This window comes from Lactuca saligna, chromosome 6 (genome assembly GCF_052625555.1).
Source record: "Lactuca saligna cultivar CGN05327 chromosome 6, ASM5262555v1, whole genome shotgun sequence".
NCBI lineage: Eukaryota > Viridiplantae > Streptophyta > Magnoliopsida > Asterales > Asteraceae > Lactuca > Lactuca saligna.
This window is the reverse complement of record NC_136422.1, coordinates 105,460,509-105,532,597: the sequence shown is the minus strand read 5'-3', so window position 1 is coordinate 105,532,597 and position 72,089 is coordinate 105,460,509. Positions and strand designations below refer to the sequence as shown.

The following is a 72,089-nucleotide window of genomic DNA, read 5'->3' as shown; positions in this document are numbered from 1 at the left end:
TCAAAAAATACATAGAGTAATATAGAACAATAATCACAAAGACATAATGCATAATATCACATATCTTAGTATAAGCAAATAACACCCTCAGGTCAATAACACAAATAAGACCCTCCGGTCGCACAATAATTACCACTCTGGTAAATATAGTGAGAAGACTCACCTCGTAAAGCAAAGCAAATATATCCCGCACCCAAACTACCGATCTAGACTTCGCCTAACATATATCACATATACCTCTAATTAATAATTGATATTAACAACCACCAAAAGATGTTAGGCTAAGTTTCTCTTCTAAAACTCAGAAGGGTAAAAGTCCTTTTTACCCCTCGATGGCCTCCAAAGTCCACAACTTGACCAAAACCCTAAAAGTTAACGGAAGTCAACACCCAGCACGTACACTAGGTGTACATCCCTCTATGTTGGGAGTACAACCATCCATGCATGCATTGGGGTGGCTCAGCGCTATGTTACGTGTAGTTGGGAGTACGCACGACGCACTCCCTAGATTTCCTATTTTCACTCTTTTAGTCTTAATTTGTTGCTATTACTACATATTTGGGATGAATAAGGTCCATTACTCCATAAAGTTGGTGACTTTAAGCGTTAGCATGGTTGGACAAGTCTAAAACTCATAAACTCTAATCCTTTACTCACAAAGGTCCTAATATCTCATGCATGGGGACATATGAACCACCATGATCTCATTTTTATGAGTCCAAACGACTAGAAACATCCAAATGGACATGTACTATACTCTGGAGTTCATCAAACTCACAAACTTCAAGCTTGGGACATAAAACCCTAAAAATGGACCAAAACATGAACTAATCAAAATGATGAGAAAGCTTTGAGCTTGATACCTCTAGATGATGCACCATCTACAGGGAAATTCAGATCCAAAAGCTTGGACACCAACTCTTCTTCCTTCAAAGCTCCTTCTTCACAGAAGAATCCCACAAGATCACTCAATAAGACTCAATGCTCACACAAGCTATGAAAACGAGATTTAAGGTTTGAGGGTAGTTGAAGGATGGAAATTGTGGTTGGAAATGAGGCCATCATGTTCCTTAAATAGGGACACACAACACAATTAGGGTTTACACTCTTATCCTAGTACACCCAACGTACCCTCTGGTACGCTTAGCGTACAAGGTACCCTATGTGTCCATAATACGCACATGAGTACGTTGAGCATACACATGATGTGACAACTCGAAATTTCCATTTTGTACAAACCATATCAAGTCAATAGAAGATAGAACAGTTACAGTTAAGTTCCAGACTCTTGGGTATAAGTTTGACAGTTTTTTAGGATTTACACTTAAGGAGATATCAGGAGAGTGGATGCACTAGGGTTTTGTGCAACACGGTTATTCCAAAACTCTGTGATATTAGAGTTCATTACGGGAGTAAAATATTTTCTGCCAAAAATCCCAGGACTATATATAGAAATCTGAGCCATATTTATTCATTAGTCACATTTCCAACTAGAGAAAACCCATTTTCTCTCTCACGGGTCTTCGGGTTTTCATCCTAAATCGTGAGTACTTCTATCTAGTTGTAATATAAAGCGTAGATTGTGCCTAATAACATCAAAATCGGATCAAAACCCCAAGATTTGAGAGTTTACCGCCCAAGAACACTTGGGGAGTAAACTCTTTTAAAAGGGCCAAAGTGTGCCCAATGTCCCTCCAAACTTTTTAAATGAACCTTGAGACTACCCATAACTGGTTTAGACATCCAAAACATTAAGAATCAAGGGTTGAAAGTAAGTTCACGGCCAAGGAAGTTCTTGGACCGTAAACTCCATTTTTAGGTGCCAAAATGCCCTAAATGCCTTCATTGAGGCAAGAGACTAGCATAGCACATTACCCTGATGTGTATAGGACCAAAAACAATCAAAATACCAACACCCATAGGTGTTCACAGCCGCAAACAAATGACCAAATGGTACATGGGCCGAAAACTCAAGTTAGGGGTGTTTTGATGCCACAAACACTTCCTAAGGCGTAGGCTTGAATTTAAAATGCTTCGTTATGACCTTAAGACCCTCATAAACATAAATGGCTATGAGTTTACGGCAATAAACTCTTCAGGGTCGTGAACTCCTCAAAAACTCCAAACAATAGGGCCAAAAGGTGCTTTAATCACTCCTAAAGCCTTGGACAATTTCCTTGATTTATTCATAGATATATTATGGACTTGAAAACACCACAAACACCCTCCCAAGGGAGATTACGGCCGTAATCTCCAAGGGATATGGTCCCAAGACCATGAACTCCTCAAAGGAGTTAAAAGGAAGCCCTAACACTCTAGTAAGCCTTGAAGCACTTCACCACTTAAGTTATAACAACTTTAAGCTTCATTTAGTGACCCAATAAAGAGTTTACGGCCAGGAGTTTACTCCTCTGGGCTATAAACTCCAACACACATGGTCTTTGGACCATAAACTTTCGTATGATGTCTTGCACTCCTTTGTTGCAACCCATTAGCCTCCTAGCACTTGACCAAAGTGTTTTCCTCGCATTAGGATGTTTATACATGTTTAATTAGTGTTATAATCACTAATTGTTTATATACATATGTCTTCATATGTAATTAGGACCATTGTGTGTGTCTAAAGTCTTCACTTGACACCTAGCAGTCCTACCTCTTCAGTTTATCCGTACCACTCACAACAGGTGAGTTTATACCATTTAATCAATGTTTTAACTGTTTTTAAATGTTTTATGGGGGGATACAAGTAGAATCATGCTAGTTACTATATCAATCACATGTGATTAGTAAGTAGCATTCAAATGATTGGCTACTCATTAGCCGTTTTACCAAACAGTTTCCTTTAAGTGTTATTCATAAACACTTTATATGTTTAAAACTCCTTATTAAACTGTACATTTTACTCTGTATGTTTCATTTCAAACTCATTTACAATTATGTTTCAAAAAAATGTTTCCTTATACTTAAACTGTTTTATCAAACCCATGCTTCCAACCCGTTTTATAGATTGACATCAAGTCGATCTTTTCTTAGATATTAACTTTGTTCAAAGGTTTTACGAAACTTGTTTTATGCTTTATATTATAAATTGCATGCCTATATATGTATAGTTATATAAGAAATGTTTAAAAGACTTAGGAAGGCTATCCACCCTATTTCCTTTTCGCGCTTGAGATGTGGTCTGGTGGGATATCGGGTATCCGTCCGAAGGTTGTTTAAATATTAGTTATATAGCATATGCACATATATAGTCATAAAGGTCCTTCCAGTTCATCCAAATGCCCTTGGGTAGCAAGGGTATACATCCATGTCCATACGTACCAGTTAGGTTACTAGTAAACTACCATATGGGTAGTTTAGGAAGATACTAGAACTATTACTAAAACACGATATCATACAATGAGTCAGTTCATTCATTAGTCAATACTTGCTAGATAGAGATAACATACATTATAGCTAGAACATTACAGTACATTACTATTCTTGCTAGATAGAGAGAGAACACACATTACAGCTAGCACACGTAGAACATTTCAGTACATAACATATACATGAATATGTTGACATAATCATGATCCACTGTATTGGAGCATGCCTTCAATGTCATGGCCCGAGTTGTAGCCAGAGTCTTTTGGAGGGAGAGCGTGAGTTTGCATATAGATATATATTGTATTGACTATCCTACACCTTGCTGCTAGCTACAGTCGGACCTGCAGGTCTGCGGGTGCCAAACGTCATACCTTTTTACGACCTACATTTGTCGTTGTTACCTTGTCGATAGTATGGTACAATTAATCACATGATGCCTTAATATAAATCCTGTTTAAGGTAGTTAGTACAGCAGTAGTTCTTATAGCACTACATTACAGTACTACATTAATTTTCCCTTTACATATATTTAGTGATCTTTTAACTTAAACATTAAATGGAAAAACTATATTTTGTTAATGATAGTTACACATGGGAAAATTACACACTTTTACAAGAAACGAACATTTAGAACAGTTAAGTCTTGGTAGAAGACTACATTCAGAACAGTCGAGTCTTGGTAGAAGACTACATTCAGAGCAGTTAGGTCTTGGGAGAAGGCTACATTCAGAGCAGTTAGGTCTTGGTAGAAGACACCCTTATATAATAGTAGGAATCATAGGGATTTCTAGGGTTTTTCATAAATGTACAATTGTTCTACAAAACATTTTTATACTTATAATTCATATACATTTTCAATACTTACAATTTGTATACATACAAATACTTACATACAAATTAAGACACTAAAATACTTATGATCTCACCAGCTTAAAAGTTGATACTCTTTTCAAAATAACTTGTATCCTCAGGTTAACCATAGACAGGTACCGATGCAAGGTTCGGGGAAGACGGTGCTCGTTCAAGACACATCTTTCATTTTGATTTATTCTTTAGTGTCTATTATAATTTGACAGAACACACTTGTATTAACATTATATTATTAATGCAATGGATGATGTTGTTGCTTGTTTACTACTTTTCATTGTTGTGATATTGTACATGACGTCCTCCGCCCCAGAACATTTCCGCCGTTCTTGGTTTTAGGGTGTGATAGATATCAGAGCATTGTTTATAGTGAATTAAGTATATCAACCCATAAAAGATATACAGACTATAAATACAATGGGATTAAAATAATCTGACCAAGAGTTTATACTTTAAATAATTAAATATTTAATTAAGTATACGTGTTGCATTCATTTTAAAATCAGTGTCACTAGGATAGTACAAAAGAATTATGATTGTTGGGCAACATAGGTGGACTTAGAGACATATAGTCAAAACTAGGAAGATATAGCCTGGTCACCTATATTATCCGAGGGTTGAATAGCATGTGCCTAAGTGTAGTTGTGTGGTTGCAACAAGTCTAAAATCTTACCAACAATACCACAATGAGAACAGTAGAACATAACATTAAACTTAAAATATTGTAGGAGTATTTGGTGTTACTATAAGTACTTTATACATGAGAACTAAAATGGGATCTTCATTACTAAGTTGATAGTTGGTAAATGGATACACTAAGGCTATATGTAATTAGGATGTTATAGACTTAGAATCTGTGAAAATTTTACTTTACCCCTATTCTGTGTGAATTTTGAGTTAATGTCACTATTCGAAGGCCTATCCTGTTTCGATTACATATAACTGGTGTGCACTTCACAAATAGCGATGTAACTAATGAAGATTTTCTAAATAATTATCTAGATAGTTTCGTCTAATAATTATTTTCGTACCCTAATTATCACATAGATAACATGGTTGGACTCCATCCTCACGGCAACCAGTACCTTCCAAACGAAGTCATTGCTGGATGGTTTGAAGAAGAGCCAGAGAATGATCATCCTATCCCTGTGAATGATCACCATGATGAAGACCTTTCGGAAGGTGCTAACTCCGAACCCGAGGTTGAGAACCTACCCCAGGCATCTCCCGTTCTAATTCCTAACCCTCGTCCGGCTTTTCATGGCCCGACGCCTCCATGGGTCGAATGTTTGGAGGCATGGAGCAAAGATCAAGATCAACCTATGACGTTTAATGGAGACCGAAGCTTCTGCAATGTAAATGAAGGGAGCACATCAGATAGAGTTCTACCAATCCTGATCCGTAGAGTTGCCCGAAACGAAATTCAGGGCAGGACAGCTCTACATCGTATCGAGGAAGTTGACACTAATGGAGGGATGCATATCCTTCGTACCAACAGCCTTGAACATACTCGTGAGAGATCTAAGAGAGACCACGAAACCATGCTGCAAGCACTAGCTGAAACCCGAGCCGAAGTCATAGAGCTCTGAGTACGTCAGAGGATATACGAAAGATACCTGCTTGATATGGAACGTCAAATGGCTGAACTGAGAGTTCACCAGAGGGATGACCATCGCTAGTAGTTGATGATTTACTTTATTTTTCCTTGTTAAAAAGGAATCGTTTTCTGTCTACGCCCGATGTGGCATTTTCTATGAAACTGTCTTGTATTGTAAGTACTTAGTGTTAAGTCTTTATGCTGTCAAGGACTATCTTCTCTGGATATGATGTAAGACCTTTTACAAGGTCATTTTCCCTAACTTTTACGTCATGAATATCAAAGATATTGACAATCGGCTAAATTTTGGGTCATTTTCTTTATTCAAATACTCTCATCATACTTCATGTGAGTATACCTGAAACATGCTTTAGTCAAGTCATTGGACTATAGCAATTTAGCTCCGGAGACATTTCCAAGTCTCTTTTAGTCGTTGGATCCTGTTATTCACCAACCATCGATACCTCGGCTTGAACGACAAACGTCTTGAGACCATTCTACGAACTTACTTCCACTCATTACTAGGACTGCTTCATAGGGATGTAGGTCAAACCTTCGTGAACACACTTCCAATCCATACTAGGACTGCATCATAGGGATGTAGGTCAAACTTTTGAGAACATAGTCTTGCTCTTTACTTGGACGATCGAAGTACATCTAGGGTCAACCAGAATCGCTCACAAAATCCTTATCTTTCGTGTTACAGAATCATTTCGTCATCCGGAAACAATCAGCCGAGAAACGAAACCTCTACCTTTCCTATGGACGCCGCTACCTTTCAAACCACAATTACAGCTTCGGTGATGGCTGTCGTAACAGTTGTTCTTGCGCATCGAAGCGCTATCAACGCAAGCAATACCGACGATGGGGTTGAAAATCCCAATCGTGGTATCCATCCAGGAAGTTGTCAAACGGTAACAATCACAGGCTCGCAAAGCCAAAAAACAAAGAACAAGAAACGAAAGCACCAAGCCCAGAAAGAACACAAGAAATCCCAAAAACTCACCATGCAACAACAACAAGTGGAAACCCCTATCATCCCAGTACCGAACAGGCCATACGAGGGAAAACTCCAAAAGTGTGATAAGTGTAGTTTCCATTATCATGAGGCTTGCCATGAGATGCAATGTTGCAATTGCCTAAACATAGGGCACCATGCTCATAACTATGGAGCACTAGCACGACCCATCACTCAAGTACCTGTCATCGGAACCAACCCTACACACAAAAGTAGTGATAAAGTCGAACGCTTTAGGAAGCACTTTCCAAGGTGGAGTAATGAGGAAGGCACCCGTGTCCACATAAAACTGGTTAAACACCGCACTCCCACCACTAATGTTAGTGCTAGCCAGGCATGCCACCAATTCGGTGCGATAGGGCACTTCAAGAAGGATTGTCTTATAGCAAAGAACTCTGGCGCAGATGGCAAGATTCTCAGGATCACAACTGCAGGAGAAACTACGTCGGACCCTCGTTAATGTAAATTAGGCATTTTGTTGTAACAGACTTATAAACCATCCAAAACTAGTGCAACTAGAGTCTTACCTTTTGCGAGATCCTATCGGTATAGGGATGCTCGTGTTGCGTATACTTGTCTTTCGTAGTATACCTTATTCGCAGCAATAGCCTTGTAGTAAGTCTGAAGTACTATAAATTTGTTGATGGTTGCACAGTTGTTATTGTCTGTAAATGTCTTATGTTCAAATCTACTATCTTTAAGTTTCTGTATGATTCCGACATTATCATACAACTAGCTTCAATTTGATCCACACCATACCAGCTTCATACGTACATCTCTTTCTTCGAAATTGCCTTTCCAGCGAAGCCGTCATATCAGAACACCGAAGTACTCATGCGTAGAGTACCTCTTAGTTCTTCTCTTTTCCGAAAAAACCCCGAAGTACCACTCGTACAGTACGTCAAGTTCAATCCAAAGGTCTGTTGGATTAATGTCTAAGTCCATAACTATAATTGGTAAGACTTGACCCGACCCGACATGGTCCATTTGGGTTGCATGGCATCATGCATTTGGATAGTCTATAACGAGAGAAATAACACTTAAGGATTATTTAATATATTATAAGTTCTAATATATTAATAGGATTATTTGATTATTATTGATCAAGAATTAATTAAGTGATCAAAAGAAGACTAATTAAATATATGCACTACTAGAAAACTGCCCTTTAATGACGCGCAAACAATGACGCGCGCTAACAGAGGATATGCATTTGTGCGTGCCCTAAAAAATAATGTCAGCTTTGGAAAATTTGAAGGATAGAGGAAACGCATTTTTGAGCGCCTTAAAATTAGTGTCCAACAAAAAAATTTAAAAACACGGAGGGCACCTATCCTAAAAAGCGCGCCGTGTTACCTTGTCGCTTTATAATTTTAGTCTATTAGCGCGTGTTTTCATTTTTTGGGGGGAATGAAATCCAAAAAATTAAAAACCCCGCTTGCATCTCCTCCTTCCACAGGAATGCTCACCTCATCAGACTCACCACCATCTCTCTCTCTCTCTCTCTCTCTCTCTCTCTCTCTCTCTCTCTCTACAGTTCACCTCCATACCACCACCATGGTTGTCACAGCTACATCTCACCACCTGCAACCTCAACACAATCGACCATAACCACCATTCCTACCATCCATCGCCGCCCTACCATCTTCTCCATCACCACCTCTTTCTTGTTCTATGTGAAACCCTAAAATCGGTAACAACAATTGATAGGTTCGATTCTAACCCTAGTTCATTCTCCCCCCCCCCCCTCCCTTTTTCCTCCACAACAACTGATAGGTTCGATTCTATGGGGTTCACGAAGCATGGTTTATACATCTAGGGTTTCTGAATTTCGAGTATTATGCACACAAATGTCAGACAAAATATGGTCCGATTCCAGTTCTTAAAGCCCTCAACTCCGATTGACATGTGATCAAGGCTGGAAGAATTATCGACTCCTTCAAATAAATGTTATCATCTTCCTATATCAATCTGTTTTCATCTATGCTCAACATTCCAAGGTAAACTCTCTTTTAAACTCCAATATCAGCATCTATTCATTTACTTTCCACGAATTCTGATCATCGCATTTGACTTCATCATTCCCAGGAATGATTTTTTCTAAATTCATCTCTTTACTTACCTGATTGTGTTATCTACTTGTTGATGGGATTTCTATCAGTTTTTATTTTAATTTAAAGTGAAATGATCGAGTGCACGTGAGGTGTTTGATGAAATGCTCAAGTGAGTGAAGATAATAATTTCTTTCATCTTTTGGCTATGTAAAGATGGAGGTAATAAGATGGGTAAGGATGGAAAAGTTGACATGTTGTGACATAATGGCCAACAGGGTGCTACAATTCACATAATCGATGCCAACACCGGACATCTATTTTCTTTTCTTGCTGGCTTTCTCATGATTTGTGCTTTGTGACTTCAGATAATTACAGAATTCAAGGAGCAAGGATTGAATACCGAATTGTACAGCAAGAAAAAAGACAGAGGGGATACTTATAGTATTGTACCCACAAGTGCTATCAGGTAGTTTTTTATGAGATCTACTGTTCACACACCATTTGAATATTGGGTTTTGAACTTTGAACAAAATCTTTGCTTTTTGGGGCAAAACAGTGGTGAAGGCATACCTGAGATGTTGTTGCTACTTGTCCAATGGGCTCAGAAGACAATGATTGAAAAACTTACATACAGCAGTGATATTCAGGTGTGTGTGTGTGTGTGTGGGTCTATATATATATATATATCTCCTTTTTCCAATTCCACCTTTATTCCATCTGTGAGAGTTCTGATTACTAATTCTTGGAATGAAAAATCTTTGTAGTGTGCAGTATTGGAGGTTAAAGTGATAGAAGACCTTGGAACAACCATTGATGTGGTTTTGGTTAATGGTGTGCTTCATGAAGGAGATGAAATTGTTGTTTGTGGCTTTCAGGTAAGTGCAAACACTTTGTTGCTACATTCGAGTTACTTTTTGTTTGTATACTATAATTAATAAATATATGAACGAATGACGCTATTTTCTTGTTTAAAATATAATGCATGTGCATGTGCAGGGGTCAATTCATACAACAATCCGATCATTGTTGACTCCTCACCTAATGAAGGAACTCCGAGTAAAGGTGAGGATATGTTTGAACCTTTTTGGGCATTTTAAATTTGACAATTGTTTTTCAAATTCATTAGTTTTGTTGAGTCTTTATGAGTTTGTTTGTTGTTTGATTCGGGGAGCTTACATTCATCATAAAGAAATCAAAGCTGCACAAGGGATTGATTTACTTACTTCATTTCATAGACCCTTCTCTTTTACTGTCCCATGTGGAAGATTTCCCAAACAGATTGATTTGTGGTACGCTGCTAATGGAGACACAAGATGGAGGTGATGTCAAAGGAGAAGTTTCTCCTCGTGACATAGTTTACACACAGGCTGCTGGAGGTGAAGAAGACCCAAACATCTTTCACATGCTTGATCTTCGCTTTGAGTAAGTTTTTCTTTTTTATTTTCCCTCGGCATAAAGTCATATTTTTTTTTTCAATATCAGCAGAGGAATAAGCTGGCGTGATGATTCACTTGCATTGATATATGAAGATTTGTACTCGGACCCATGCTGCGGAGAACTTCTTATGGGACTTATGTTATTGCCAAGTTCAAGAAGGACGATAAACAAGAGACATACCTGTTGCTAAATGGAAGTGGTGCTACTGCAGAAGGAAACACGAAATAATTAAGGCGTATTTACATTCTACATTTCTACATTACATTACATACCCACATCTTTTATTTATACTATAACTTACGTTTTATATATATTCTTAGGGATATGAAGGGGAACCCGATAATTCTGGAAATTGTCAACAGGTACATAATACCCGTCTTCTGGATTTATATCATTAGTATGCCAGTGAAGTTGGGGACCAAAATTTAAAATTTTAATATCTGCTATTTTGTAACAGATCTTCTTAGAGCTAATGAAAGTTCCACGTTTGGAAGCTAAACTCATAGTTTACTCTTATAAGTTGCAGTTTAGTACACAGGTCAGGAGATACTATTCTTTGCATTTCCTACTTTCTTATATTTACCATATTTTAACTTTACTGTTCTTTTTGCAAATTTAGGTTTCAGAACTTAGGGATAAGCTAAACATTGTTTATTTATCAGTAGAACAGGCAAGTTCTTTGTAATTACATGTGACTTTAATTATGCAGCTATTCAGTGACTATAAGATTGGATTAAAGCTTACTTAATTTTTTAATATGTTGGGTCGTGGTTATATCAGATTAGCAGTTCTGTAAAGTCGAGGAGAGTGCTGCTGACAACTTTTTCTCTTGGAAATGCTTTCAACTAGGGAACTGCAACAGGTTAGCTTTCTATTTTTTATTTTATTTTTGGAGTTACAAAAATTAAAAAAGAATGGATTTGGTTTTAGGTTCTGCTGTTTGGTTCAGATTGAGTAGCCTCTTAAGAATTGACGAAATAAAGGCACATTTTGATTTGGTTTTGAATTTTGGTGTTAGATCTTTAACTTTGATTTTGGGTTGGTTTGATTTATATAGGATTTGGTTGAATCTGGTTAGGGTTTCTCGAGAAAAGAGATGGATTGCTGTTGGGGTATAATTATACACCGTGACCATTAAAGACAGAAGCGATAAAGTGGGCAAAATGGTCATTTTCATAAATTTAGTCGATTCAGGGACCAAAAGTGTTATGAAAAATTGCCCTCATCAAGCCTTCAAAACTCGTTCCTGCCCTCAAGGTATACATATATATATATATATATATATATATATATATAACCTCCTTTAATATTTTTTAAATTAATTAATAAAATGTAATTGTTTTTAATATAAATTTTTTTAAGAGGGAACAACTAGTCCTGCTGCATTCACCAGGGCAACGGTTGTTGTTGCGGTCAAGTATTCAATAGTTGAACGACCAGAGAAGATCGATGCGGTCCTCTACCCTGAAATTTCCTCATTTCTTATGCTTATCAAGGATCAGGACCGGGTAAGTCTCTCTCTCTCTCTCTCTCTATATATATATATATATATATATATATATATATATATATATATATATATATATATATATATTCCAATATCCTACATATCTTCACACAAATGGAAACACGGTAACTTTTAAGAACTTTTCCTTCTATTTGGACATGAAACTATTGGGGGCAGAATGTGAGGGTGACCTACTAGGTGTACAAACCTGATCCTGTCTCTTTCTATTTCATATATGTGTCTACACCTAAGTGAGCTTATTCTTATTCTTTTACTTTTATAGTTACCACTAAAAGCAATCCAAATCCTTTTGATTATGTCCCTGAGACATAGTCACAGACCTTGAGGCCTTCTTCAAAGCATTTTGACCAATATACCCTTCACAACATTTACCTTTTTATCCTTCTTCTTGAGACTTTATATTGACTTATCCTTGAGGTACACACTAACCCATAAGCTTAAACTCCCTACCTGATACCCTGTTAACTATAAGCTTTACTAAAGTAATCAACTTTTTCACATACTTTGAGCTGGTTTTAGGTAAGGTGGTTTTGGGCCTATTTTCACTTAATTTTCTTCACAAGAGGTCGCAATACAGCCAATTATAAGTGCTTTATTATAGGGTAAGCTTCCTGGAGGAAAAGAAATTGCAGTGAAGAGGTTGTCAAGCCTCTCTGGACAAGGTTTGCAAGAGTTCAAAATTGAGGTTATGCTTATTGCTAAACTCCAGCATTAAAATCTTGTTAGACTAGATACATTTATATTTGGTTAGTTCATTTCTCCATTCATATGCTTAGTTATATTTGTAAACATAACTAACTTTTTTTATATTAAGATAAAGAAAGGTCTTCATGATGCTGAATTTTTCTAATATTGGTTTTGCGTTGCAGACAGTATGGTACAAGGGAAAGTAAAGAAGTTACATTGGAAAGGAGAGTTCAGTTTGATTTACTTCAGGTCATTTCTTCTAATAAATGTTATTGAACAAGTAAGTTGATATGTAGGGATAACTATAAGGTTTTGATTCATTATCTTATTTTCTGCAGGCTATGCAAAGAGATTATAAATTGAGCTCGTACTCACTGAATTCTGTTTCAACACACTTTTTTAATGAGCAGGTATTCTTTTTACGTTCTAGTAAGGTACACATAACTAACTTTTTTTATATTATGAAACTATATCTTATATATATATTTATATATAAAACTAGTAGAAGTTTCTCGCGCCATTGGCGCGGGTTAGATACGAATTTTGTGCATGCAACATCGATTAGAAGAAGAAGCAAAAGGAAAGGTTTTGGGAGGAGAATAATCTCAAAATTAAGAGTCACATGGGAAGGTGCTTTAAAAAATTGTAAACCACACCACACGTTAAGGTCCTAGGGTCTTGTTCAATGCTTTAGCTGTGTTTGCTCTAAGGGAGATCAACTTATCAAAAGTAAGTTATCTTTTTCACCCTTTTATTTAATATTTTTTTGATTAAATGAAAGTCTTAATTAAAGTAATTGACAACCCTTTTTCTGTAAATGATGTTGTGATTGTGGGAGAGGTGTTGTGTTTTTCTTTGTTGCTAGGTAACCTTCTCAACAATAGCATTCTACTTAAGCAGGTGAGTAATCAAGATTAAGGGAGACTTGTAATCATGTTTGGCATTCCTATCCAGTAAGAAACAGAGTTGTATGATTACTTTTTAGTTTTACAGGAATGTATAACCCATGTTAGCAATGTATTATTTTTGTTTAACATTTGAATGATTCTTTGTATGACATTATATTTGTGCAATTTATTTTATTTTTTTAGTATGAAATTTTATTTTATATTATGCAATGGATTGTATTTTTGTATATGGTATTTTATTTCTATTATGAGAAATTAAATGCAAATTTAATTTAAAAATTAATAAATATATAAATTATTTTTTTTAAACATATAAATTTACGATACGCAAAAATGTGTGTCATCTTCATTTATGACATGGCCTTTCTTGATACGCATTGCGTGTCATTAACATGTGCGTCGTAAGGTTACGACACGCGAATGCGTGTTGTCTTCCTTTATGACAAGGCCTTCCTTGATACGCATTGAGTGTCATAAACGCGCGTCGTAATTGCGCGTCATAAATGCGTGTCGTAAATGCGCGTCATCTCTCTTTATGACAGGGCCTTCCTTGACGCGCATTTGCACGTCGTCTGAGCCTTTTACGACGCGCAATGAGCGTCGTAAAAGGCTGTTTTTCTAGTAGTGATGGATTGATTGTGTAAATCATCCATACTTGTATAGTGGGCTAATGCTCCATGGATTATCAAGTTGGGTTAAAACTCATAGGATGCTCCATGGATGCTCCATGGTGTATTTGAACCCATGGATCCAAGGAAATGGAAAGCCATGACAATTAAGGGTTTACCCTAATTGTAACACTATATAAAGATCATATTCTTGGGAAAATCGGCCACTATGAGTGAGTGATGGGGCTAGCCGATTTTCATGAAGTGTAGAATTCTCTCAAGTTATTCCAAGTGTATTTGGTGTTCTGTGAACCATTTGAGGTGTCACACTTGAGGCACTAGGCACTCAAGCTTCATGAATACATTCTACATCAAAGAGGTATGTATTCTATCTTGCTATAGTCATTGTTTTGTATGCTAGATTAGGATAATACCTTGGATGTTCATATTTGCATGTATAATAGAGAAAACATAGATCCAAGGTATTTAGGGTTGCATGTACACTTAGGAGTCTTAGAATGCTCAAAACCCAATAGTGGTATCAGAGCCTAGGCTTGTTTTCTTGTTATCCTTGCAAAACTGCTTAAAAAAATAGAAGTTGTTGCTGTCTGATCATCAGACTCGGCGACTCCATCAGGAGACTTGGTGAGTCCATGCCTAAAAAGTGATCAAATCGATCCAACTCGCCGAGTTGGTTCATGCACTCGACGAGTTGGACCCCCAAACAGCATAAATTCAACTTTTTTGGCTGGAATTGGACTAGGAACATTACCCTAAGATGTGTTTGGACTTATAAACTTGATTTTGATGTGGTAATGTTCATGCTAATCCAATTTCAAAGATAATAGTCAATAGATTCATGTTTTGTATTAGTTTAGAGTTTAGACTAATTACATGAAAAAGTTTGATTTGAATTATCTTGTTCTTATGAGTTGCTTAGATTAATAGAAAAGTTAATTGATTATGTGTTTGATCCATTTTAATCTAAGAGTTGACGCTAAAATGTGTTTTTGTAACTTGTCCTCAAGTTATATTAAAAGACACATTTAAGATTCATAAAACTCATAAAAGTTGGCAATGGTTACCAAAAATGAAGAGTCTTGTCATCATTAAATGTATTTATGACTCCATAACTTGTCCTCAAGTTGTGGAGGTTCAAGAGTCACTTCATTAAAGAATAAAGTGTGTAACCTTAATAATTCCATAAGTTATAAAATAAAGAAAAGTTACATTCTTTTATTAAGTTTAAAGTCTTCCATAACTTGTCTTCAAGTTATGGAACTTCAAGAGTTTTTTATTTAAAACTACTTTAAACACATAAGTTATGGAATTAATTAGTTTTGAATATTTTCAAAACTTGCCCTCAAGTTTTGGAATTTGAAAAGTTTTCTCTTATGAATACTTTAACTCCAAGTTAGCCCTTTAGAATTTTAAAAGTTAAAATTCAACCCTTATACTTTATAATATTATAAGTTAATAATAATATATATGTATAAGAGCAAGTCAGTCTTACCGTTAGTAGGCCTTATTCACGAAGCCGGTCTATAAGGGGGGTATAAGGTTGTTGCCTATAAAATGGCAACTTAATGGGTGTCCACTCTCACCCACCGCTTTCCTTGACTGGTGGAGGATCGTTAGCCGAAAGGGTAGGACAAGGACTATAGTTCTCCCTTCATTAAAAGTATTAATGATAAATACTAAGTAACTAAACCTTTTATAAATACCCAATCTTAGTTACTTAGGAAAATGTGAATAAGGTGCTAATCCATGAAATTACACTTTGCACTTTGTTTAACTTGGTTAGTGGAGCGTGTGTGGTTAACCAGCACACTAACTCATATTTAACAAGGTAGGCAAAGGGTAACTTAATGTTTATCATAGTATCGATGGAGCGTGTGTGGTTAATCGGCACATCGACTGAGGGGTAAACACTTAAGGGTACCAAGTATATTTGGATGGTTATTCACACCTTGTTTTGTGATCCTCGGCATCCCAGTCACAAAACCTGAAGGGCACACTCGAGACTGAAACATGCCATTGAACAGTTCAATGAATCTCAAAATATCTAGGAGTTTCAAATCCAATTAAAAAACCTAATAAATTTATTTTGTTTTTTTCATGGTGGAAATTGGTGAATCGTCATTCACCTACCTTCAAATATTTTATAGCTTGGATTACGGCATACCTCTTCTAAGTTATCAAATAGTTTCTTGGGCCCTAGCCTTAATATTTTATATTGGGTGTCATATTGAGGACTTTAGATCAACTATCTTGAATATCTCCCAAAAGATGTTTGGTTTAGACATCTATGATCTTCCCAAATCTCTTGAAACAAGCTTTCCTAAATGAAGATGATGTCCCATGGAAATCATACCTCTTTCACCTTCTCCAATTATTCTCCCTAACCCACAAGTTCTTGAAAAGTTTAAGGTCACTCAAGCCCTATTGGAAAGTAAAGGTCTATATGCGGTCACATCTTGGAGATATAGTCATATATTGACAAGCCGGGAGAGTTGGGTGTCAAAGTCTTGGGAAAGTTGGTGGTACAACTACTTTCTAAGTCACATAGTGAGTTCTTTTGGAACACCTATGAAATAGACTATGACAAGACCCTTAATGATCTTATCTAGTTGCTAAGATCAACTTCCTAAAACTTTATGGACATTGACAATGATGACATTGGATATCTAGTAAAGCTCTCTCTTCCCTGTGGAAAGGGATCGGCCATAGTCAACTTGGTTGACCAAATGGTAAAGAGAAAGGCTAAGTATGTGATAGTCCCATGTTCCATTACCAAAGTGTCCATATTTTAAATTTCCCAAGGAAGGGGCATTGGTTGCGAAGCTGCCAAATTTACCTAAGGATGTTAAAGTCAATAAGTTTGACTCTACTTCAGGTAAAGTCCACTATCTAACTCTGCTACGTTTATATTATGAGATTCTTGATACATGATGTGACTGGGTCACGTGTTGATGTTTTAAGAATCAAAGAAAAGTAAAGAAACTTAAAGAAATAATATGTTGAATCTGATCGCGTAGATGGATTTCTATCGCATAGTTTGAAGATTGGATTCTTGAGCTACTTCTTAGGAGTTATGAGATGTTGCTTAGGAATAGATAACAACAAGTTTTCATATGGATTGTAAGGATAAATTCTTCCATAAAGTTTTTAAAATAAAAGGAAAATTTCTGATGTTGCTTATAAGATTCCATTAATAGCAAGAGTGGAAATATGAAATCGATTCTTTCATTTGTGGTAATGTCTAAATTTACCAAATAAGGAAAGATTCTCATCACCCAAGTTTCAATTGGATTGAAACTTGGAATCATGCAAGTTGTATAGCATGATGGATAAGAACTTTCAAGCATTAGAAAAATTAAGACTAACTACTTGTTCACATGGGTGTGTGAGTCAAGTAAAGGACTAAGGGATCGAGTACACATTCTTGTGCACTGGTTAAGTCCACCACAATTAATCTATGAGACTATTCATCATAGTTTACTAAAGCTCAGTAAATATGATTATACTTACAAGCTTAAGTGTAACTCTGAGACATTGGAAAAGGTTCCAATATAAGGCAGAGCGAATAAGATGAATCAACTTAGGCAGAAAGATAAAAGTTTCTCAAATCTGAAACGATGAGAGAGTACTTTAGTATCAGTTTTGTGATCATCTTAATGATTAAGAAACCATAGCACAATTATTTCTCTAAAGGAATCTTAGCGCATTCTTATGACTAAGAAGAGGAATCTTGAATTGTTGAAATGGTTAAATCAAGAAGATGAGTCATACTTTGTTCCAAAAACAATTCTTAGAGTTATACTCTAAAATTGTAACTTGAGTGACATGTCTTAAAGAAGGTTTAAAGCACTTGTCAAATGTAAGAGTAACAGTATCCTACTCTTGTACATTTGAAATTTGTAAGTTGTGATGTTTTGGATAAAACAAAGACCAACTAAGGACAACAGTGAGAAGTGTTTGTCTTGATTAAAATCTACACTATCTCTTGTATATCTGACAAAAGAGTCTTATATGTCAAGAGGACAGTGGGAGTCTTAAAGGTCTTGAGAGTCTCAAGAACTAATCAAGAATAAAACCTGAAGTTCTTCACTAGCACACGACTTGAGGTTTATAACCTATCGTGTTGACATATTATGTGCCCATTCCAATTAAAGTTAGCTTTGCATATGAGTTCTTAGAGTTCTCAATTGGCTACACAAAAACTTGGAAGCAATGGCAGGCCCTTGAACTGCCAGATGGCAAGAAATTAAGATTGAGTTCAATCCATATGAGTTTGAATTTGTCATTATCCTTGTCTTGTGACTATGGTTTTGAAATTCACACGGATAAGAACACATACACCATTAAATCTAAGTGTCATAAGGTTTCCCTCCAATTCATGAAAATGATGGTGAAGAAACACTTTCACTAAGTAGATTTTAGTTAGATAGAAATTGTGATATTCGCATTCTCAAGTCGTTAGTGGAGCGTGTGTGGTTTACCGGCACACTAACCTGGACTTGTGAGAAGTGGCAAAAAGTTCTAACCATTATGATTACGGCATCCCTTTTCATAATTGTTTAGACACAAAAGTGTGCTATCTAAGGGAAGGTGTATGATTTTGATAAAGTTCTATCAAAACAATCTAGTATCAGAAATCTGAACTTTGGTAAGAAAGTCAATAAAGTATTGATTTCTAGAAGTCCAGCCAATTTCTGGATACATGTCAAAGCTAGTGGGAGCATAAGTGTTATGCTAATAATCATCATGTTAGTGGGAGCATGATAATTATGATAAGTATTGCAAGTTATCAATGTTAATTATAGAAAACAAAATGTTTCAATTGGGAAAAAGTTGTTTTGCTATAATTAAGGGAGAGGAAATTATACTTCATCTCAAATCTATAAGCTTAGATCGTGAGGTTTTAATCATTTATTCAAGGATATATATATATATATATATATATATATATATATATATATATATATATATATATATATATATATGAATTTCATGTTGGAATGGCTCAACATAAGGAAATTCTTTATATGGGTCCATTATTTGCGTTCTAAAATTCGATTATGATTACGACATCCCTTTTCATAATCTAAATTATGAGAACTTGGCAAATTGAAATGGAAATATTATAGCAAAAGATTGGTTTAGTCTTTATGTGAGACATCATGAATCGTGTCCCATATGCTTCGGATATAGGATCGATTACATGTGCTATATTCATCCATTCTAAAATTTTCCAAATGCCTGCGGCATTAAGAAGGGAAAAGGTCTAGAATTGGATATGACTAAAAGGATTAAACAATTTTCGAGGACAATCTAATGTTTACCAAAGATTGGTTGCTCATGGATAGTTGGAAGTATAATGATAATTCTGGAAGGACCATATTGACATAATCTATAAGGAGGCAACTCTTGTTTAGAAGTGATAGTCAAAATGGAATATGGAAATGTTTCAAAGTTAGAAATTATTCAATCTATGTAAGATTAGGAAACTTAATGCAAGAAGGATGTTTCCAAGGAGTTGATCTCCTTTGGAATGCTCTGTAATGTTTATTGTCAAGTCTTTGCGACTTTATGCATAATCATTACAAGAGGATCAATGCATATAAGTTTAGAATCTAACAGATTTCAGTAAATGACATGAATTTGGAATTCTTGCATTTGCAGTAAGGATTCAGGACTATGAAAAGAGAATCATTGGAGTTATGTTCAATTGATCTATTTCACAAGTAAAGATCATAGACAAACATAGTATACATACTTGGTGTGTGGCATGACTAGAGTTTAGAAAACATAGTGTACATGCTTGGAGCATGGGACAACTATTGTTTTAAATTCAAGAATAAAGTTGATAGCTGAAACAGTATGCAATGAATAATGTGTAATCATATGGTGATAAATAAAAGGTGTTTTATTTATATTCATAAGTTCTGAGACCATATTGGATTCGATTATTATTGTGCTTCATTTTGCATGTTTTGACTTCCAGAATAACTAGGTCGTTATTCCTGATTGACTAAGTTATTCAAACTATCCACAGTCCATCATATGTTGGAAGTAGATATGAATCAAGACTGTCATGGGTTGGCTTGTAGAGGTCTAAGATGTTGGACAAAGGGCTACAACACTCATGAGTGCTCATAAGTTCTGAGTATTAGATTCAACCCGCGCTCATTGGAATCGCTTCATGGATTTTATCACGAGTGATCATGAGATGATAATATCTTATATTCCTCAAACCTAGAGATATGAGTTGTTACTATGAGTTGATAGTACATTGATTGCACGAAAACGCATTGGTAACTCAATGTTATAACACGTGCCTTTGTGTATGATTCAACAAGTAGTAGAACAAGCCATATGAGTCGAAGTTTATCCATTCCTTTTACCTTCGGGATAAAAACGATATTTGTGGGCCCCTTGATGATTTGATGATGACAAATGGAAGTGCTCGGCCGGGCCAGGACTGATTTGATTTGTTCAATTAGTCAGTCGTCATAAATCGGAAATCGGGAAACAACAAACGGACAGAGAGAATGGTTATAATCCATGTCTCAGTCCATATGATATATAGAATGGAGGAATATACGATCCCTTATCTTATGTACAAGTCATTGACAACGGTCAGAGTTCATCTACAAGGTCAGAGTTCGACGGAAGATTTTAAGAGCTACGATTGCCAGTCGGTTCTTGAAGTCATACGCAATAATAGTTTTAGACTTATCCAAGTGGGAGACTGTTGGATTAATGTCTAATTCCATAACTATAATTGGTAAGACTTGACCCGACCTGGCATGGTCCATTTGGGTTGCATGGCATCATGCATTTAGATAGACTATAATGAGAGAAATAACACTTAAGGATTATTTAATATATTATAAGTTCTAATATATTAATAGGATTATTTTATTAGTATTGATCAAGAATTAATTTAGAATTAATTAAGTGATCAAAAGAAGACTAATTAAATATATGGGTTGATTGTGTAAATTATCCATACTTGTATAGTGGGTTAATGATCCATGGATTATCAAGTTGAGTTAAAACCCATAGGATGCTCCATGGATGCTCCATGGTGTATTTGAACCCATGGATCCAAGGAAATGGAAAGCCATGACAATTAAGGGTTTACCCTAATTGTAACACTATATAAAGATCATATTCTTGGGAAAATCGGCCACTATGAGTGAGTGATAGGGCTAGCTGATTTTCATGAAGTGTAGAATTCTCTCAAGTTATTCCAAGTGTATTTGGTGTTGTGTGAACCATTTGAGGTGTCACACTTGAGGCACTAGGCACTCAAGCTTCATGAAGATATTCTACATCAAAGAGGTATGTATTCTATCTTGCTATAGTCATTGTTTTGTATGCTAGATTAGGATAATACCTTGGATGTTCATATTTCCATGTATAATAGAGAAAACATAGATCCAAGGTATTTATGGTTGCATGTACACTTAGGAGTGTTAGAATGCTCAAAACCCAACAAGATCCATACGGTTGATCTGTCGCTGAAGAAGGTATAGATAGGGGCGATATGTAATCAAGGTTCTACAGGTTTAGAATTGATGATTCCGCTTTAACTTCTTTTCCTCGATAGGAGGTGAGCTTAAAGAAGAATCAGTCATTTAATCTTTTACTAAATTTTCCCTAATTCAACTCATATAGCAAATTATTCAAATTTTACAAATAATTAGTTTTTCACAAGAACAAGTAATTATCTTAAAATTTTACAAATAATTAGTTTATCCCGAAGGTAAAAGGAATGGATAAACTTTGACTCATATGGTTTGTTCTACTACTTGTTGAATCATACACAAAGGCACGTTTTATAACACCGAGTTACCGAATGCATTTTCGTGTAATCAATGTACAACCAACTCATAGTAACAACTCATATCTCTACGTTTGAAGAATATAAGATATTATCGTCTCATGATCACTCATGATAATATCCATGAAGTGATTCCAATGAGCGCGGGTTGAATCCAATACTTAGAACTTATGAGCACTCATGAGTGTTGTAGCCCTTTGTCTGACATCTTAGACCTCTACAAGCCAACCCATGACAGTCTTAATTCATATCTGCTTCCAACATATGACCGAATGTGGATGGTTTGAATAACTTAGTCATCTAGAACAATGAACTAGTTATTCTGGAAGTTAAAACATGCAAAAATGAAACAAAAGAATAATTGAATCCAATATGGTATCAAAACCTATGAACATAAATAAAAAAAACATTTTATTTATCACCATATGATTACACATTATTCATTGTATACTGTTTCAGCTATCAACTTTATTCTTGAATTAAAACACTAGTTGTCCCATGCTCCGAGCATGTACACTATGTTTTCTAAACACTAGTCATGCCACACACCAAGTATGCATATAATATTTGTTTATGATCTTTACTTTTTGAATTAGATCAATTGAACATAACTCCAATGATTCTCTTTTCATAGTCCCGAATCCTTACTGCAAATGCAAGAATTCCAAATTCATGTCATTTACTGAAATCTGTTAGATTCTAAACTTATATGCATTGATCCTCTTGTAATGATTATGCATAAAGTCGCAAAGACTTGACAATAAACATTACAGAGCATTCCAAAGGAGATCAACTCCTTGGAAACATCCTTCTTGCATTAAGTTTCCTAATCTTACACAGATTGAATAATTTCTAACTTTGAAACATTTCCATATTCCATTTTGACTATCACTTCTAAACAAGAGTTGCCTCCTTATAGATTATGTCAATATGGTCCTTCCAGAATTATCATTATACTTCCAACTATCCATGAGCAACCAATCTTTGGTAAACATTAGATTGTCCTCGAAAATTGTTTAATCCTTTTAGTCATATCCAATTCTAGACCTTTTCCCTTCTTAATGTCGCAGGCATTTGGAAAATTTTAGAACGGATGAATATAGCACATGTAATCGATCCTATATCCGAAGCATATGGGACACGATTCATGATGTCTCACATAAAGACTAAACCAGTCTTTTGCTATAATATTTCCATTTCAATTTGCCAAGTTCTCATAATTTAGATTATGAAAAGGGATGTCGTAATCATAATCGAATTTTAGAACGCAAATAATGGACCCATATAAAGAATTTCCTTATGTTGAGCCATTCCAACATGAAATTCATATATATATATATATATATATATATATATATGTGTGTGTGTGTGTGTGTGCGTGTGTGTGTGTGTGTGTATATATATATATCTATATATATATATATATATATATATATATATATATATATATATATATATATATATATATATATCCTTGACTAAATGATCAAAACCTCACGATCTAAGCTTATAGATTTGAGATGAAGTATAATTTCCTCTCCCTTAATTATAGCAAAACAACTTTTTCCCAATTGAAACTTTTTGTTTTCTATAATTAACATTGCTAACTTGCAATACTTATCATAATTATCATGCTCCCACTAACATGATGATTATTAGCATAACACTTATGCTCCCACTAGCTTTGACATGTACGTAGAAATCAGCTGGACTTCTAGAAATCAATACTTTATTGACTTTCTTACCAAAGTTCAGATTTCTGATACTAGATTGTTTTGATAAAACTTTATCAAAATCATACACCTCTCTTAGATAGCTCATGTGTGTGTCTAAACAATTTTAGAACTATGAAAAGGGAGCCGTAATCATAGTCTCAATTGTTTAGACCTTTTCCACTTCTCACAAGTCCATGTTAGTGTGTCGGTAAACCACACATGGTCCACTAACGACTTTGAGAATGCAAATATCATAATTTCTATCTAGCTAAAATCTACTTAGTGAAAGTGTTTCCTCACCATCATTTTCATGAATCGGAGAGAAACCTTATGATACTTAGATTTAATAGTGTATGTGTTCTTATCCACATGAATTTGTCAAAACCATAATCACAAGACAAAGTTAGTGACAAATCCAAACTCATATGGATTAAACTTGTGTAATCTTAAATTCTTGCCACCTGGCAACTCAAGAGCCTGCCATTGCTTCCAAGTTGTTGTGCAACCAATTGAGAACTCTCAGAACTCCTATGCAAAGCCAACTTGAATAGGCACAAAAATTTCAACATGATAGGTTATAAACCTCAATTCGTGTGCTAGTGAAGGACTTTAGGTTTTATTCTTGATTAACTCTTGAAACTTTCAAGTCATTAAGACTCCTACTGTCCTCTTGACATATAAGACTCTCTTGTCAAATATTCAAGAGATAGTGTGGATTCTAATCAAGACAAACACTTCACACAATTGGCCTTAGTTGGTCTTGTTTTATCCAAAACATCACAACTTACCAATTTCAAATGTACAGGAGTAGAAAACTTTTACTCTTACATTTGACAAGTGTTTTAACCTTCTTTAAGATATATCACTCAAGTTACAATTTTAGAGTATAACTCTAAGACTTGTATTGGAACGAAGTATGATTCATCTTCTTGATTTAACCACTTCAACAATATTCCTCTTCTTAACTATCAGAATGCACTTAGAGGATGAATGGTGATAAGGTCTCTAAATCATTAAGATGATCATATAACATGATACCAAAGTACTCTCCCATCTTTTCAGACTTGAGAAACTTTTATCTTTCTGCCATACTTTGATTCTTCTTATTCGTTCTGTCTCACATTGAAACTTCTCCAATGCTACAGACTTATACTTAAACTTATAAGTATAACCATATTTACTGAACTTAAGTAAATCATGATGAATAGTCCTCTTGATCTTTTGTGGTGGACTTGACTAGTGCATAAGAATTTGTACTCGATCCCTTAGTCCTTTCCTTATTCACATAAGGAATTAGTCTTAATTTTCCAAGCTGAAAGTTCTCATTCATCATACTATACAACTTGCATGATTCCAAGTTTCGGTCCAATTGAACCTTAGGTGATGAGAATCATTCCTTATTTGGTAATATTAAACACTACCACAACCGAAAGAATCAAATCCATTTTTTCCAATATTGTTATCAGTGGAATCTTATAAGCAACAACTTTTCACAAATGCCATTGTAAGGATACTTAAAATAAATAAAATCAAAACCTTTTCTTTTATTTTAAAACTTTGCGGAAAAACTTATCCTTACAATCCATATGAAAACCTTGTTGTTATCTATTCCTAAGCAATATCTCATAACTGCTAAGAAGTAGCTCAAGAATTCGATCTTCAAACTATGCGATAGAAATTCATCTACGCGATCAGATTCAGCATATTCTTTCTTTAAGTTTCTTCACTTTTCTTTGATTCTTAATACATCACCATGTGACCCAGTCACATCATGTATCAATAATCTCATAATAGAAACTTAGTAGAGTTAGATAGTGGACTTTACCTGAAGTAGAGTCAAACTTATTGACTTTAACACCATTAGGTAAATTGGCAGCTTCGCAACCAATGCCCCTTTCTTTGGCAATTTAACATATGGATGCTTTGGTAATGGAACATGGGACCATCACAGACTTAGCCTTTCTCTTTACCATTTTCTCAACCGAGTTAACTATGGCCGATCCCTTTCCATTGGGAAGGGAGAGCTTTACTGGATATCCATTGTCATTATTGTCAGTGTCCACAAGTTTTAGGAAGTTGATCTTAGCAAATAAATAAGATCATTAAGGGTCATGTCATAGTCTGTTTCATAGGAGTCCCAAAGTTACTCACTATGTGACTTAGAAAGCAATTGAGCCACCAACTTTCTCAAGACTCTGACAACCAACTCTCTCGGCTTTTCAATATGTGACTACATCTCCAAGATGTGATCACACATAAACCTTTGTTTGTCAATAGGGCTTGATTGACCTTAACTTTTCAAGAACTTGTAGGTTAGGAAGAATAATTTGGAGGAGGTGAAAGAAGTATGATTTCCATGGGACATCATCTTCATTTAGGAAAGCTTGTTTCAAGAGATTTGGGAAGATCATAAATGTCTAAACTAGACATATTTTTGGGAGATATTCAAGATAGTTGATTTAAAGTCCTTAATATAATACCCAATATGAAATATTAAGGCTAGGACCCAACACAATACTTTTATAACTTGGAATAGGGATTCCGTAATCCAAGCTATAAAATATTTGAAGGTAGGTGAATGACGATTCACCAATTTTCACCATGAAAAAAACAAAAAAATTTATTAGGTTTTTTAATTGGATTTGAAACTCCTATATATTTTGAGATTCATTGAACTATTCAATGGCATGTTTCAGTCTCGAGTGTGCCCTTCAGGTTTTGTGACTGGGATGCCGAGGATCACAAAACAAGGTGTGAATAGCCATGCAAATATACTTGGTACCCTTAAGTGTTTACCCCTCAATCGATGTGTCGGTTAACCACTCGCGCTCCATCGATACTATGATAAACATTAAGTTACCCTTTTCCTACCTTGTTAAATACGAGTTAGTGTGCCGGTTAACCACACACGCTCCACTAACCGACTTAAACAAAGTGCAAAGTGTAATTTCATGGATTAGCACCTTATTCACATTTTCCTAAGTAACTAAGATTGGGTATTTATAAAAGGTTTAGTTACTTAGTATTTATCATTAATACTTTTAATGAAGGGAGAACTATAGTCCTTGTCCTACCCTTTCGGCTAACGATCCTCCACCAGTCAAGGAAAGCGGTGGGTGAGAGTGGACACCCATTAAACTGCCATTTTATAGGCAGTAACCTTATACCCCCCTTATAGACCGGCTTCGTGAATGAGGCCTACTAACGGTAAGACTGACTTTACTCTTATACATACATATATATATTATTAACTTATAAGATTATAAAGTATAAGGGTTGAATTTTAACTTTTAAAATTCTAAAGGGCTAACTTGGAATTAAAGTATTCATAAAAGAAATCTTTTCAAATTCCAAAACTTGAGGGCATGTTTTGAAAATATTCAAAACTAATTAATTCCATAACTTATGTGTTTAAACTAGTTTTAATCCAAAAACTCTTCAAGTTCTATAACTTGAGGACAAGTTATGGAAGACTTTAAACTAATAAAAAGAATTTAACTTTTTCTTTATTTGTAACATATGGAATTAATTAAGGTTACACATTTTAATGATTTAATGAAGTGACTCTTGAACCTCCACAACCTGAGGACAAGTTATGGAGTCAACAAAGCATTCAATGAAAACAAGACTCTTCATTTTGTAACCTATGTTAACTTTTATGAGTTTTAAGATTCATAAATGTGACTTTTAAGTTACATAAACACATTTTATGAACTTCTTTTGGATTAATTTGGATTAAAACCAACTATCACATAATTTTTTTCATTAATCTAAATTCACTCATAAAACAAGGTAACACAAAAAACTTTTGGTGATCCATAACTTATTCTTAAGTTATGGAATTCTTTAAAACATTAACACCAAATTTTGTAACTCCATAAAAACTTTGAATCAATTTTTTTTTAAAAACTTTTCATATCCATAACTTATGGAGGTTTCAAAAAATAAAACTCTTTAGATCAAACTTTTAAAACTAATAAAATATTCATATCATTTTATCTTTTACTAAATTTGACCTAATTTAACTCATATAGCAAATTATTCAAATTTTACAAATAATTAGTTTTTCACAAGAACAAGTAATTATCTTAAAATTTAACAAACCGCATGTTTTTTTCCTTTTTTCAACTTTGAAAATAAAATATTTGCATGAATATAACAGAAAACAACCCGTGGCTCTGATACCACTGTTGGGTTTTGGGCATTCTAACACTCCTAAGTGTACATGCAACCCTAAATACCTTGGATCTATGTTTTCTCTATTATATATACAAATATGAACTTTCCATGGTATTCATCCTAACTAGCATAATAACATGATTCATATGAATATATCAAGTTAGAATTACATACCTCTTTGATGTAGAAAGTCTTCATGAAGCTTGAGTGCCTAGTGCCCCAAGTGTGACACCTCAAATGGTTCACACAACACCAAATACACTTGGAATAACTTGAGAGAAACTTGAACACTCCTTGAAATCATTTAGCCCTCACACTCACACATAGTGCACGATTTCTTAAGCAATGGGATTCTTTTATATGGTGGCTATTAGGGTTACACCATGTAACTCATGACTTTACCCATTCCTTATTCTCCATGGATTTTAACCTCCATGGAGTATCCATGGGTCACCCCATGGACTTAGTCCAACATAAGGAATCCTGGATCACAAGCCCACATATATAAGAATGAATGATTTATACAATCAACCCATATATTTAATTAGTCTCCTTTTGATCACTTAATTAATTCTTGATCAATACTAATTAAATAATCCTATTAATATATTAGAACTTATAATATATTAATAATCGTTAAGTGTTATTTCTCTCATTATAGTCTATCCAAATGCATGATGCCATGCAACCCAAATGGACCATGACGGGTCGGGTCAAGTCTTACCAATTATAGTTATGGACTTAGACATTAATCCAACATAAACATCTACGAGATACAAGAATAGACCGGACAACTTAGCGAACTACAGAGAAATAGAATTAGAAGACTAGGCTTCTCACCCTGGAGAACTCCAATCTTATTCTTCCAGAGATCGACGGATTGCATCGTATGTACCTCAGGTATCGAGGACTCCGTCAAGATTTTTCCATTAGAAATCGTTGTCTCTGCCTTGCATAGATGAAGCGGTTGAGCAAACGCAAGGAGATAATTACTTTCAGAAATGGATCTGAGATCCGAATATCACCAGTTCGAGTGTTAGGGAAGGATGTCCGGAAGACTATCTTCCGAACTCGATGCGAACACTTTGAGTCCGTAGTGATACCCTTCGGATAGGACCTATACACCCATAGTATTCATGAGCTAAATGAGTAGGGTACATCTTTCTTACTTGGATCAGTTCGTCATTACTCCATGTAATGATTTACTTATCTACCCTCGTAGTAAGAAGGAACCCATGGAAACATTACCTTCAGAGGAACTCTCGCGAAGTTCTCTAAGCACAAGTTTTGAAATTGAAGAGTAAGGTTCCTATGACACACTGTTAGTGATGTGGGAATTTTTGAGTACTCTTTCAATTTGTCAAAACCGTTGAGAATTTGTCAACACCAGAGATGCCGACAGACATTCGTCATATTCTAGTTCTTACCGACCTACTATCATAGTTCATTCAGAACCCCTCACAAATTACATAAACCTTTACGACTCTGACCTAACAAGGGGTGGCCCTTGACTGGGAAGTTAAACAAGAAAAAAAAACCTTGGAGATTCCAAGTGAGTGACCAAGTTCTTTAGGAGAACTCACTCTGGTAATGGCTTAATGCACTTCGTAAAGCGTGGAAAGCTAAATCCAAGATAGTCAGGACCTCCAAGATGCTTACCAGAATCGGTTTTGTATCTTATAGACCAGATCTACTCCGCGAACTCAGTAACGTACATTTTACCCTTCGCGCCTCGATCTTGAAACCGTACCTTTCCGTCAGGACTCTTGTAATTCCACTCAATGAGATCGAGATTAACGAGATACTCGCCTTCGTATTAGAACCGTAGTGACCCTCGACCGAGAGGTCAAGCGGACGAAGCAACGTCGTCGCCAGTTAGTGAAGGTTCGTTGGGATACCAACCGAGGACCCGATTTCACTTAGTAGCGCGAGAACCAATCGATTAGGAAGTTTCCCACCTCATGATTCGATCACTCATACCTACTTCCTTACCTAAATTCTAATTTCGGGATGAAATACCCTTTATTAGGGGGATGATGTGACAACTCGAAATTTCCATTCTGTACAAACCATATCAAGTCAATAGAAGATAGAACAGTTACAGTTAAGTTCCAAACTCTTGGGTATAGGTTTGACAATTTTTCAGGATTTACACTTCAGAAGATATCAGGAGAGTGGATGCACTAGGGTTTTGTGCAACACAGTTATTCCAAAACTATGTGATATTAGAGTTCATTATGTGTGACAACCCAAGTTGCCCTGTTACATTTCTCCGTTACCGTTAACGGAATATTCCACTGTTCAAAAGTTCCGTTAATGGGAAGTCGTCAAGTTTAATAAACATTTCAATTGTGTATGTTTATATGTCGTTAAGTCATGATAAAAGGAAATAAAAATACATAACACATATTTCCATTTACTTGGAAAATATTAGTTTATTATCACGACCATTAAATCGGGTGCGACCAAAAGCCCCGTTTAACGGCAGTATTGGGTAAAATCCCACTGTGTCCCGACTCAAAACCCTATGTAAGGGTGAGTGGAGTCCATTGGAGACTTTTTACACTCTCTCTCTAGACCCGTTTTCTCCCCGAAACCGCAACCAAACGTTTCCAAATTGTAAGTCCGCTTACCCTAGCTTATTCGAAACATATTGATGTGTGTTAATAGCCCAAAAATCAGACTTAGAAGCAATGGAAAAGGAGTTTACGGCCTAAGCATCTCCTTAGGCCGTAAACACCCAAAACAAGGCCAAAATGACCCAAACTTGTCCCTAATGGCTTGGAAATAAATTGAGGCATTAGCCTAGGAGTGTTTAAACATTAAAACTCATGAAATTGGGGGTTAAAAGAGAGTTTACGGCCCAAGCACTAGCTTAGGCCGTAAACACCTCAAAATCATGTTAAAAGGCCCCAAAAACACTCCCAAACCACACTAGGGCTTAACACATAAATTAAGGGCTTATTCCTTTGGGTTTAGATCACTTAAACACATCAAAATGAAGGACAAAAATGAGTTTACGGCCTAAGCACATGCTTAGGCCGTAAACTCCCCAAACATGCCCAAAATGTTGGTTTTTGTCCCCCAAATGGCCTTAGACTATTTCTATAAAATGCTAGGAAGGATTTAAGGACTTAAACACAACAAATGGAGGGATAAAAAGGATTTTACGGCCCAAGAAATTGTCTAGGCCATAAACTCCCCAAAACCCACTCAAATGATGGTTTTAATCCTCCAAAATAGCATCACACTTCATTAGAAATCACTAGAAAGGCATTAGGGGCTTTAAACTTCCCAAAACTCTAAGGATTAGAGTTTACGGCCATAAACTCCTTTAGGAGTGGTTCCTTGGCCGTAAACTCATAGATCATGCCCTTAGAGACCTCAAACCCACTCATGCCTTTTGAGAAAAGTGCTTAGAATAAATCAATGAGCAAGCTAGAAGCATCAAACACCCAAGAATATGACCTTGGGAGTTTACGGACGTACACTCCCTTGAGTTAGGCCGTAAACTCCAAAATGGTCCATGTTAATGCTTTAAACCCATTCACACACTTGATATTTGAGTTTAGCAAAGTTCCACAACTGATAGGAGACCCGTAGCACCCTTAAACGCTACCCGGGACCCCAAACACTTAACCAAAAGTGTTTTCCGCTCCTTTAAGCGCGTATATTTGTGTAATTAGCATTAAATGTACTAATTGTATGTAAACATATGTTATCATATGTTAAATAGGTCATTGAGTGTGTTTGAGTCCTTACGTGGCACCGAACGTCCAAACAGCACTCTCGTTGGACCTACTTACACCAGATGAGTTCATACCCCTGAATGAACCTTTTAATGTTTTTAAATGTTTTGTAGGGGGGAATACAAGTTAAACATGCCAGTTATCATGTCAATCGCATGTGATTGATAACCCGCATGCACAAGATTTTACCACTTTACACTGTTTTACCGAGTGGGACACTATAATGATTTTTACTTATACCGATTTATCCAAATTCATTCTAAATTGGTTTTTGAAAGATCCTCTAAGGTTTTTAAACATATTTTACAGAAGAATACAATTTGTGATTTTCTCTGTACATAAAGGCTTTTCATTTAAGATTTCCCTTTTTGACGTATACTTTTACTTGTTAAATACTGCTGCTTCGCTTATACTTATTTTATACTCTGACTCGGTAACACTTTCACTTATACCTATAGTCGCTTATATTTGATGACGCTTATACTTATACACGCTCTTACTTAGTAATATCGACTCTACTTCACTTATACTTGATATCGACTCTACTTCACTTATACTGGATATCTACTCTACTTCACTTATACTTGATATGCTCTCGCTTCACTTATTGTCGCCTCTACTTCGTGATACGCTTATACTTGTTCGACACTTCTACTTCACTTGCGACCGCCCCTACTTCACTCGTTAGACACTCCTACTTCAAAAGAATCACTTATACTTGATACACTTATACTTTACGATTATGTTATTCCACGCTCTATGAATTCACACCACGATGATATGTCTTCAATTATTACACACTCAGCCGTAGTTAGATGTACGTCTGTGCTTATATAGATACATATAAGTAACGATTGAAAGACTTAGGAAGGCTCATCCGCCCTATTTCCTTTTCTTCGTTGAGATGTGGTCTGGTGGGATCGGGTGGCCGTCCGAAAGTCGTTTGGTTCATTAGTTATATACTATGTATATGAGTATGGACATACAGGAAATTCTCTAGTCAAGTCAGTTGAGAGTCACTACCTCTATTCTACACATACTTTAGAAACACACTACCCACTGTTTGGAAGTCTCTATCTCTAATACGTCACTTGCATCAGAAATCCACTCCCTTCTAGAAACACACTATCCTCTATTGGGATGCATCTTCGGGACGCGGCCTTCTCCGTCGTCTAGTTGGTAACCAGAGTCTCCTGTAGGGAGAGCTGACATTGTGCGTATAGGCCTATACGTGATTGACAACCCCGCACCCTGACTGCTAGCTACAGTCCACGGCCTACCAAGCCAAGGGGTGACAAATGTCACATTATATAGATGCTTGTAGGGCGTCTAGAACTCTAGTCAGTATGGTTACGAGTATCCTGGGTTGCCTTATAATTCATGGCTTTAAGGTAACGGTATTTAGTCAGCGATTTACACTATATGCTGATGTCACCTTTTTCAGAGTCACACTGTTTGACCTTGCTAGATATGTCTTTCATGTGATACTGTCTGCGGTCTGTAGTCTCTGTTTTGACCTTGCGGGATGTACCCTTCATATGGTATCGTCTGCGGTCTGTCTTCACTGTTTTGACCTTATGAGATGTACCTTTCATTTGGTATCGTCTGTGATCTGTCTTCACTGTTTTGACCTTGCGAGATGTAGCTTTCATTTGGTATCATCTGCGGTCTGTCTTCACTGTTATGACCTTGCAAGATGTACCTTTCATTTGGTATTGTCTTCTGTCTGCGTTCACTGTTTTAGACCTTACCAGCCGTACCTTTCATTTGGTACCTTCTGGGGTTTGTGTCTCCATTTGTTAGATTGAACCAGGCATGACGTTAGTTCGATACTCTCCTGGAGTCTATGATTCTTTTGCCTTAACCAACAGTCCTCACTGCTGAGGCATATGTTATTCCCTGATGTCTCTTGCTTTCTTTAATAATCAAATTCAGTATTTTGATAATAATAGCAATTAAGGGAAACTTCTTTTTACCACATTACAATGACCAGTCTTGGTAGAAGGCTGCTTTTGTTAAAGAAAATATAGGATTTTCTGGAAAGAACTCTAATACACTGAAATCTCTTAAACTATTACTTTATTAAGTTAATTGAATGAAATGTCACTAAATGCTTATGAACTCACCAGCATTTGTAAAAATGCTGATACTCGCTTTTCAAATAACTTGTATTCTCAGGTTAGCATTAGACAGGTACATCCCCGGAGCTGTTGATGAAGATAGCTAGTACCACGCTGTATTTATTCTATTACTTGTATTACTTTAAATCGTTGTAATGAAACCTTGTAAAACTATTACTATTAATGCAATGTTTTGTTGTACTTTGATTAGTATAATGCATGTGTTGTGATACTTGACAAGACGTCATCCACCCCAGAACGTTTCCGCCGTTCCGGTTTTGGGGTGTGACACTATGGGAATAAAATATTTTCTGCCAAAAATCCTAGGACTATATATAGAAATCTGAGCCATATTTATTCATTAGTCACATTTCCAACTAGAGAAAAGCCATTTTCTCTCACACAGATCTTCGGGTTTTCATCCCAAATCGTGAGTACTTCTATCTAGTTGCAATATATATCTTAGATTGTGCCTAATAACATAAAAATCGGATCAAAACCCCAAGATTTAAGAGTTTACCGCCCAAGAACACTTGGGGAGTAAACTCTTTTATAAGGGCCAAAGTGTGCCCAATGTCCCTCCAAACCATGGAAATGAACCTTGAGACTACCCATAACTGGTTTAGACATCCAAAACATTAAGAATCAAGGGTTGAAAGTGAGTTCACGGCCAAGGAGGTTTTTGGGTCGTGAACTCCATTTTTAGGTGCCAAAATGCCCTAAATGCCTTCATTGAGCCAAGAGACTAGCGTAGCGCATTACCCTGATGTGTCTAGAACCCAAAACAATCAAAATACCAACAACCACAGGTGTTCACGGATGCAAACACATGACCAAATGGTACATGGGCCGAAAACTCAAGTTAGGGGTGTTTTTATGCCACAAACACTTCCTAAGGCTTATGCTTGAATTTAGAATACTTCCTTATTACCTTAAGTCCCTCATAAACATAAATGGCTATGAGTTTACGATAGTAAACTCTTCAAGGCCGTGAACTCCTCAAAAACTCCAAACAATAGGGCCAAAAGGTGCTTTAATCACTCCTAAAGCCTTGGACAATTTCCTTGATTTATTCTTAGATATATTAGGGACTTGAAAACACCACAAACACCGTCCCAAGGGAGATTACGACCGTAATCTCCAAGGGATATGGTCCCAAGGCCGTGAACTCCTCAAAGGAGTTAAAAGGAAGCCCTAACACTCTAGTAAGCCTTGAAGCACTTCACCACTTAGGTTGTAATAACTTTAAGCTCCATTTAGTGACCCAATAGAGAGTTTACGGCTAGGAGTTTACTCCCCTGGGCCGTAAACTCCAACACACATGGTCTTTGGACCATAAACTTCTGTATGAGGTCTTGCACTCCTTTATTGCAACGTGTTAGCCTCCTAGCACTTGACCAAAGTCTTTTCCTCGCATTAGGATGTTTATACATGTTTAATTAGTGTTATAATCACTAATTTTTTATATACATATGTCTTCAAATGTAATTCGGACCATTGTGTGTGTCTAAAGTCTTTACTTGACACCTAGCAGTCCTACCTCTTCAGTTTATCCGTGCCACTCACAACAGGTGAGTTCATACCCCTTAATCAACATTTTAACTGTTTTTAAATGTTTTATGGGGGGGATACAAGTAGAATCATGTTAGTTACTATATCAATCACATTTGATTAGTAAGTAGCATTCAAATGATTGGCTACTCATTAGCCGTTTTACCAAACAGTTTCCTTCAAGTGTTATTCATAAACACTTTATATGTTTAAAACTCCTTATTAAACTGTACATTTTACTCTGTATGTTTCATTTCAAACTCATTTACAATTGTGTTTCAAAAAAATGTTTCCTTATACTTAAACTGTTTTATCAAACCCATGCTTCCAACCCGTTTTATAGATTGACATCAAGTCGATCTTTTCTTAGATATTAACTTTGTTCAAAGGTTTTACGAAACTTATTTTATGCTTTTATATTATAAATTGCATGCCTATATATGTATAGTTATATAAGAAATGTTTAAAAGACTTAGGAAGGCTATCCACCCTATTTCCTTTTCGTGCTTGAGATGTGGTCTGGTGGAATATCGGGTATCCGTCCGAAGGTTGTTTAAATATTAGTTATATAGCATATGTACATATATAGTCATAAAGGTCCTTCCAGTTCATCCAAATGCCCTTGGGTAGCAAGGGTATACATCCATGTCCATACGTACCAGTTAGGTTACTAGTAAACTACCATATGGGTAGTTTAGGAAGATACTAGAACTATTACTAGAACATGATATCATACAATGAGTCAGTTCATTCATTAGTCAATACTTGCTAGATAGAGAGAACATACATTATAGCTAGAACATTACAGTACATTACTATTCTTGCTAGATAGAGAGAGAACACACATTACAGCTAGCACACGTAGAACATTTCAGTACATTACATATACATGAATACGTTGACATAATCGTGATCCACTGTATCGGAGCATGCCTTCAATGTCATGGCCTGAGTTGTAGCCAGAGTCTCTTGGAGGGAGAGCGTGAGTTTGCGTATAGATATATACTGTATTGACTATCCTACACCTTGCTGCTAGCTACAGCCGGACCTGCAGGTCTGCGGGTGCCAAACGTCATACCTTTTTACGACCTACATTTGTCGTTGTTACCTTGTCGATAGTATGGTACAATTAATCACATGATGCCTTAATATAAATCCTGTTTAAGGTAGTTAGTACAACAATAGTTCTTATAGCACTACATTACAGTACTATATTAATTTTCCCTTTACATATATTTAGTGATCTTTTCACTTAAACATTAAATGTAAAAACTATATTTTGTTAATGATAGTTACACATGGGAAAATTACACACTTTTACAAGAAACGAACATTTAGAACAGTTAAGTCTTAGTAGAAGACTACATTCAGAATAGTTGAGTCTTGGTAGTAGACTACATTCAGAGCAGTTAGGTCTTGGGAGAAGGCTACATTCAGAGCAGTTAGGTCTTGGTAGAAGACACCCTTATATAATAGTAGGAATCATAGGGATTTCTAGGGTTTTTCAAAAATGTACAATTGTTCTACAAAACATTTTTATACTTATAATTCATATACATTTTCAATACTTACAATTTGTATACATACAAATACTTACATACAAATTAAGACACTAAAATACTTATGATCTCACCAGCTTTAAAGCTGATACTCTCTTTCAAAATAACTTGTATCCTCAATTCAACCATAGACAGGTACCGATGCAAGGTTCGAGGAAGATGGTGCTCGTTCAAGACACATCTTTCATTTTGATTTATTCTTTAGTGTCTATTATAATTTGACATAACACACTTGTATTAACATTATATTATTAATGCAATGGATGATGTTGTTGCTTGTTTACTACTTTTCATTGTTGTGATACTGTACATGATGTCCTCTGCCCCAGAATGTTTCCGCGGTTCTTGATTTTGGGGTGTGACACATGAGTACACCCCACGTACGCATTTGCCAAATTTTTCTCAATTAAGAGCTAGTTTTGACAATTCAATAAAATTAAGGGTCATCAATACATACCTTATCTCGGGATGTTATAGAGGCTTCACTACTTTATGCGTAAGCCAACAGTCAGGGGCATTCCAACCTTTTGGTTGAGGTCCTAGGGTATTCCATCGCGAGGATGATTGGACCCATATTATGTTGGAATTCCAACCCAATGGTTGAGGGCGTAGGGTATTCTAACATGATGGTTAGTTAGACCCATAGTATTCTGTTATTATATATGTGTTATTTGCTGTGTGTTGGTATTTTGGTGGAACTCACTAAGCTTTGGGCTTACAGTTTTGGGTTATGTTTCAGGTACCTCAGATGATTGCGGAAAGGCAAAGGCGTGATTGTGCACCTCCTTTTTTTTGTTTTATGATTTTGGGAAAACTCTGATAATTAACATGTTTTCAAAACTATATTTTTAAACAATGATGGTTTGTGGATTTGTTTGAAAATTTTAAATTTTTCATGAATTTTATGGATGTGACACTTCTCCTCCTCGTTACCCTTATTCGACTTTTCCTCCGAAACCAATGGTGAGAGTAGTGTTGTGACCTCCAGTAATTGTGTGTCCTCAGAGTCCATTAAATGGGGCACCACTTGCTCCTCCTATGGGAGGGAAACCATCATCAAAGTCCCCATATCAATCAAGGTACTCCAGTAATCCTACATAAAAAATCAAACATGGTAGATTTTTATGAAAGGTCGTGAGAATCAATAAATACCAATAACTTCCAATTATAAGTATGTAGTAGATAGTACCCGTATCTCCTACGACATCCTACATGGGATATGTTGGATATATAACTCAAAACTAAACCTTTAATCTTATGGGTTTTGTAGGTTACTAAAACATGTAAAACTGAAAATCTAAACTCTTAAGTTCACATGCAACCTATTTTGGATCTATGTTTTCTCTAATCAATAGTAATAAACAATAAACTTCAAGAACCCTAATAAACCTGAGGTATTTCGAAAATACAAGAAGGATTAGGTTTTACATACTTTAGATTTGCTATAGCAAATAAATATTATTCCTTTCCTTGTTGGTCTTCAGAAAGCAAACACCAAAAATATGGTTGCATCTAATGGCTCACATTCAAAACCCTAAAAACTAGAAGACATGAGGAGAGAGGAGAGAGGAGAGCGGATATAAAATTTGCTCCTATGATCCTTCAGAAGGTATGAACGAAATTTGATGCCCAAGGGGTCCTGTTTATAGTTTAGGTAACTTGCAAGAAAAATGTGATTTAAATTAATTAAATAATAGATTAAATCCCAATTCAAATCATTTCCTTATTAGCATCCAGGAGGCTTCTAGAAACCCTAAAAGAGCTCCCAAAACCGTTCACTCTTGGATGGTTAGAATTGCCTCTTTCATTCAAATATTGAAGAAGTACAGTTCACCCCTTGTATCTTTAATTAATTCCAATTAATGCCAGATTAATTCTGATTAATAATTAATTAATTCCAATTGATTTCTTATGCATTTATCAACCATATAAATTAACAAATCAATTATCTAAATATTGATCTAATATTAATTTACTAATAACATAATAAACTAACAAATCAACTATCTATTTCCAAATAATATATTAATCAGATAATAAACTAATAAATTTATCCACTCTCTACAAATGCCATTCTAACCAAGTTCTAGTTATGAGGGTAACCCAAAATGGACTTTGATTTTAATTACAAGTATATACCAATTTAGTTATGAGCTTAGACACATTAATCCAATAGTATTGCACTTGGAAAATTCTATAACTATAATTGAAAGTATAACCTTGAACCAAACAACAAAGAGTCCTTTCCAAATCCACTGTCGAACTATGATTTAAATCAAACAGTGGCCCTAAGATAAGTGATATATTATTCCTTTGTTTTGCAAGATATCATATAGACACGAGACATGGATTCAAATCAATTTCATGGTCTAAGATTATGTTTCCCAATTTATGATTTATAATGATTGGATTCAGACTGCTAATTGAACACATCAATTTAGTCCGAGCAAGGCCTTGCACATGAATGTCAACATCAAATCATCTAGTGTCCCAAAAGATATCGCCTTTCCTTATTCAGGAAAAAGGAACGGATTACATTGACTATATAGTCATATTTTTGACTCACCAAATCATACATGGAATAACCCTTTATAACATCCTGTTACAAGATGTATTTGGGCAACCCAATGCATAACTGATTCACAAACTATGAGCTATATATATCTCTGCTTTAAGAATGGTAGATATTATCATCTTAGAATTACTCGTGATGAAATCCATGAAGTAATCTCTAAGCGTGGGTTTATCTAATACCTAAAATCCTATTTTTAAAGTACGCGTGAATATGGTAGCAATCGGTATACAATGTCTAATCTCCATAAACAATCTACAAATAATTAATGATAATCTGAATTCACTGCTTACTTCCAAAAGTATGAACAACTGTAGAATTTAGAATAACAAAATTTTTCAGGAAGTAAACATGCAAAGTGAAACACAATAATAAACTAATAGACTATAACATCCCAAAAATCAAGATAAAATTTTCATTTTTAAATTCATTCCAGTCATACGATAATCATATCAAAATAGTAGAAAGTATATCATAGTAAAATAATATCATAGTACAAAATCCCAAAATCACATGATGCGGAAAACATAGGTGGATGCAGTGCGATCAGGCTAGGCCCTTCTTTTTCGAGCTGGAAGTACCTGAAACATAAATTGAAAACTGTAAGCACAAAGCTTAGTGAGTTCCCCTAAAATAACTTATACCATACATACATAACAATCAAGCATATTTGGGTCTATTTCACCCCCTTCGATATCTTTCAGTCGATACTGGGTCTATTTTACCCCCTTCGATATCTTTCAATCTTATTTCACCCCCTTTGGTATCTTTCAACCAGCACTGGGTCTATTTCACCCCCTTCGGTGTCTTTCAACCGGTATTGGGTCTATTTCACCCCTGCAGCTAAGCATGCAATCATATCAATGAAAGTCACGAAAACAACAAGCATGAATAGGCATAGCACGAAAATGTCACAAAGACAACTATCATCCTACTAACATAATCTAGTGGGCCGACATTGGTGCATTTGACCTACGAGTACAATGGAGGAAAGTCACCTCAAATTGAAGATCTCAAATCACAATCAAGTTGTTGAATCGTGAAATCCTCACACTAATTCACAAATAATATAACCCTAACTAGAATTTAGGTCAATAACCCAACCCAAGAGTTCAAACCCTAAATCCCGACTCCCAAGGTAAACGACTACTTAGTCCTTGCTTTATTGGGCCTACCCACCGAGGCCCAATACAATTAGCACCAAAGCGTAAAAGATATCTAATGCCCAAAATGGGCCCAAGTCCAAAGGCCCATCATATAAAAGCTTGCGGTCCAACAAGGATCCAAATTCATAAGCCCAAGATGACCTGAATTAAAAACCCCAAAATGTCCCTATGGTGAGTACACTCAACGTACCATCAGTACGCGCAACATAATCAAGACCATCGCATCTACAGGACCTCAGGTGGGTACACTCAATGTACGTCTAGGTACTCTCGATGTACGTTGCAATTGGCCAATTCATCCTTTTAAGGTTTTAATCAGTTAAGACTTAATGTCTGATTTTAGATCTAAGCTTATTAACATGTGTTAAGCCATAAAGTTGAAAATGTTTTGCTTTTGCATGCCTTAATGGGAGTCTAATCATGAATTTAGCCTTCTATCTCTCTTAAGCGGTCACTAAATCATGCATGGTTGAGTTCTAACCTCCAAGATCCGATTTTTATCACTCCATGCACTCCTAAGTGTTCAAAAGGATAGCTCAAATGGTCTAGAGTAGTCCATACTCCATGAGACCAAAGTTAAGGGGACCAAAAACTTCAAAATCTACCCACCAAAAGAGATATAAGCAAGAAACCATCAAGGTAAGAACTGTTTACCTCCAAAAGCTTTCAATGAAGAAGATATTCCTGGACCTTGAAGCTCCAACAACAACAATGTTCCACTACCAAGTTCTTTCTTCTTCAAGATCACAAAAGAACACCCCAAAACACTCAGTAAGCTCAAGAACACTCTCAAGATGACTAGGGTTTCGAGATTAGCTTAAAAAGGAAACGGAGGATGATAAGGTGAGGGTTTGAAAGACTTAATGAGCTCAAATAGGGTGTAAGCACTAAAAATTAGGGTTTGCCCCTAACTTGCGTATGCCTTTCGTACGCATGGGTATGCCCAACGTATGTAGGGGACACCCCGCCTCATGCAACCAATAAAGTACACCCGGCTTACCATGTGTATTCCCAATGTACTCGAGCCCAAAGTATAAACAAAGGAAAAATAATAGCTAAGAGTTTTACCTAACAATTTAGGCATTACATGGACCATGGTATCAAACCCTTTGAATATAAATAAATCTCTATTATTCAATCACCATAACAATTAAAAATTTATTCATTGTAGATTGTTTCGTGTAATCAACTAACTACTGGAATTAAGTAACATCAGTCATGCCATGTTCTAAACACGCATACCATGACTCTATATGGTCCTTTCTTTATGAACAAATCCACTGGACATTACTCCAATGATTATCATTTCATAATTCTTAATTCTCATCACTATCTAAGATGTAATGAAATTTCTTATTTACATGAATTGTCCTTCTGAGATGTCGAGGCTCTAAAGTCACAAAAACTGAGCTTTCGATACTATAGAATGTTCCACTGGAACTTGTTACTCAGAACAATTCCATGGTTATAAAGTCTCAAATTCAAGGTACACTCCTTGAACACTTCTCGTGCATTAAAGTTTCAAACTCACATGTAGACTTTATAACCAACTCTTATTATGGAAAAAATCCATATACCCATCTCCCATTATGGAATCATTTCCATATTCCTATATGACCAACAATATTCCATCAGGGAGCTACCACGTGTTATCCTCTGATTGTGCCACACTACCTTTATCTAACGAATTGAGGCATTAGAACACGCGTCACGCATGACACGTGGACGTATACATGTGACGTAAAATGGTTTTCTAAATTTCATATATCTCACATACAAGCTCCGTTTTGACGTTTCTTATACCCACACGAAGGTCTCGACGTTTAGTACAACTTCCCTTTAGGTTATTTTGGCTAATTTTAACTTTTTAGCCTATACTTTATACCCGCAAAGATTTTATAAAAATCATAAATCTCCCATACGAGTTCTATTTTTGACATTCGTTGTCTCAAAATTCTGATCTCAAGGAGTACTACGATTCTCCTTTTGGTGAATTTAGCTAAAATTCAATCATTATCTTCGTAATTTTTTACACTATAACTTTTTATGCAAATTTGATTTTTATATTTTATAAAAATCATATATTCTCCATATGAAGTCGGATTTTTATAATTTTTATATTTTCGGAATCTCTTCGATGCGTACTTTCCAAATATGTTATCCAATTCGTAGGGTGTTACGACTTTTTGTGCTCCTAATTCTTGGCTTTACTACCTAATTGGCAGCGTATTTACGAGTATGTAGTTACAAAATTGTTGGCCTTTAATAGTATACCGTAACCGTTACAACTTTATCCTATTACATTTAGGTCTATCACTACTCCTATCGGCGGGTGGTAGCGTAGTTTCCTTGGTTGTGACAATACACTTGCTTATTTGTATTGTCTTTTGATTTTTTTGGGCTGCACTTTATGTTAATTTTTCGGGTGTTACAAATTGTCTAACGATAACCTCAATGAGCGAAGTTATCAGTAAATTAAGTTATGAGAAATTAAATATCATCCTACTTTTCTTCGTACTTGTCTTTCTATCAATTTGAAATTATGACAAATGTATTAAAATATATTAATATTATCCAAATATGGCATATGACATCATTTCATATGAGTAGAAATTTAAGTAGGAAGAAAATGTAAGAAAATATCTAATTTCTCATAAGTTAGTAGTTTTTATCAGCTTAGTTTTTCACATTACAAAACATTAATGCCAAAAAAACCATAACATTCATCCGATCAATATTGACGGGGTGTTTGCTAAAAGGGAGTAACTTATGACAAAATGACTTATTAGCGGTTTTTATCAGCTTACTTTTTCACATTACAAAACATTAATGCCAAAAAAACCCAAACATTCATCCGATCAAAAAACCCAAACTTATTGCTTATTAGCTTATAGCTTATTGGCTTATAAGTTAAGTTAAAAGGGAGTAACTTATGACAAAATGACTTATTAGCGGTTTCCCATCGTAATAAGCTATTTTTATCCAAATACATTTTAACTGTGGAACTGATAATAAGCTTTCTTAAATAAGCTTAGGGGTTGTTTGTTTGGATCTAAAGGAGGGTAGGACTGAATCTTATAGATTCATACCATTTGGTTGCATCTTAATTTAAGGTTTGAAAGTCCTAACTACATCTGATTCTGTGAAATCCCCAATTTCACGGCCAGAAAAGACCAATTTTGTTTATGCTTGTTTGAAAATCAGAGTAATATACTTCACATAAAAGTGTTGCAGGATTTGTTCCCAAAATAAAAATATGATAAAAATTTATCAAAGCATTTCCGTAGAAATGTATTTCATTAAAAAGACTCGGGATATCATGTTCGATACAGATCAAAAGCATAAACAATACATTATAAGCCTTACAACAGTTATTTACAACTACTGGCCTATAATCCAAAAATCCCTCATCATCATCCAAATTATGATATGGGTCCACTACCTGTAAAATAGAAAGCTGAGTGGGCCAGGCTTGGGAGCCTGGTGAGCATATAGGGTTTTCAACCCACAAATAATAGTAAATTTATTAATTTCATCAATCAACAATAAATTTATTAATTTCATCAAACCACCAGTAACCCTCATTACTCATTCCCGTTATCCTCACTTTACGTCCCTAAACACCTATACAAGGGACCTAGTCTATGGATGTTATCATCGGGATGGACTTTACTGCTAAGGGGATTCCTCAGCCTTAACCATGAGGGGGATGGAGTAAACCGGTGAACATCAAGCCCACAAACACCTACAGGTTGCAAGCCTGCTAGCGTTCCACTAGACTGTCTAGAAGAGTCCATGGTCGTCATCTATACTCCGCTAGATGACTGGAACAACACCAACATCAAGGTCTCTCATCATTTTATCACACACCATCTATTTCATCTACCCATGTTATACCCAACATATTTGTAGATAAAATATACATATACATATATATATATATATATATATATATATATATATATATATACAGTTTAAATTATTTTAAAACTTGTATAAAACATTCATTCAACAATCATCTCAAATAAACAATCAATATATATACACATAGCATGTATTTATATAAAATACTTCATATTTATGTGTAAGATGAAAGTGATTATACACTCACCTCGAAAGTCTCGAAACTTTCAGAGTTTTGCTAATTAAACTTCGAATCCAAAAGTCGGTTCACAAGGTATTGAGATATCGTAAAAGAAAGAAAAATAACTTTAATTAAGATTGAGACGTATGAATTGAAAATAAATACCACACATCTATTTATACTAAATGTTTGGAAGTACGAATGCTTAGTCATTCTCCCAAAAACTAACACGTAGTATAACTACTAATATTTTATTGAATGAGTTAGTTTATTTCTTTCAACATATGCATTTCCTTTTACTTAGCCACCAAGTAAATTTTTTAATCAGCCGTATGTATGTGTAACCATTAACTACCATAATTTGAAGTGGAAACATCAATACTTACGTCTTGTTTAATTTGTTTCTATACAAAAATCATAAATTCTAATATATCTTTTTGTTATATACATATACTATTTTTTTTTTGTTAAAAACAAAACTTAAATGAATTAATTATATATTACGATTCATTCATTTAATTGATACACACGTATGAATTTATCAAATGTATGTAACGATCACTTATACTTATATTAGATACTTTGGTAAAAATGATTTAAACGGTAAGTTATGAAATATGGGTTGATAAATTTCAATGAAATATAATATTTGAATACGAAATATTATCCGATATAATGGGTGTTATTTTATGACCTATTTAAATTCAACAATCGGTAACTAATTTCATAAAATAAACATGGTCAAATATTATTAAAAATACAGATGTTACAACTCTCAGTTTAAAGAACACTATGGCTTTCGTTTAGATCGCTAAGACTAAAAAGCATTTTATCGTAAATTCACTTTTTACGCTTCGCGGTGTTGTGCCGGTTCCGTCGTAAAACTTCAACAAGTTATAACTCGGATTTCAACGTTTTTTATATATCCGAAATCCTTGTTTCGGCTACTACAACTTTCTTAAAAGATATCGGCTTTATCTAATATTTATTTTCAACGCTTATTTTTATCATTAGTTAATTAAATCATAATAATTAAGCAAATAAGCACATAATTCCTCTTTATTACTTCAAAATGAGTTACAAAGGTTCACCTAGACTATTACACCATTATTAATGCTTTTAGCCCAGAAACACGGGCGTTACAATTCTTTACCACTTAGGAAGATTCCATCCTCGGAATCACACATTAGCAAACAAATGCGGGTAGCGACTCATCATGTCACTCTTCGTTTCCCAGGTGAGATTTGGCCCATTCGTATGTTTCCATTGCACAAGCACTAAATCGACCATCTTGCGTCGCAAATTTTTAGTCTTACGGTCAACGATTGCCTCTGGTTCTTCGATTAGCCTCTTGCTTTCATCCAGCCTTAACTCAGAAATTGGAATTATGTTGGGAACATCTCCCGTGAACTTCCTCAAATAACACACATGGAAAGTGTTATGAATATTATCTAGTTCTTCTGGTAGTTCTAGCTTGTAAGCTTGATTCCTAATTATCTGAAGAACTTTAAACGGTCCAATAAACCTTGGACTCAACTTTTCCCTTTTACCAAATCTTATAAGTCCCTTCCACGACGAGACTTTAAGCAAAACCGAATCACCAACTTCGAATGTCATCAATTTTCTTTTCTTGTCAGCATAGCTCTTTTGACGATCCTGAGCTGCTAACATCCATTCCCTAATCACTTTCAACTTTTCAGCAGTCTGATGGACTATCTCAGGTCCCATAAACTGCTTTTCTCTAGCTTCAAGCCAACATGATGGCGTTCGACACTTCTGTCCACACAAAGCGTGATAAGGTGCCATCTTGATGCTCGAGTGGAAACTGTTATTGTAGGAAAATTCTACCAAAGGTAAATGTTCATCCCCGTTACCTTGAAATTCCAGGGTACATGCTCTCAGCATATCCTCCAGTGTTTGAATTGTTCGTTCGCTCTGATCATCGGTTTGCGGATGGTATGATGTACTTAGACACAATTTCGTACCCAATTCTTCTTGTAGACTTTTCCAAAACCTCGACGTGAAATGATTATCACGATCCGATACAATAGTTAAAGGCACACCGTGAAGTCTTACTATCTCCTTCACGTAAGCATTAGCAAGTTTATCCATAGACCATTTCTCATTGGCTGCTATGAAGTGTGCACTTTCCGTAAACCGATCAACGACCACCCAAATCATGTCATGACTGTTCTTCGTTTTGGGCAGTTTAGTCACAAAATCCATAGTGATGTCTTCCCATTTACCCATGGGTACAGGTAAAGGTTCTAAACTCCCATACGGTTTCTAATTTTATGCTTTAACTCTCGCACATGTCACACACTCGGCCACATACTTTGCTACATCAAGCTTCATCGTCGGCCACCAATAGTAGGGTTTCAGATCCCTATACATTTTCGTGCTACCGGGATGAATCAAGTACATGGTCTTGTGAGCTTCTTCCATCAGGAGATCTCTTATTCCTCCTGTCTTAGGTACCCAAATTTGATCTTGGAATACCTTCAGTCCTTGACTGTTTATACCGAATACTAACGTTTTGCCCAAACGTTCTCCCTTTCGGTTATTCTTCTCTGAAGCTTCTTCCTGAGCTTTCTTTATACTCTCCACAATTGTTGAGACAACTTCAATTCTCAACGCTCTTGGCCTTTTCCTTTCAAGGTCGACTTTCCGACTGAGAGCATCAGTAACAACATTTGCTTTACCAGGGTGGTAAAGTATCTCACAGTCGTAGTCCTTGAGTAACTCTAGCCAGTGTCATTGTCTCATGTTCAATTTCTTCTCATTAAAGAGATATTGGAGACTCTTATGATCAATGAACATTTTGTACTTTGTTCTATAAAGATAATGCCTCCATATCTTTAGGGCGAATACTACCGCTGCCAACTCCAAATCATGAGTGGGGTAGTTCTTTTCGTGCTCTTTCAGTTGTCTTGATGCATATGCTATCACCTTATCCTGCTGGGTCAGAACACAACCTAACCCAACTCCAGATGCATCACTATAAACTGCGAAGTCTTCAACTCCTTATGGCAAAGAAAGAATTGGTGCTTCACATAATTCATTCTTTAACTTCTCAAAGGCTTCCTTATGCTTTTCACTCCAAGTATAAGTAGCTCCTTTGTAGGTCAAAGCTATCAATGGAGCAGCTATCGAAGAAAAGCCTTGGATAAACCTTCTGTAATATCCATCTAATCCTAAAAAGCTTCGAATCTCCGTACGGTTTTTTGGTTGTTCCCACTTCATTACAGCTTCAATTTTTGCTAGATCAACCATTATTCCATCTTGGTTGACCACATGACCCAAGAATTGGACTTCCTGGATCCAAAAATCACATTTGGAGAACTTAGCATACAACTTCTCCTTTTTCAATACTTCTAACACTTCTCGCTAGTGTTTACCATGCTCCTCCTGACTTTTCGAGTAAATCAGAATGTCATCTATGAACACTATCACAGATTTATCGAGGAATGGTTTACAAACCATATTCATCAAATCCATGAAGGCTGCTGGAGCATTGGTTAGTCCAAATGATATAACCAAAAACTCGTAGTGTCCATATCTTGTTCTGAAAGTCGTCTTCTCAATATCCTGATCTCTCACCTTTAGCTGATGATATCCTGACCTTAGATTGATCTTCGAGAAATATCTCGAACCTTGCAACTGATCAAACAGGTCATCAATCCTTGGCAACGGGTACCTGTTCTTTATTGTTGCCTTGTTCAGCTCTCTGTAATCTATACACATTCTCATGCTTCCATCCTTCTTCTTTACGAATAACGCTGGAGCTCCCCAGGGCGACGAACTAGGTCTAATGAAACCTTTGTCTAATAATTCCTGAAGTTGAGTCATAAGCTCCTTCATCTCCGTTTGTGCTAATCGGTATGGTACTTTTGCTATTGGTGTTGTTCCTAGTAACAATTCTATTCTAAACTCCACTTGTCTATGAGGGGGTAATCCGGGAAGATCTCCGCGAAAGACTTCCGGAAAGTCACACACCACTGGTATCTTCTGCACCTCCTTCTTTTCCTTTTTAGCATCGATCACAAATGCTAGATATGATGTAAATCACTTGGCCAAACACTTTCTGGCTTTCATTATGGAGATGATTCTAGAACTCACTCAGCGTTTGTCCCCATACACCATAAATGACTCTTTCCCTAGCGGGTTTACTTTTACTATCTTCTTCCTACACAATATTTCAGCATCATTGGCGCTAAGCCAATCCATTCCCAGCACAAATGTCGAAACCATTTAACTTAATAGGCAATAATTCCTCGGGGAACTTATTCCCATTCAAGTCTATGAAGATGTTTTTCATGCGATGGCTAACAGGTATAAAGTTGCCACTAGCAACCCCGACTATTAAAGCATTATCTAGTCTATCAACAGGTAAAGCTAGTTTTCTACCAAATTCATGCGAAATAAAGGAGTAGTTGGCTCTAGAATCAAACAAAATTTGGGCAGGCAATTTGTTTACGAGAAAAGTACTTGAAGCGACATCCACTTCCTCCTTTGCAGCTTCAAGTGTCATTTGGAAGGCTCTAGCTTTTGGCTTTGGTGGGAGATTGGGCCTTGCTTCCCCTTTCTTCTTTGGGCAGTCCCTTGAGATGTGCCCTTCCTCACCACACCCATAGCAAACTTTCTTGGTGAGGGTGCATTCATTGGCATGATGCCTAGGCTTTCTACATTTAAAACATGTGACCTCTTCGCCACATTTCCTAGCATTCTTCTTCTTACACTTTTCGCACCATTTTGCTTCTCTTCCTCCTCCTCTCGAACCAGACTTCGAGAATTTATTTTTCTTGTTGGGCCTTGAAGGTCCCTCAAACTTCCTCTTTTCACCAACATTTGTCCTCTCTAGAACCTTCTCCCTAATCTAGGTCTCAACATTCTTAGCATCCCAGATGGCGGCTTTTAATATGGTTGGTTGCTTAACCATTGGACCAAAATCCGCTGGTAAACTATGTGCAAACTTATTGACCTTAGAGAGTTCAGTTGGAACTAAGTATGGAATAAGCTTCATCTTTTCTGTGAAACTAGCAGCGTATTTAGTAATGCTCATTTTTCCTTTCTTCAAATTCTGAAACTCATTATTGAGTTCCAGAAGATCCCGCTCAGAGCAGTATTGCAATTTCAGTTGTATCACAAAGTCTTCCCAAGACATCTTGCTAGCTACTCCCTTGGGCATCGAATTAGCTAGTAACTTCCACCAGCTTAATACACCAGATTTTAACAGAGGAATTGCAAGTGAGGTCTTATGTTTGTTGTTGTACTCACAACTTTCAAACATTGTCTCCATTTTGGAGATCCAATTTATAACTTCCACCGGTATCGGACTTCCGGATAGACACGGTGGTTTGGATGCCATGAAATCTTCGAATTTGCATCCACGTCCATCACCTCCTCCATCCTGGTTGTTTCGTCTAACTATCGGTGGGTTGGCTTGACCAACAGTCCCATTGTAGTTCCCTCCTTCTGATTGCCCTTCATTCAATTCGAGTTGTTCAATAGGTATCGTAGTTTCTTCCCTATTCTGTTGCAGTAATCGCCTTGTCTCCTCCATTTGGCGATCCAACATCATCTGTATCATCGCTTGTACTCCAACCATCGTCATTGGCTCAGGTGCATCTCCTGCAATAGGTACTTGCTCAAGTACTGGGGGTTGATTCCTATTCCCATTTGCATTCCCAGCTCCACTGCGGGTTCTTGCCATCTTGATCTATACACCGAATAAGGTGAATTTAGATCTTTATTCACTATAAACTCTGAAATGTTTACATGCTAGTTCTAATATCGTAGTCATACGCTTAGAATACTACACACATAAGGTTTCCAGATCCGGTCGGCAACATACCATAGATCCGAACAGTTAATGGCATATATGGTAAACATATAACATTTAACACATAAAAGCATTTTAGGCAACTTTCCTAAAATATACTAGTGCTCGTGTCTTAAATATGGTAGACACTCATCTCATAATCATCACTTAGCCTTCTAAGTTTAAGTATAGAAATCCTACAAATTCCTAGTTCGCTTAAACTAATGCTCTGATACCAACTGTGACATCCCCAATTTCACGACTAGAAAAGACCGATTTTGTTTATTGTGACAACCGTCAAATTCTGGTCAATTCAAAGTCAAATAAAGTCAACAAGTCAAACCGGTCAGCTCAACTAACCCTTGTGTACTTGGACTTACGTTCAGTATTTACTAAACAACTCGCTATTCTGATAAGAAAACATAAATCGAAAAGTACGTACAACTAGATCTCTTTAACCTAAAAGCTGCGGTAAGTGGCAAGCCAAACTGATAAAACAATGATGCATACTCATCGGGAGTGTGTAAGATCCTTAAACAAGGCTTAACAGGGTTTACGAACCATGCATTGCGATGCCGGACACTCACAATTGTCACACATGGATCCTCTCTCAATCGTTTTCACTCTATCTCTCTCTATGCCAAATCTCTCCAAGTATGAGAAATCTCTCCAAGAATGTCAAATCTCGCCCAAATCTCTCCAAGTATGTGAAATCTCTCTCAAATATCTCTCTGTATGAGAAATCTCTCCAAGAATGTCAAATCTCTCCAAGTATGTGAAATCTCTCTCAAATATCTCTCTGTATGAGAAATCTCTCCAAGAATGTCAAATCTCTCCCAAATCTCTCCAAGTATGTGAAACCTCTCTCAAATATCTCTTTGTATGAGGAATCTCTCCAAGAATGTCAAATCTCTCCCAAATCTCTCCAAGTGTGAGAAATCTCTCCCAAATCTCTCTCAAAAGTTTCCCGTAACTTTTTGGAATCATTCGGGTCATTCCGGCCCTTAACCGGGTCAAAAACGGCTTGAAACGGGGCGAAAACGAGAAAAATAGGCTTTAGGAACCGAAACCGGAGTGAGAGGCTTCTTAGACCAGAGACCGAGCCTCTGGTGGCTAAGAGACCAGAGACCGAGCCTCTGGTGGCTAAGAGACCAGAGACCGAGCCTCTGGTGGCTAAGAGACCAGAGACCGAGCCTCTGGTGGCTAAGAGACCAGAGACCGAGCCTCTGCCTCTGTCGCTTCACGCTCTGCTCCTCTCAGTCTCTGTTCGCTACTCCGCCCCTCTGTTTCGCGCCCTCTGTTCCCTTCTTCTCGCTCTGTCTCTGTCTCGCGCCCTCTGTTCTCTCCTTCCCCCTCTCATTTCCTTCCCTCTTCCTTCTTCCCTCTCGGTTCTGCCCCCCTCTCTCTCTCGGTTCAGCACCAGAAGGCCGAGCCTCGGCCAGAACTCGCATTTTTGTCACTTTTAGCCCATTTTTGATATTTTTAACATTTTAAGCCCGTTTTTCGTGATTTTAAAGCGGGATTTTCTCCAGAAATTATATTTTAATATAATAAACTCTAAATATTCATAATTTAAACTTATTTTTATGAAAATCATTATTTAAATAATAAAAATCAAATGGGTGAATTATTAAAGGTGGAGTGTTGACTTTGCCTTATCCAATGTCACAAGCAACCACCCCACACCCACTCTTTGACTAACCACACCTCTCCACCTTACCTAGGTCACATCAAAGTCCTTTCCACCCAATTTACACTCATTCCCACGTTTTTAGAGCTGGAACAAACATCCTCTCTCCTCATTTTCTCTCATTTGCCCTCATTTCACTAAGTATCAAACACCACTTTCTCTCAAACTTTTCCCACTCCAAACTCGAGATTCAAGGCTGATCTTCACGTGTTCTTCCACTCTTAGTAAGTAAAATTCATCCTCCTTATGATTATTTCACTTCATTCTACTCAAATCATGAATATCTTACACAAACTCCATCATATTAGCGTTAGAGCTTCGAATCTTCAAGTGATTCTTCAAGTGTTCTTGGGTTGAACACTTCTCTTCTTCAACACTTACCTACTGAAATCACTCAAGGTGAGTTCATACCCCTACATTTTCATGTTTTCTCAAGTTTTCAGGGGGGGGAATACAAGTTATAACACTAAGAACATAACTAAATTTTTCTAACAGCCTTCATCAGAAAAGTTCAACTCCATTCACGGACTGTTTTGGGCATCTTAAACATTTTTGTTTTCAAAACTGTACAAGGTGCAAATAGTTCAAGTTTTTAGCTTTAAAATGGCTACTTGCACAACTCCATACGATTTTTCTACAATTTATGGTGATTTTTACAAAACTGCCTATCATTTCAAACAACAATCCGGACCAGTCTGTGATTTTGGACTTCTTCACCCAAGTTGGAGGTCATTAAAAATTGTGATAAAAATTATGAGTAAACTAGACACATTTTGTGAACTCTCAGAATTTATGGATCTAGTTTTCAACTTCGTATGATTTTTCTATGATTTTTCCAAAAACAGGGCAGAATGGCTAAAGTTAGCCAACAGCATGTAAATATCATAACACTTTGTATTATGTTGAGCAAAGTGTATAATCATAAGTTCTAATATTTGAATGTGTTTCCTTATTAGTTTATCATTATGAACCGAAACTAAGACATTCATATTAAATATTATTCATTTATTTTGGAACACGTATTATTTAACTATAAAAAGTATAGTTTGAATATATTTATAACACTAATACATTTCCATAAAAGGGTTCATACATATTATATACATTTTAGATAAACTATAATAGGTATAGTTTATGATACATCACTCAACGCACTCGTACAAGAAGGGTACATTCATACAAGAAAGATTTCTATTCACACACATTTCACGTAAATTTGTTAATCTATGGTTTGATAAATTCACAACACTAATACATTTCCATAAAAGAGTTCATACATATTACATACATTTTAGATAAACTATAATAGGTATAGTTTATGATACATCACTCTACGCACTCGTACAAGAAGGGTACATTCATACAAGAAATATTTATATTCACACACATTTCACGTAAACTTGTTACCCTATATTGTGAGACTCTCTCTCTCTCTCTCCCCGTACGTCCGAGTGCGGGATATAATTCCTGGTAGTTATAATCAGAATCTCCTTGAGGGAGAACGTGATACTTGTATATAGATATATATTGTGATTGACACCCCACACCTTGCTGCTAGCTACAGTGGGACCTGCAGGTCTACGGGTGACAAATGTCATTTCATTTTTCGCGACACTGAGAACGTCGTGGCAGGTTCACATAGTCATAGTATGATTATAACGACTCACATAGGGATATAACAATCCATAAGTTTACGGGATTTTATTTTTAAAACCTAAATGAGTTTTACGTCGATTTAAAATCACCTTTTTATCTCTATGGGTACAAATACAAAGTGTCGGGTCTCTATACAAAGTTATTATGATATTAAAACTATACTTCCTCTAGAATTGTTAGACTTCAACTATAGTCGCTGAGCGTATATGTTTGAGTCATATAAGAATTTAGTCTTGGTTGGCCTAGAATTGGTGGTGCCCGCCTCATCTCCTGTTCCTCGTTGGGTTGTGGACCTAGGGCAGACCCACTATATTCAACGTTTTATCTAATTTAAATCTTATATAACTTATATACACTGGACGATTATAGAGGAACTCTACGGGTCATTCTAGGGTTCATTAATGCATCATATAGGAATATTTCTATGCACACTTAACTAAGAAAATATTGGATTTTCTGAAAATCAAACTATATCGATCTTACAAGGAAAAACGGTTTCTACTTCAAACAAAACTCTTATGAACTCACCAACCTTTGTGTTGACACTTTTTAAAACTACTTGTATTCTCAGGAAATCAGTGAAACAGGAAAACTTCATCGCTTTGAGGATGGGACGTTAAACCGTCAACAAATTTATTTTGTCATCATAATGTAATTGCTTTTGAAACATGTAAACATATACTTTGGTGTAACTTTTGCAATTATATGTATGGTGGTTGTTTTTACTTTGAACACTATTATACACGTTGTTGTGATACTGTACATGAAGTCCTCCACCCCCAGACGTTTCCGCCATCCTTGGTTTGGGGGTGTGACATTTATGCTTGTTTGAAAATCAGAGTAATATTTTACATAAAAGTGTTGAGGAAATTGTTCCCAAAATAAAAATATGATAAAAATTTATCAAAGCATTTCCGTAGAAATGTATTTCATTAAAAAGACTCGGGATGTCATGTTCGATACAGATCAAAAGCATAAATAGTACATTATAAGCCTTACAACAGTTATTTACAACTACTGACCTATAATCCAAAAATCCCTCATCATCATCCAAATTATGCTCTAGGTCCACTACCTGTAAAACAGAAAGCTGAGTGGGTCAGGCTTGGGAGCAAGGTGAGCATATAGGGTTTTCAACCCACAAATAATAATAAATTTATTAATTTCATCAATCAACAATAAATTTATTAATTTCATCAAACCATCAATAACTCTGATTACCCATTCCCGTTATCCTCACTTTACGTCCCTAAACACCTATACAAGGGACCTAGTCTATCGATTTTATCATTGGGATGGACTTTACTGCTAAGGGGATTCCTCAGCCATATATGTCCCTAAGGCAACCATGAGGGGGATGGAGTACACCGGTGAACATCAAGCCCACAAACACCTACAGGTTGCGAGCCTGCTAGCGTTCCACTAGACTGTCTAGAAGAGTTCGTGATGATCATCCATACTCCGCTAGATGACTGAAACAACAACAACATCAAGGTCTTTCATCATTTTATCACACACAATTTATTTCATCTACCCATGTTATACCCAACATATTTGTATATAATATATATATATATATATATACAGTTTAAATTATTTTAAAACTTGTATAAAACATTCATTCAACAATCATCTCAAATAAACAATCAAAATATATACACATAGCACGTATTTATATAAAATACTTCATATTTATGTGTAAGATGAAAGTGATTATACACTCACCTCAAAAGTCTTGAAACTTTCAGAGTTTTGCTAATTAAACTTCGAATCCAAAAGTCGGTTCACAAGGGATTGAGATATCGTAAAAGAAAGAAAAATAACTTTAATTAAGATTGAGACGTATGAATTGAAAATAAATACCACACATCTATTTATACTAAATGTTTGGAAGTACGAATGCTTAGTCATTCTCCCAAAAACTAACACATAGTATAACTACTAATATTTTATTGAATAAGTTAGTTTATTTCTTTCAACATATCCATTTCCTTTTACTTAGCCACCAAGTAAACTTTTTAATCAACCGTATATACGTGTAACCATTAACTACCATAATTTGAAGTGGAAACATCAATACTTACGTCTTGTTTAATTTGTTTCTATACAAAGATCATAAATTCTAATATATCTTTTTATTATATACATATCCTATTTTTTTTTTGTTAAAAACAAAACTTAAATGAATTAATTATATAATACGATTAATTCATTTAATTGATACACACGTATGAATTTATCAAATGTATGTACCGATCACTTATGCTTATATAGATATTTTGGTAAAAAATAAAAATGATTTAAATGGTAAGTTATGAAATATGGGTTGATAAATTTCAAAGAAATATAATATTGGAATAACAAATATTATCTGATATAATGGGTGTTATTTTATGACCTATTTAAATTCAACAATCGGTAACTAAAGTCATAAAATAAACATGGTCAAATATTATTGAAAATACGGATATTACAACTCTCGGTTTAAAGAACACTACGAAATTCGTTTAGATCGCTAAGGCTAAAAAGCATTTTATCGTAAATTCACTTTTCACGCTTCCCGGTGTCGTGCCGGTTCGTCGCGAAACTTCGACAGGTTATAACTCGGATTTCGGCGTTCTTTATATCTCCGGAATCCTGGTTTCGACCACTACAACTTTCTTAAAAGATATCGGCTTTATCTAATATTTATTTTCAACGCTTATTTTTATCATTAATTAATTAAATCATAATAATTAAGCAAATAAGCATATAATTCACATAATTCCTCTTTATTACTTCAAAATGAGTTATAAAGGTTGACCTAGACTATTACACCATTATTAATGCTTTTAGCCCATAAACACGGGCGTTACAGATTCGGTCAAATTATATCACATCTGAAAAAAATAGACAACCATGCCCTTAACATAAAACACTCTTCTCTCTTTCTTGCCTCCCAAATCTCTCTTTTAGCCAATTACGCACCACTAGAGAATCCCTCCCCACAACCCAATACCTTCATTGACACACTCCCAAATCTATGGCGCCACCCTCCACACATGCGATGACTCTATTTTCTCCAATTAGTTTTTTTTGCTGTGAAATCAACGATTTCTTGTTGAAATTGGTGCTTTATTGTTGAAATCGATAATAAAATCAATAATTCTCCTCCACTTTTGATGAAAATGTTTGCTGATTTCTTACTAGAACAAGAACAAGGATGCATTTTTTATTCTTTCCTTTGTGCTACGTTTTTATCTCGTTCTATACTTTTCTTTGAAACCTCTTAGCTTTGCCTATGCATTTTTTTCTTCATCTTTTCTGGTTTCAATCAAAGAAAATGATTTTTTTCATGTTATCTGTATTTTTTCTTCTTTCGCATATGATGCATTTTCATGTGTTTCTGGTTTCATGTTTTGTATATTTTGATGGTATCAGGTACTAGTTATCTGACGACTTAATATAAAACAAATACAATGATAGATGTTTTGATTATGCACTAGAATAAACTTGAACTTCTAGAGGTTAGCTATAAAATCTCACCAAATTTCAACATAAACATGTGATACAAAAATTGAGAAGGGAAAGGCACATGCACTACTTATACCTTATGCAACACAATGTCATGTAATTCTAAGGATGGAGCTTATGTAATGATTAATCAATCATGGTGTAATAAAAGTCACATTATGCAAAATTTACTCACAAATTGGTTATTGATGCGTTCTTCACAAATGAAAACTTGTGTGCCTGTGTGTTTCAATAGATTAGTAACATTTTTCATTCACATGTTCAAGAACCAAAATGATTATATATACTTTTTCAGTTTGTTAACCACATATAATTGATTTGGAATAACTATTAAAAGTTTTCTTTTCAAGAATGTATTTGTACTTGTCATGATGTGTATGAAATAACAATGTATTTTTATTGATTTCTGTATTATGAACCTCTTCCTTTTAAAACATTGTATTTTTAAAAATCTATTTAGTTAAAACAATGTTATCCAAAACAAATCAATTTTAATTGTTATAATTGGATAGATTTGTCAAATATTTATGTTTGATTTGGATTATATATATATAAAACCAAACACATTGAATGCCGAAAAAAATACAAAAAAGTAAAATGAATATTTTGTAATTCAAACCACGTGTTAGATGTTCCAATCAAATAATATGTTTCAATTTCTTTTAGAAAATATTTTAAAAATCCCTTTTAGAAGACATTTTAAAAATTTAGATACCCAATCAACCCAAACATCCTTCAACACGAAAAAAATCTCAACAAATTCCATTTTAGAAGATATTTTCGGTTGAATTTAGTTTCGTTTAAAGTAAAAAAAAAAAAAAACGAAATGATCATCCTATCCTAGGAGGGAGTAGCCATGAGCCCTAATTAAAATTAAAAGAAAAGATAAATCAAGGAAAAGTAAAAAGAAAAGGAAAAAGAAAAGGAAAAAGAAGGAAAACAGATCAAGCCGGCTTGACGCAAACCTCGCGTTCTCAGATCCCCTCTAGCCCCTCCTTTTTACTATTACAACAAAATCAGCTACTGACCTAGATCAAACTTTAATCGCCATGGCAATGGCGATCAAGCTTTCCCTCCTCCTCCTCGTCTTATCATGCTCTTTAATCCCTACCTTCTCACTCTTCGAAGATCAAGTCGGCTTCATGGACTGGTATCTATTATAATTTTTATTTATGTACTGCTCTACTCAGTCTTGTGCTAATTTTGAACATTCTAGATTAAATCGATTTTTGATGTAGGTATCGATATTGATGTGACGCCAGTGCTTAAATTCTGTTTACTTGATTTGTCTATGTATAGAATTACATGACGTCTTAATCGATCTCTTTGTGTTGTTCTTTAGTCGAATTCTATTGCTCAAAACCCTCTTGTCTGAATCCCACTGAATTCATAGTTAGTACATCCGTTCAGGGAAAAACAAACACCTTAAGCTTCTGATGTGACGTAGGTTAACGCCTAAATCATCATCAATAAGTGATTGTTTATATGTCTCTGATGTATGTATTGTTTTTGAGTTTCTTTGACTTATGTCTGTTTGTGGTTGCTGGAAGAATTACCCTTTTGCAGAGACATACACACTATCCTCACTTCTGATCTCTCTTTCTTTACATTAATAACGTGTATATGTCTGTGTTTTAGCCATATAACGTATGAACTTTTATCCCTCAGGCATCAAAGGTACATAGGGAAAGTAAAAGATGCAGTGTTTCACACCCAAAAGGCAGGCAGGAAACGTGTTGTGGTGTCAACTGAAGAGAATGTTATTGCCTCCCTTGACCTTCGTAGAGGCGAGATCTGTAAGTTGTAACATTTGTTAATATTTTAGCTTTTTAATTTTTGTCTTTAGTCTGGATACATTATTGGAGCTAATAACCGATAATTTTGATGGAAGAGTATATGTATATGCTGATGCTTTCTGCTATGTGCAGTTTGGAGACATGTTCTAGGAGCCACTGATGTTATTGACAAAATTGATATTGCCCTTGGGAAATGTGAGTACTCTTCTTTTCACTAAAAGTCAGCCTACAGTTTTGCAGACTTGTTTATCAGGATATCAGTAATGTCTTGTGACAAAAAAAGAGACAAAGCTGTTACTGTGTTACTTTATTTGCTTAAATATAAATTTTTTCAAGAAGAGAACTTTGATGCAGATATATAACTAGGTGGGTGAAGAAAATCTATAACAAAACCTACATATTTTTCCACATTGTTATATAAAAGAGGTTGATTTCTTATTTTTTTTTCAAAAAGTTGGTTTCTTGATTGCATATGTTGCGAGATATGTATATGGCTATTTGCTACAATGATAAATAAACTCAAAAATTGGAAGTTGGGAATGTTATCAAATATCAAGCACTACCTTTAGTTTAATAATGTACTTAAATGTTTGTTATTGCTAAAATATCATCTCTGATTCCTCAGATGTCATTACACTGTCATCAGAGGGGAGTATTTTAAGAGCATGGAACCTTCCTGATGGGCAAATGGTGTGGGAGTCTTTTCTATCAGGCTCAAAGTCCTCAAAGGCATTATTAACAATTCCAGTGAGTAATTTAATGCACCTATACAACTCAATTCTGCTAAGATCCTGTTTCTTCTGATAAAATCCTGTCTCCATTGAGTCCTCTAACTAAGTAAAACAGTAGCTAACTCTTTCTTTATCATAAACTGATTGGAATTACCATTTATTAGCTGTATGAAGTATGTTACTTTATTATCTGGAATATATATAATCTGCAGGCCAATTTGAAGGTTGATCTGGATAGTCCAATTTTTGTTTATGGTGGCACATGTCTTTATGCCATTTCCAGTATTGATGGGGAGATTCTTTGGAAGAAGGATTTCATAAATGAAGGGTTTGACCAATTCACCAATTATGTTATCTTTTCTTGTTTCTTGATTGTAGTAGCAGGCTTTTGATATATATTACTTTTTCTTTTTGATTAACAGCATGGATGTTCATCAGTTGATCCTTTCTGAGGGCAGTAACGTAATTCACGCTGTAGGAGTTTCCGATTCATCCGAGTTCAATACATATGAGATTGATGTTAAGAATGGAGGGGTACTGAAACATGTCAGAAAACCATTTCCCGGGGGCATTTATGGCGATATCTTGTCAATTTCAAGTGACAAATTTGTTGCATTGGATGCCACAAGGTCAACTGTGCTTCTAATAAGCATCACAGATGGACAAATTAACCTTCAACAAACCCATGTTTCAGATCTCATCCATGGAGTTTCTTTGAACCCAATTATCCTACCTTCAAAGCTTTCAGGAATCTTTTCTTTAACCACAGATACATTCATAGCCTTTATAAAAGTAACCCATGAAGGGAAATTAAACGTAATGGAAAAAGTAGATAAAACAGTTGTTGTTAGTGATGCATTAGCCCTTTCAGAAGGCGAACAAGCTTTTGCACTTGTTCAACATGGAGATAGCAAGATTCATCTCTCTGTAAGACTTGTTCATGACATGAGTAGCAATCACCTCAAGGAAACTGTCAAGATGGATCACGAAAGGGGCTTTGTTCACAAAATTTTCATCAATAATTATGTTAGAACAGATAGATCACACGGGTTCAGAGCTTTGATTGTAATGGAAGATCATTCATTGTTATTGCTACAACAAGGTGAGATTGTTTGGAGTAGAGATGATGGACTTGCTTCTGTTATAGATGTCACAACTTCAGAACTACCTTTGGAAAAAGTTGGTGTATCAGTAGCCAAAGTTGAAGACAGCCTTTTCGAGTGGCTTAAGGTATGAAAAAGTACATTATTCTTTTTCTTTCAAAAATCAAAATACTTAATGTTTTTCTTGTATCGAAGGGTCATATGCTGAAGCTTAAAGGCACTTTAATGCTTGCAACACCGGATGAAATAGCAATAATCCAAAAAATCAAATTACAAAGCTCTGAAAAAAGCAAAATGACACGAGACCATAACGGATTCCGTAGACTACTGATAGTACTTACCAAATCCCGAAAGCTTTTCGCGTTACATTCCGGAGATGGACACATTGTCTGGTCAACTCTACTCCAATCTCTCCGCCAGTCAACCGAATGTCCAAATCCAACGGCTCTCAAATTACACCCGTGGCAAATCCCGCACCATCACGCACTCGATAAAAACCCATCGGTCCTTGTTGTCGGCCGATGCGGGCTTTCTTTATCTTCTCCAAGCACATTATCGATTGTTGACGCGTACACCGGAAAAGAGGCGAGGAATGCAGGCCCCGGGCATTCGACCGTGCAAGTTATTCCGTTACCGTTTAGTGATTCCAGCGAGCAGCAGCTTCATTTGCTGATTGATGATGGAAACCGCGCGCATTTGTACCCGAGAAGCCGTGAAGCTGTTGAGATCTTTCAACGGGAGTCTCAAAACGTGTATTGGTATGATGTGGAAGCTGAAGTTGGGATCTTGAGGGGGTATGGGGTGAAGAGAAGATGTGATGGTGATGAGTATTGTTTTGAGGCTAGGAATTTGTGGTCGGTTGTGTTCCCTTCAGAATCGGAAAAAATCATCTCCACTGTTTCAAGAAAAGGAAACGAGGTATTTTTTTGTTTTCTTCATAATGTTTATCAAAGTTGAAGAAAGTGAATTTAAACATGTTTTTTTAGGTGGTGCACACACAAGCAAAGGTGATTGCAGAAGAGGATGTGATGTATAAATACATATCGAAAAACATTCTGTTTGTTGCTACTGTTTCACCGAAAGCGAGTGGTCCAATCGGGTCAGCAACACCAGATGAATCGTTGCTGGTGGTCCACCTTGTGGATACTATAACCGGTCGCATACTGCACCGCATGAGTCATTTAGGTTCACAGGGTCCCGTGCATGCAGTGAGTATTAATTAATTATTTATTTATTTATTTATTTATTTTATGCATATATTTTTCTTTTGAAGGTCCTTAGTGAGAACTGGGTTGTGTACCATTACTTTAACTTACGAGCACACAGATACGAGATGTCTGTTATCGAAATTTATGATCAGTCTCGTGCGGTACTGCTCCTAATCTTCTTTTTTTTTTTTTTTTTTTTTTTTTCTGTTTTATTTTCCAATTAATTATTTGGTATTCATTGAAAATAAAGATGTTACTACGACTACTACTACTTGCAGGAAAATAAAGATGTTTTGAAGCTTATTGTTGGAAAACATAACCTCACGACACCTGTGTCATCGTATTCTCGGCCTGAAGTTTCTACAAAATCACAATCTTACTTCTTTACACATTCGGTCAAAGCAATATCAGTGACTTCAACTGCCAAGGGCATAACTTCCAAGCACTTGCTTATCGGCACAATTGCTGATCAGGTATTATTATTATTATATAACATTGTATATTTTATATTTTTGTTAGAGTAAGAAAATAAACCAATGGAAGTGTTTGCATTAATTACATGCTTATATTTATTTGTAGGTATTGGCTCTTGATAAGCGATTTGTTGATCCACGAAGGTCACTGAATCCCACACAAGCTGAGAAAGAGGAGGGTCTTTTACCTCTCACAGATACCTTACCCATTATTCCACAGGTCAGTTTATTCCGCTTGAAATAAATTATTTATAAAAATATATTTGAGAGAATGACTATACACGTGGAAATAGAAAGAAAGAACATATGATTCACTTATTTTTTTTTTTTTGGTTGCAGTCGTATGTAACACACGCATTTAAAGTGGAAGGTCTTAGAGGGATAGAAACGATACCTGCAAAACTGGAATCAACAACCTTAGTGTTTGCATATGGAGTGGATCTCTTCTTCACACGCCTTGCACCTTCAAGAACATATGATTCGCTTACTGAAGATTTCAACTACGCATTGCTTCTTCTCACCATTGTTGCTCTGGTTGTTGCCATTTTTGTCACATGGGTTTTATCCGAAAGGAAAGATTTGCAGGAGAAATGGAGGTAGTAACAATATTATTGTGTTTTAGATCACCTCCAATGTTTTGCTACTTCTTTTTGCTTTTACTAGTGTACTAGTGTTAGAGTTGAATTCATGTTGGATGATAGAAATTTACACAATTTTTTTACTCCTTTTGTAATTTGATGGATATGAGATTTGGTTACAAGATACACCCCTAAAACTTATTTCCAACTTTCTCTTGTTGTGTTGTGTGGATGTTCTTTTGGCTAATTTAAATCCCAAATGTTGTTTTTTGGAAGGAGTGGTGTGGGATGATCTTAAATGAGTTTATAAATGTTTTTTTTGTACATCAAGTAAGTCAAGTAATTTTAAACTGATTTAATATTTTTTTGATGTAATGTCACTTTGGTCTAAGGTAGCCTTACGTTTGTGCAGTAGATGAATCTCTCCAACTTTTATATTGCTAGATGTATATATAGCTACACCAATAAACATAGCAGTTGTAACAACTTAATTTCAGTAGTTGGTATAGCACAAGTTTTCATCAGGACATATAATTAAAGTTATTTGCCAAAATCTAAACTATCTTGAGAGGGCTGCTAAAATCCACTTCATAAGAATATAGATATCTATTAGATCCTTCTAAAGATAGGCAAGAAAAAGAAAAAAGAAAAAAAAGACTACCAGAAAATATGTTTGTTTGATGATATAAATACATTCAATTTTATATAAATATTGTCATTATCTCGTATTCTCACAAATTAAGTCGTCTATAAGATTATTATTATTATTATTATTATTATTATTATTATTATTATTATTATTATTGTTATCATTCTGTCATAATATTGTCGGAATGTTTATTGAGTCGTATTCTGTAAGAATGAAAGTGAGTGAAAAACGATACGTGAGAACAAAAATGAAGAATAATTAGTGAGAATGCATGAAAATGATAATAGTTGTGTGAGGTTTAACGTATTCACATTACTAAACAACTCATTCTCATAGTAATTCTCAAAGAATAACGCTATCAACACGTCTGCACAATAGTTGTCTATCCACATTATAACCTAGCCATATATATATATATATATATATATATATATATATATATATATATATATATATATATATATATATATATATATATATATATATATATATATATATATATATATATATATATATAGAATCAAGATCAATAAAGAAGAAAATTTTTAGTAGGAAGGTAAGAAGTTTTTTTTCTACATATATTTTTTACGAACAAACAAAATGAATCATTAGATAATTCATTTGTAAGATGATTCACAAGAAAAAATTCTCAAAAAAACAACTCGATGATTCATTTATATAATGATTTTGTTATTATTCACTAAAATTGTCATAAAAGTGAATTTTTTCTTAATTTACTTAAAAATGAATTATAAAGATGTTTTTTTGCTAATTTTTTCTTGTGAATCATTTTACAAATGAATCATTTAGTGATTCATTTTTTTTGTTCGTGAAAAAACTATGTAGAAAAAAAACTTCTTACCTTCCTACCAAAAAAAATTTCTTACCGGATATATATATATATATATATATATATATATATATATATATATATATATATATATATATAACCCTTACCATTCATTAACTTTTACAATCTCTATCTCTAAAAATACATATACATGGATTTCTTTAAAATTTTTGACTCAGATGATGATGGAGAATTCATCTTGACCTTCAACGTTGTGCAACGCATTCACGATGAAGAAAGTTCGAAAGTTTCGCAATCAAGAGCGGTCGTCAATAGAAATCGCCAAGCCGTACTTGATTTATTGGTACGTTATTATTTTGACGATAATTATCTTTACAATGAAGATGCGTTCGAACGTTGTTTCCATCTTAATAAAGTTATATTTTTACATATTAGTAATGTTTTAGAGGCCTATTATGATTTTTTTAAACAAAAACCCGATGCTAGAGAAAGAATGATTTTTAGTAGTATACAAAAATGTACGACTGCACTTAGGTATTTAGGATATGGTATACAAAAAATCATCTTAATGATTGTGAGACCATATCATAATTCATCTTCTAAGGACATCTTAGTGCATTCTTATGGATAATAAGAGGAGTCATGAACCGTTGAAATGAGTAAATCAAGAAGATGAGTCATACATCGTTCCAAAACAAGTCTTAGAGTCATACTCCAAGATTGTAACTTGAGTGACACATCTTAAAGAAGGTTTATTAAGACTAGTCAAATGTAAGAGTAAAATGTGTCCTGCTCTTGTACATTTGAAATTGGTAAGTTGTGATGTTTTGGATAAAACATAGACCAACTTAGGCCAATTGTGTGAAGTGTTTGTCTTGATAAAGAATCCGCACTATCTCTTGAATATTTAGCAAGCGAGTCTTATATGTCTAGAGGACAGTGGGAGTCTAAAAGATCTTGAAAGGATCTAATCAAGAATAAAAACCTGTAGTTTATCACTAGCACATGACTTGAGGTCTTTAACCTATCGTGTTGACATATTCCTATTTCTGTGCCTATTCCAGTTAAAGTTGGCTTTGTATATGGGTTCTGAAAAGTTCTCAATTGGTTGCAAAACAACTTGGAAGCAATGACAGGCCCTTGTGCTGCTAGGTGGCAAGAAGTTAAGGCTACACAAGTTTAGTTCATATGAGTTTGGATTTGTCACTAACCTTGTCTTGTGATTATGATTTTGACAAATTCACATGGATAGTAACACATACACCATAGAAATCTAAGTGTCATAAGGTTTTCTCTTCGATTTATGAAATGTTGGTGAGGAAACGCTTTCACTAAGTAGATTTTAAGTAGATAGCAATTGTCATATTTGCATTATCAAATTTGTTAGTGGAGTGTGTGTGGTTAACCGACACACTAACATGGACTTGTGAGGAATGGAAAAGGTCTAAACAATTGAGACTATGATTACGACATCCCTTTTCATAACCCTGAAATTGTTTAGACACACATGTGTGCTATCTAAAGAAAGGTGTATGATTTTGATAAAGTTTTATCAAAGCATCTCGTATTAGAAATCTAAACTTTGGTAAGAAAGTCAATAAAGTATTGATTTCTAGAAGTCCAGCTGATTTCTGAGTACATATCAAAGCTAGTGGGAGCATAAGTGTTATGCTAATAATCATCATGTTAGTGGGAGCATGATAATTATGATAAGTGTTGCAAGTTAGCAATGTTAATTATAGAAAACAAAAGTTTCAATTGGGAAAAGTTGTTTTGCTATAATTAAGGGAGAGGAAATTGTACCTCATTTCAATTCCAAAAGCTTAGATTGAGGCTTTAAATATCTTTAGTCAAGGATATATATATATATATATATATATATATATATATATATATATATATATATATATATATTAATGTTATGTTGGAATGGTTTAACATAAGGAAATTCTATATATGGTTCCATTATTTGCGTTCTACATTTCGATTATGATTACAACATCCTTTTTCATAATCTGAATTTTGAGAAGATGTGTAATAGAAATAGAAATATTATAGCAAAATACTGGTCTAGTGTCATGTCTTTATGTGAGACATCATGAGTTGTGTCCCATACGCTTCGGATATAGGATCGTTTGCATGTGCTATAATATTCATCCTTTCTAAATTTTCCAAATTCTCAGAGCATTAAGAGGGGATGGATCTAGAATCGAATATGACTAAAATGATTAAGCAATTGTTGGGGACAATCTAAGGTTTACCAAAGATTGTTTGCTCAGGGACAATTGGAAGTATAGTGTTAATTTTGGAAGGACCAGATTGACATATTCTAAAAGGATACAACTCTTGTTTAGAAATGTGCCTTTGTGTAAGATTCAACAAGTAGTAGAACAAGCATATGAGTCGAAGTTTATCTATTCCTTTTACCCTTGAAGGGATAAAAGTGATATCTGTGGGCCCCTCGATGATTTAGTGATGACACCCCGAAGTGCTTGGCAAAGCCTGGACTGATTTAATTTGTTCAATTAGTCGGTCGTCATAAATCGGAAATCGGGAAACAACAAATGGAAAAAGAGAATCTTTATAATCCATGTCTCAATCCATATGATATATAGAATGGAGGAATATATGATCCCTAATCTAATGGACGCGTCATTGATTTGTTCAGAGTTTACAACAACTTTTAAGAGCTAGGATTGCTAGTCGAGTTTTGAAGTCATATGCAATAATAGTTTTAGACTTATCCAAGTGGTAGATTGTTGGATTAGTGTCTAATTCCATAACTATAATTGGTATGTACTTGACCCTATTGTCATGGTCCATTTGGGTTTCATGGCATCGGAAGAATTTGGATAGACTTATGTGAGAAAAGGATATTAATGATTTGTTAATATATTATAAGTTCTAATATGTTAACATGAAATCATATTATATAATTAGTATTGATCAAGAATTAATTTGGAATTAATTTTGTGATCAAACGGAGACTAACTAAATATATGGGGATTGATTGTGTAAATCATTCATTCTAATATATGTGGGCTTATGATCCATAGTTCTTCATGTTGGACTAAACCCATGGAGTAACCCATGGATACTCCATGGAGGTTTTGACCCATGGAGCATGAATAATATGGAAAGACATGAGTTACATGGTGCAACCCTAATATCCACAACATATAAGGACCCCATTGCTCAAGAAACAGCATTAAGGTGTGTACGCATGAGGTCTAGCCGATTTGAGCATAAGAACTTCTCTCTCAAGTTATTCCAAGTTGTTGGTAGTGTTGTGTGAACCATTTGAGGTGTCACACTTGAGGCACTAGGCTCTTAAGCTCCATGGAATCAAGCTTCATCAAAAGGTTTGTTATTTAACTAGACTTTTGTAGTATAGTTGCTTCATATTATGCTAGTTAGGATGAAACCTTGGAATATTGAATATTTGCATGTATAATAGACAAAAACATAGATCCAAGGTTCATAGTGTTGCATGTACACCATAGGAGTGTTAGAATGCTCAAAATGCATTAGGTTCTTCCAAATTTGCCAGTGTACGATCACCGATAAACGTGTCACCATATATGGTTATATGGAAATGATAGAACTCAGGTGGCATGCTAACTCTATTGGAACGACAAAGAAGTAATGAATTGTTAACTGGCTTACCTAGAATTTCTTCCTCTGGTTTAGTGCTAGTGTCTTCTAAGGTTCCTTCATTGGTTAACTCTTGAATCTCTTTAAAGTCAATTTTGCTCCCACTGTTCTCTTAGCATATGGGCTCTCTCTTGTGAAAGACTCCTCTTTGTACTACAAAGACCACATTTTCCCTAGGACTATAGAACAAATATCCAAAAGACCTTTGTGGGTAGATAATGAAAATACACTTCTCATTTCTAGCATCTAGCTTGTCATGAGTCTATCATCTTATAAAAGGTTCACAAACCCATACTTTAATATGTGCTAACGAGGGACCCTTCCATATCCACATATCGTGAGGTGTTTTGACAACCTTTTTAGTAGGGAAAAGATTTAGGATATGGGCGGCTATCTCTAAGGCATTACCCCAGAAGGAAATGGGAAGAGTGGCTCGATTCATCATGGAATGAACCATGTCTAAAAAGGTTTGATTATGCCTCTCAGCCACACCATTAAGTTGTGGTGTCCTAGGAGGAGTCAATTTTGAAACTATTCCACATTCCTTAAGGTAGTCGTGGAACTCGATGCTAAGATACTCTCCTCCTTTATCTGATCGGAGCATCTTTATCTTCCCGCCTAATTGATTCGCGGCTTCATGTTTAAACTCATTAGATTTTTCAAAGGTTTCCGATTTACATTTGATTAAGAAAATATAACCATATCTACTATAAGCATTTGTAAATGTTAGATAAAATTGATTAGCATCTCTTGTGTTAGATCTGAAGGGTCCACACACATCTGTGTATGAGGTCCAACAAACCTTCACCTCTTTCACAAGATCCAGTGTGAGGTGATTTTGTCATCTTTCCCAAGAGACAAGATTCACATTCATTATCTGGCCTTAGGTCAAATGATTCCAACATTACATCCTTTTGGATTTGGCTAATGCATTTCTTGTTAATGTGCCCAAGACGACAATGCTAAAAGCATGGCTTGTCTAAATCATTAAATGAATCAGTGTGAAATACACTATTGCCTAAGCTATCAACACAAGTCACTATTTCATACACACCATTACAAGGGAAAGCTTCAAATATAAAAACACCATTTTTATAAACTAAAATTGAACCATTCAAATCATTAAATGAATAATGAAAACCTTATCTGAACAATGCATGAAATGAAATCATATTTTATGTCAATTCTGACGAAAAGCAATAATCAATTAAACTAATCCTAACATCACTATTAAGCATAAGCTGATAAGTCCCAATCTTGGTAACATAAGAGGATCATCTATTTCCCATGATCAGATTCATCCTCCCATGCTCCACATCCTTAATTTATTTTAGCCCCAGTAAATCATAAAAAATATGAAAACCACATTCTGTATCAAGGACCCAAGAACAAGTAGATTATGAGTTATTATTTTGAATAATGTATATACCTACTAACCTTGCCATCCTTGATGTCTTGCAAGTACTTGGGGGAAGCTCCTCTTCCAATGACCCTTATCATGCAATAGAAACAAATGGCCTCTTTAGGGTCACTAACAACTAAAGTGTCTGAATTAGGCCTTACCTTTGTACCATTGCTAGATGACCTAGCATGGGCCTTGTTTATCTAGTTAGCTTTGAGAGCAGCCTTCCTCATCTTCTTTTTGCTTTTTCAAATGGCAATAATGGGAGCACTAGTAGTAGTGGTAGGGTCTTGATTCTTTCCCTTTATTCCCGACTCAGCAGTCTATAATAAGTTTTGGAGTTGGGCCAATGTGGTTTCTATGTTATTTAAATGATAGGCTTGTTGGATTAGGTGACTAAGCCCATAATTATAATTGGAATGTACTTGACCCGATAGTTGTCACACCCCCAAACCAGCATGGTGGAAACATCTAGGGGCAGATGGAGTGACTTCATGTACAATATCATAATAACTTATTAGTAATGAAACATAGCAACACAAACATTCATACATTTAGATTTCACATATTACATTATTTACAAACACGATTGTTCAAAAGTGGAATACAAATAACTGAAAAGTAGGAAAAACATAAAATGATGACGCCGACCCTCAAGAAGGGTTGAGTGTCTGTTTGCTGGTTCCCTGAGAATACAAGTTGTTTTGAAAAGCATCAACTAAAGAGTTGGTGAGTTCATAAGCATTTTTGTATAAAATAGTTTTGCACTTGTTTAGAATAGTTCTTGTAGTTCTTTCAGAAGATCTGATATTTTCTATAAGTTTGTAAGCCTCGTTCTAAAAACCGTGAATATATGCATGTGTGACCTTTGTTTTTTTTTTTAATACTTGTAAAGAGTGTGTTCCTAGAAAATCCAATATTTTCATATATATGAACTGAAGTTGAAAGTAATTCCTTGGTATCCTTTCCTTGTAAAGTAATAATATATTTCCAGAAAAATGCAGTATTTTCCTTAAAGATGAACTGTGGTCTTAAACCCTATGACCACGATGGAAGTGAGTGTCATACATAGAATAGTTTATAGCTTCATTTCTTTTAATAAACCAATGAAGTATAAGCTTCCCGTAAACCAAAATCATTTTCGTTAATCCCTACGCGAGTTGCTATAATCATGCTTGATACAACTAAAATGCATGTCATGATGTTCTTCAGATGTTGGTTTCGGTAGGATATTTGTCACCCTAGACTGTCCCCGTCTAGCTATAGCGAATAGGTCATGTGGGGGTGTCAAACCTATATAGATCTATACACAATTACCCTGCTCTCCCTCCAGGAGACTCTGGTTATAACTAAAGGACTTACGGTGTATGCTAGGAAGGTACGAAGAAGGGAAGTCTCACAAGAGTATTAACATATTTACATGAACTATGTCTCCTTTTACTTGTAACATAAGATAATTATACTTATCTACGAAAGGTGTGGTTCGTGACTCCCAAACTATACCAACTATAGTTTATCCAGTTGGTTTGAAACTATTCATATAGTCTTTTATATAAATATAAAGGTGTATTCTAGCATGAAAATATGAAACCAAAACATAATATTTTCGAGTTAAAACCCATTAGATTAGTAAGTGACTATAAGGTGCCATTTTTTTGCTAGTATAGCTATCTTTTAGTATAAGTTCCCAAAAAAAAATGTAGTTTTACAAATCATACTTTTCTTATGATTTTACAGCATATTTTATGTTTATTCTAGACAATAAGTATATCACAATATTTACACTAGTATAAACCATAACTTATGTAAATAACATTTTATCTTTATCAAAAGATGAAAAACATTAAATTATGTTTGGGGTAAACAAAGTTTTACTTTTATTCCCCCCCCCCCCCCCCCCCAAAAAAAAAACCTAGAAAAAGCTTGAAAATATGGGGGTATGAACTCACCTTTGTTTGGTTTGGTGGGGCTGATTTGAAGTGTTGTGAAGAGATTTTGAGCCTAGTCTTGGTAAGAGCTTGAAGAGCTTCTTCGATGCTAGTTTTCTAGTAATTTTAACATATGAAAATTTGTGTGTAAATAGGATGATATGGACATGAAAATGTATTAAAATCACTAGGGATTTATGAAAGGCTAACCAAAGATTAGAGTAAGCTTGAAGACTTTAACTCATTTAAAGTTGGGAGTTACTCTTGAGAGAGAATGAAAATGAATAAAAGATAGAATGATAAGAAATGGTGAGGCTTTTTTTTGAAGGGATTCGTCCAAATATAGGGAATAGGAGAATTGATGTGATACTTCGGAATCTGTTGGTTAATTTCATGGACATACGTTGAATATTAAACTACATGGGAAAAGGGGGGATACCATCTAATCAATAAAGT

General features: G+C 35.3%; 1 protein-coding gene and 1 long non-coding RNA gene across 2 annotated transcripts; both read left to right on the top strand.

The window, feature by feature from the left end:
- Window positions 1-12,709: 12,709 nt before the first annotated feature.
- LOC145000169 (uncharacterized) lies at window positions 12,710-13,153 on the top strand. Its single transcript, XR_013661145.1, has 3 exons — window positions 12,710-12,806; window positions 12,896-12,967; window positions 13,063-13,153. It is a non-coding gene; the product is annotated as an uncharacterized LOC145000169 (long non-coding RNA).
- A 45,079-nt stretch (window positions 13,154-58,232) lies between these two features.
- On the top strand, window positions 58,233-63,397 carry LOC145000144 (uncharacterized). Its single transcript, XM_078959314.1, has 12 exons — window positions 58,233-58,450; window positions 58,969-59,096; window positions 59,229-59,291; window positions 59,722-59,843; window positions 60,040-60,155; window positions 60,250-61,057; window positions 61,126-61,848; window positions 61,917-62,138; window positions 62,204-62,299; window positions 62,417-62,611; window positions 62,718-62,831; window positions 62,951-63,397. The coding sequence occupies exons 1-12, from the start codon at window positions 58,350-58,352 to the stop codon at window positions 63,209-63,211; spliced, it is 2,949 nt and encodes a 982-aa protein (XP_078815440.1). The 5' UTR covers window positions 58,233-58,349; the 3' UTR covers window positions 63,212-63,397.
- Window positions 63,398-72,089: the final 8,692 nt, after the last annotated feature.

Coding starts and splice junctions, on each gene's coding strand:
- LOC145000144 (XM_078959314.1), top strand. CDS start 58,350: ATGGCAATGGCGATCAAGCTTTCCCTCCTCCTCCTCGTCTTATCATGC. Junction 59,097..59,228: donor CCTTCGTAGAGGCGAGATCT/GTAAGTTGTAAC, acceptor TGCTATGTGCAG/TTTGGAGACATGTTCTAGGA. Junction 62,139..62,203: donor CACAGGGTCCCGTGCATGCA/GTGAGTATTAAT, acceptor TTTCTTTTGAAG/GTCCTTAGTGAGAACTGGGT.